At 36.3% G+C, this 72,089-nt stretch overlaps 2 protein-coding genes across 2 annotated transcripts; one reads left to right on the forward strand and one right to left on the reverse strand.

The window, feature by feature from the left end:
* Positions 1-11,177: 11,177 nt before the first annotated feature.
* On the reverse strand, positions 11,178-54,792 carry LOC132482943 (RNA-binding motif protein, X chromosome-like; the record flags this gene model as incomplete). Its single annotated transcript, XM_060088199.1, has 8 exons — positions 54,684-54,792; positions 53,817-53,923; positions 51,551-51,647; positions 51,428-51,502; positions 49,385-49,528; positions 37,582-37,696; positions 11,373-11,498; positions 11,178-11,262 (listed from the first exon to the last, which is right to left on the reverse strand). Coding segments are annotated over exons 1-8 (858 nt in total), but the record flags the coding sequence as incomplete, so codon positions are not given.
* A 5,136-nt stretch (positions 54,793-59,928) lies between these two features.
* On the forward strand, positions 59,929-71,099 carry LOC132482961 (RNA-binding motif protein, X chromosome-like; the record flags this gene model as incomplete). Its single annotated transcript, XM_060088237.1, has 8 exons — positions 59,929-60,037; positions 60,756-60,862; positions 62,787-62,883; positions 62,932-63,006; positions 64,907-65,037; positions 66,219-66,322; positions 70,782-70,907; positions 71,018-71,099. Coding segments are annotated over exons 1-8 (831 nt in total), but the record flags the coding sequence as incomplete, so codon positions are not given.
* Between the last annotated feature and the right edge of the window lie 990 nt (positions 71,100-72,089).

Consider the following 72,089-nt stretch of genomic DNA (forward strand, 5'->3'; position numbering starts at 1 on the left):
GAAAAGATAAGCTTTATCTGTCACTGCTATGAAAATATAAACTATGTAGCAAGGGTGAAGGGCTTTCATATTTATTTAAAAGAGAGAGCAATATTTTTCAGCCTAAGTAGTTTGACAATAAAAGCCAATATTTTAGAATTTTTAAATAATCGGTAGAGTGGCAACGTTTAACAAGATTTAGTGGGGCTTCCCTGGTGGCGCAGTAGTTGACAGTCTGCCTGCCGATGCAGGGGACACGGGTTCGTGACCCAGTCCGGGAGGATCCCACATGCCAGGGAGCGGTTGGGACCATGGGCCACGGCCGCTGGGCCTGCGCGTGAGGAGCCTGTGCTCTGCAATGGGAGAGGGCACAACGGTGAGAGGCCCATGTGCTGCAAAAAAATAAATAAATAAAATAATAATACTAATGTTAAAATAGTTTTTCGGTAATGAGAAAAAAAGATGAGACTGCCCATTTACCCTTCATAGCATTTTATTTTAAGTGAGCTATTAACAAAACAATTCAAAGGTCTTTAACTTATAAAAAAGGCTATGCTAATCATAGTTTTACCTTTAAGGAACTGAAGTAAAAGTAGAGTAAACAACGATCTGGTTAAGTCTAATTCTATGATTTACAAGTTGTAACTGGACTCTTACCGTAACTCCCATATGAATCCCTGTAAGAGCTTCCACTTCGATATGCAGAATAATCTGTATCAGGATTTCCACCATAGCCATCACGATCACTAAATTTAAAAGAATGATATAAATTATGTCATCAATTTAAATTATGTGTCATGGTCACATAATTTAAAAGAATGTTTTTATTTGATATAAACACAAAATTTTATATTACCTATATCCTCTAGAGGGATGATCAATCCGAGAACTTGAATGTCCATAATAACCGTGTGCATAGACTCTACGTGGCGGAATATAATCCTTGCTGGCTCGGAAGCTTGGATAATTTCTCCGTGAATAACTTAAATAAAGCAGATAAAGTTTTAAAGGCAACTTATCATATCCAGAATATATAAAGAATTCAGACAGCAAAAAGACAAAAAATTTTAAACGGGCAAAGGACTTGAATATACTTTTGTTCAAAGAAGATATACAATGACCAACAAGGACATGAAAAGATGCTCAACATATTTATTAGGGAAATGAAATTCAAAACCAAAATGGAATATCTACTTTGCACCTCTCAGACTGGCTATAATTAAAAATAAACAAACTGAATATATCAAGTGTTGGTGCAGATGCAGAGAAACAAATCAAGTATATGTGCGTGGCAGAAATGTGAAATAGTACCGGCTCTGTGGAACAGATCAGCAGTTCCTTAAAAAATTAAAGAATTACTATATGTCCCAGGAATTCCACTCCTAAGTATATATACACTCAAAAAGAATTGAAAACAGGTACCCAAATGCTTGTACAGGAGTATTCATGACAGCACAATGATGGGAATAACTCACACAGATGGATAAACAAACCATGTTAATCGCACATAAAATGGAATATTTAGTCAGCCAAAAAAAAAAACAAGGTCTGAAGTACTGATTCATGCTAGAGCATGAATGATCTTTGAAAACATTTATGCTAAGGGGAAGCTGGATAATAAAGGTCACATATTGTTTGCTTCCATTAGTATGGTATATTCAGGATTAGATAAATTCATAGATAAGGACACAGGTGGGTACCTACCAGGGACAAGGGGGGAGAAAATGGGAGTGACTGCTTATTAATTTTATTTTGGGGTAATGAAATGTTTTGGAACTGAACAGAGCTGGTGGTTGCATAACACTGTTAAGTGTACTAAATGTTACTGACTTGTTCACTTTTAAAGGTTCAATTTTGTGTTAGGTAAATTTCAACAAGAACAACAAAATTAACCATGACTTAATTCATATACTGTGTTTTCCCTTACCTGTCTCTAGTAGCATAACCACCATCTCTTTGTGACATATAGCCAACTCTCTGAAAAGAGACTGGCTCTCTACGAGGAGGACCTCCATAATTTTCTCTTCCATGTGATACTGAACCTTTAATTTAAGAATGCTTATGTAAGTATCTCAAAATTGACAGTAATGTTTCAAAGAAAAATCCCAAAGTCTGATATCCTTCCACTCTCCAAAATCATTTAAAAAAACTACTCCTTCTAAAATTCCATTTACGCACATTTTCGTTTCCCTTTCAATGTTACCACTGAACATTGTCTTTTCTGACATCTCCCGTTCCCCATACATTTGGCATAACCTTTAAATTACCAGCAGTAGGGAACACTTCTCAAACTTGGAGCAAAACATTAATTTTGGGTAACTACTGTCACATATTCAATCACCAAGTGGTTGGCTCTCTCCTTTAAGTGCACAACCTTAATTATTGACCTTGTATGATGATAGCAGTAGTGACTTCTCTTGTTTATTAGCAATAAAGGGCTCATTTGAAAAACACTGTACCGCTTCCAAAATATGAAACTATCTCCCATAAATAATGTTCTCTTCATGTGTTAATTCTTATTCCTCATTCCTGGAGGTCACTAGGACCTTGTTTGCTCTCTTCTCTTGTTTGTTCACTAGGCTAACCATCTAATAATGGAAAGGGTAGGCTTCTTAGCTTCTGTTGTGTTTTGAAGTCAATATCGTGCTACATTTGGCTTCATTCATATTCTACAGGTAAAATGGCAATTTGATAATGGCTGTTTCAAGTCTGTACCATATTAAGGATCAGAAAACTGCTAAAAAAGTTAAGAGCACAAACTACAGTTCATATGGCAAGTTTCAATTATTGTTTATAATAATTAAATAAAAAAAACAGGTAGCCAATATACATAGCTAAACTAGTCTACAGACCAGAACATTCTCTCACAGGACATAGGTTTCAAGAAAATTCTGATTTTTTTATTCTGAAAATTTTGAACATTTTAAACACAAATTCTATATTTCAATTAATATTAACAACTATGCAAGTACTTTGAATAATTCCATGTTTTCACTTTGTCTGAAAATTCATAGAGGAAAAGGTAATATATGCCTCGTCCCCGCAAACCAACGTTTTTCTTTTAGTAGTATTCAAGCATCAATTAAAGAAAAGAACTTAAACTTTTCCTTTGTAAAGAACATTTGGTACATAACTGAGTGTTATTTTTAATATCTGCTTCGGCCCTCTCTTTCAGATTGGCTTCCCACATAACCTCATCTGGATGCCCCACAACCTGAGCTACTGTATGAGAGTCACAGGGAGCAAGGTACTCCCTATTCACAGAGGGTGGAAACCCTCATTGTTCCTGTCTTCCACGCTCACAACCACTTGAATAAGTATTGCTTTGGCTGCTTGAGTAACCTTCCGGACCTCCTCCATATACATCTCTCATATTGCTATCACAGCAACTGATTCCTCCATATGTCAGCGGGACCCTTCGTGCTGCTGGTGCAACACGGTAGTCAACTGGGAAGTTAATGATTGATAAACAAACTTTAAACATTACAAATTTTTCTGGTATCATATAACATGACTCAAAGTGCTAAATATTGGAAAAGATAAGCTTTATCTGTCACTGCTATGAAAATATAAACTATGTAGCAAGGGTGAAGGGCTTTCATATTTATTTAAAAGAGAGAGCAATATTTTTCAGCCTAAGTAGTTTGACAATAAAAGCCAATATTTTAGAATTTTTAAATAATCGGTAGAGTGGCAACGTTTAACAATATTTAGTGGGGCTTCCCTGGTGGCGCAGTAGTTGACAGTCTGCCTGCCGATGCAGGGGACACGGGTTCGTGACCCGGTCCGGGAGGATCCCACATGCCAGGGAGCGGTTGGGACCATGGGCCACGGCCGCTGGGCCTGCGCGTGAGGAGCCTGTGCTCTGCAATGGGAGAGGGCACAACGGTGAGAGGCCCATGTGCTGCAAAAAAATAAATAAATAAAATAATAATACTAATGTTAAAATAGTTTTTCGGTAATGAGAAAAAAAGATGAGACTGCCCATTTACCCTTCATAGCATTTTATTTTAAGTGAGCTATTAACAAAACAATTCAAAGGTCTTTAACTTATAAAAAAGGCTATGCTAATCATAGTTTTACCTTTAAGGAACTGAAGTAAAAGTAGAGTAAACAACGATCTGGTTAAGTCTAATTCTATGATTTACAAGTTGTAACTGGACTCTTACCGTAACTCCCATATGAATCCCTGTAAGAGCTTCCACTTCGATATGCAGAATAATCTGTATCAGGATTTCCACCATAGCCATCACGATCACTAAATTTAAAAGAATGATATAAATTATGTCATCAATTTAAATTATGTGTCATGGTCACATAATTTAAAAGAATGTTTTTATTTGATATAAACACAAAATTTTATATTACCTATATCCTCTAGAGGGATGATCAATCCGAGAACTTGAATGTCCATAATAACCGTGTGCATAGACTCTACGTGGCGGAATATAATCCTTGCTGGCTCGGAAGCTTGGATAATTTCTCCGTGAATAACTTAAATAAAGCAGATAAAGTTTTAAAGGCAACTTATCATATCCAGAATATATAAAGAATTCAGACAGCAAAAAGACAAAAAATTTTAAACGGGCAAAGGACTTGAATATACTTTTGTTCAAAGAAGATATACAATGACCAACAAGGACATGAAAAGATGCTCAACATATTTATTAGGGAAATGAAATTCAAAACCAAAATGGAATATCTACTTTGCACCTCTCAGACTGGCTATAATTAAAAATAAACAAACTGAATATATCAAGTGTTGGTGCAGATGCAGAGAAACAAATCAAGTATATGTGCGTGGCAGAAATGTGAAATAGTACCGGCTCTGTGGAACAGATCAGCAGTTCCTTAAAAAATTAAAGAATTACTATATGTCCCAGGAATTCCACTCCTAAGTATATATACACTCAAAAAGAATTGAAAACAGGTACCCAAATGCTTGTACAGGAGTATTCATGACAGCACAATGATGGGAATAACTCACACAGATGGATAAACAAACCATGTTAATCGCACATAAAATGGAATATTTAGTCAGCCAAAAAAAAAAACAAGGTCTGAAGTACTGATTCATGCTAGAGCATGAATGATCTTTGAAAACATTTATGCTAAGGGGAAGCTGGATAATAAAGGTCACATATTGTTTGCTTCCATTAGTATGGTATATTCAGGATTAGATAAATTCATAGATAAGGACACAGGTGGGTACCTACCAGGGACAAGGGGGGAGAAAATGGGAGTGACTGCTTATTAATTTTATTTTGGGGTAATGAAATGTTTTGGAACTGAACAGAGCTGGTGGTTGCATAACACTGTTAAGTGTACTAAATGTTACTGACTTGTTCACTTTTAAAGGTTCAATTTTGTGTTAGGTAAATTTCAACAAGAACAACAAAATTAACCATGACTTAATTCATATACTGTGTTTTCCCTTACCTGTCTCTAGTAGCATAACCACCATCTCTTTGTGACATATAGCCAACTCTCTGAAAAGAGACTGGCTCTCTACGAGGAGGACCTCCATAATTTTCTCTTCCATGTGATACTGAACCTTTAATTTAAGAATGCTTATGTAAGTATCTCAAAATTGACAGTAATGTTTCAAAGAAAAATCCCAAAGTCTGATATCCTTCCACTCTCCAAAATCATTTAAAAAAACTACTCCTTCTAAAATTCCATTTACGCACATTTTCGTTTCCCTTTCAATGTTACCACTGAACATTGTCTTTTCTGACATCTCCCGTTCCCCATACATTTGGCATAACCTTTAAATTACCAGCAGTAGGGAACACTTCTCAAACTTGGAGCAAAACATTAATTTTGGGTAACTACTGTCACATATTCAATCACCAAGTGGTTGGCTCTCTCCTTTAAGTGCACAACCTTAATTATTGACCTTGTATGATGATAGCAGTAGTGACTTCTCTTGTTTATTAGCAATAAAGGGCTCATTTGAAAAACACTGTACCACTTCCAAAATATGAAACTATCTCCCATAAATAATGTTCTCTTCATGTGTTAATTCTTATTCCTCATTCCTGGAGGTCACTAGGACCTTGTTTGCTCTCTTCTCTTGTTTGTTCACTAGGCTAACCATCTAATAATGGAAAGGGTAGGCTTCTTAGCTTCTGTTGTGTTTTGAAGTCAATATCGTGCTACATTTGGCTTCATTCATATTCTACAGGTAAAATGGCAATTTGATAATGGCTGTTTCAAGTCTGTACCATATTAAGGATCAGAAAACTGCTAAAAAAGTTAAGAGCACAAACTACAGTTCATATGGCAAGTTTCAATTATTGTTTATAATAATTAAATAAAAAAACAGGTAGCCAATATACATAGCTAAACTAGTCTACAGACCAGAACATTCTCTCACAGGACATAGGTTTCAAGAAAATTCTGATTTTTTTATTCTGAAAATTTTGAACATTTTAAACACAAATTCTATATTTCAATTAATATTAACAACTATGCAAGTACTTTGAATAATTCCATGTTTTCACTTTGTCTGAAAATTCATAGAGGAAAAGGTAATATATGCCTCGTCCCCGCAAACCAACGTTTTTCTTTTAGTAGTATTCAAGCATCAATTAAAGAAAAGAACTTAAACTTTTCCTTTGTAAAGAACATTTGGTACATAACTGAGTGTTATTTTTAATATCTGCTTCGGCCCTCTCTTTCAGATTGGCTTCCCACATAACCTCATCTGGATGCCCCACAACCTGAGCTACTGTATGAGAGTCACAGGGAGCAAGGTACTCCCTATTCACAGAGGGTGGAAACCCTCATTGTTCCTGTCTTCCACGCTCACAACCACTTGAATAAGTATTGCTTTGGCTGCTTGAGTAACCTTCCGGACCTCCTCCATATACATCTCTCGTATTGCTATCACAGCAACTGATTCCTCCATATGTCAGCGGGACCCTTCGTGCTGCTGGTGCAACACGGTAGTCAACTGGGAAGTTAATGATTGATAAACAAACTTTAAACATTACAAATTTTTCTGGTATCATATAACATGACTCAAAGTGCTAAATATTGGAAAAGATAAGCTTTATCTGTCACTGCTATGAAAATATAAACTATGTAGCAAGGGTGAAGGGCTTTCATATTTATTTAAAAGAGAGAGCAATATTTTTCAGCCTAAGTAGTTTGACAATAAAAGCCAATATTTTAGAATTTTTAAATAATCGGTAGAGTGGCAACGTTTAACAATATTTAGTGGGGCTTCCCTGGTGGCGCAGTAGTTGACAGTCTGCCTGCCGATGCAGGGGACACGGGTTCGTGACCCGGTCCGGGAGGATCCCACATGCCAGGGAGCGGTTGGGACCATGGGCCACGGCCGCTGGGCCTGCGCGTGAGGAGCCTGTGCTCTGCAATGGGAGAGGGCACAACGGTGAGAGGCCCATGTGCTGCAAAAAAATAAATAAATAAAATAATAATACTAATGTTAAAATAGTTTTTCGGTAATGAGAAAAAAAGATGAGACTGCCCATTTACCCTTCATAGCATTTTATTTTAAGTGAGCTATTAACAAAACAATTCAAAGGTCTTTAACTTATAAAAAAGGCTATGCTAATCATAGTTTTACCTTTAAGGAACTGAAGTAAAAGTAGAGTAAACAACGATCTGGTTAAGTCTAATTCTATGATTTACAAGTTGTAACTGGACTCTTACCGTAACTCCCATATGAATCCCTGTAAGAGCTTCCACTTCGATATGCAGAATAATCTGTATCAGGATTTCCACCATAGCCATCACGATCACTAAATTTAAAAGAATGATATAAATTATGTCATCAATTTAAATTATGTGTCATGGTCACATAATTTAAAAGAATGTTTTTATTTGATATAAACACAAAATTTTATATTACCTATATCCTCTAGAGGGATGATCAATCCGAGAACTTGAATGTCCATAATAACCGTGTGCATAGACTCTACGTGGCGGAATATAATCCTTGCTGGCTCGGAAGCTTGGATAATTTCTCCGTGAATAACTTAAATAAAGCAGATAAAGTTTTAAAGGCAACTTATCATATCCAGAATATATAAAGAATTCAGACAGCAAAAAGACAAAAAATTTTAAACGGGCAAAGGACTTGAATATACTTTTGTTCAAAGAAGATATACAATGACCAACAAGGACATGAAAAGATGCTCAACATATTTATTAGGGAAATGAAATTCAAAACCAAAATGGAATATCTACTTTGCACCTCTCAGACTGGCTATAATTAAAAATAAACAAACTGAATATATCAAGTGTTGGTGCAGATGCAGAGAAACAAATCAAGTATATGTGCGTGGCAGAAATGTGAAATAGTACCGGCTCTGTGGAACAGATCAGCAGTTCCTTAAAAAATTAAAGAATTACTATATGTCCCAGGAATTCCACTCCTAAGTATATATACACTCAAAAAGAATTGAAAACAGGTACCCAAATGCTTGTACAGGAGTATTCATGACAGCACAATGATGGGAATAACTCACACAGATGGATAAACAAACCATGTTAATCGCACATAAAATGGAATATTTAGTCAGCCAAAAAAAAAAAAACAAGGTCTGAAGTACTGATTCATGCTAGAGCATGAATGATCTTTGAAAACATTTATGCTAAGGGGAAGCTGGATAATAAAGGTCACATATTGTTTGCTTCCATTAGTATGGTATATTCAGGATTAGATAAATTCATAGATAAGGACACAGGTGGGTACCTACCAGGGACAAGGGGGGAGAAAATGGGAGTGACTGCTTATTAATTTTATTTTGGGGTAATGAAATGTTTTGGAACTGAACAGAGCTGGTGGTTGCATAACACTGTTAAGTGTACTAAATGTTACTGACTTGTTCACTTTTAAAGGTTCAATTTTGTGTTAGGTAAATTTCAACAAGAACAACAAAATTAACCATGACTTAATTCATATACTGTGTTTTCCCTTACCTGTCTCTAGTAGCATAACCACCATCTCTTTGTGACATATAGCCAACTCTCTGAAAAGAGACTGGCTCTCTACGAGGAGGACCTCCATAATTTTCTCTTCCATGTGATACTGAACCTTTAATTTAAGAATGCTTATGTAAGTATCTCAAAATTGACAGTAATGTTTCAAAGAAAAATCCCAAAGTCTGATATCCTTCCACTCTCCAAAATCATTTAAAAAAACTACTCCTTCTAAAATTCCATTTACGCACATTTTCGTTTCCCTTTCAATGTTACCACTGAACATTGTATTTTCTGACATCTCCCGTTCCCCATACATTTGGCATAACCTTTAAATTACCAGCAGTAGGGAACACTTCTCAAACTTGGAGCAAAACATTAATTTTGGGTAACTACTGTCACATATTCAATCACCAAGTGGTTGGCTCTCTCCTTTAAGTGCACAACCTTAATTATTGACCTTGTATGATGATAGCAGTAGTGACTTCTCTTGTTTATTAGCAATAAAGGGCTCATTTGAAAAACACTGTACCACTTCCAAAATATGAAACTATCTCCCATAAATAATGTTCTCTTCATGTGTTAATTCTTATTCCTCATTCCTGGAGGTCACTAGGACCTTGTTTGCTCTCTTCTCTTGTTTGTTCACTAGGCTAACCATCTAATAATGGAAAGGGTAGGCTTCTTAGCTTCTGTTGTGTTTTGAAGTCAATATCGTGCTACATTTGGCTTCATTCATATTCTACAGGTAAAATGGCAATTTGATAATGGCTGTTTCAAGTCTGTACCATATTAAGGATCAGAAAACTGCTAAAAAAGTTAAGAGCACAAACTACAGTTCATATGGCAAGTTTCAATTATTGTTTATAATAATTAAATAAAAAAAACAGGTAGCCAATATACATAGCTAAACTAGTCTACAGACCAGAACATTCTCTCACAGGACATAGGTTTCAAGAAAATTCAGATTTTTTTATTCTGAAAATTTTGAACATTTTAAACACAAATTCTATATTTCAATTAATATTAACAACTATGCAAGTACTTTGAATAATTCCATGTTTTCACTTTGTCTGAAAATTCATAGAGGAAAAGGTAATATATGCCTCGTCCCCGCAAACCAACGTTTTTCTTTTAGTAGTATTCAAGCATCAATTAAAGAAAAGAACTTAAACTTTTCCTTTGTAAAGAACATTTGGTACATAACTGAGTGTTATTTTTAATATCTGCTTCGGCCCTCTCTTTCAGATTGGCTTCCCACATAACCTCATCTGGATGCCCCACAACCTGAGCTACTGTATGAGAGTCACAGGGAGCAAGGTACTCCCTATTCACAGAGGGTGGAAACCCTCATTGTTCCTGTCTTCCACGCTCACAACCACTTGAATAAGTATTGCTTTGGCTGCTTGAGTAACCTTCCGGACCTCCTCCATATACATCTCTCGTATTGCTATCACAGCAACTGATTCCTCCATATGTCAGCGGGACCCTTCGTGCTGCTGGTGCAACACGGTAGTCAACTGGGAAGTTAATGATTGATAAACAAACTTTAAACATTACAAATTTTTCTGGTATCATATAACATGACTCAAAGTGCTAAATATTGGAAAAGATAAGCTTTATCTGTCACTGCTATGAAAATATAAACTATGTAGCAAGGGTGAAGGGCTTTCATATTTATTTAAAAGAGAGAGCAATATTTTTCAGCCTAAGTAGTTTGACAATAAAAGCCAATATTTTAGAATTTTTAAATAATCGGTAGAGTGGCAACGTTTAACAATATTTAGTGGGGCTTCCCTGGTGGCGCAGTAGTTGACAGTCTGCCTGCCGATGCAGGGGACACGGGTTCGTGACCCGGTCCGGGAGGATCCCACATGCCAGGGAGCGGTTGGGACCATGGGCCACGGCCGCTGGGCCTGCGCGTGAGGAGCCTGTGCTCTGCAATGGGAGAGGGCACAACGGTGAGAGGCCCATGTGCTGCAAAAAAATAAATAAATAAAATAATAATACTAATGTTAAAATAGTTTTTCGGTAATGAGAAAAAAAGATGAGACTGCCCATTTACCCTTCATAGCATTTTATTTTAAGTGAGCTATTAACAAAACAATTCAAAGGTCTTTAACTTATAAAAAAGGCTATGCTAATCATAGTTTTACCTTTAAGGAACTGAAGTAAAAGTAGAGTAAACAACGATCTGGTTAAGTCTAATTCTATGATTTACAAGTTGTAACTGGACTCTTACCGTAACTCCCATATGAATCCCTGTAAGAGCTTCCACTTCGATATGCAGAATAATCTGTATCAGGATTTCCACCATAGCCATCACGATCACTAAATTTAAAAGAATGATATAAATTATGTCATCAATTTAAATTATGTGTCATGGTCACATAATTTAAAAGAATGTTTTTATTTGATATAAACACAAAATTTTATATTACCTATATCCTCTAGAGGGATGATCAATCCGAGAACTTGAATGTCCATAATAACCGTGTGCATAGACTCTACGTGGCGGAATATAATCCTTGCTGGCTCGGAAGCTTGGATAATTTCTCCGTGAATAACTTAAATAAAGCAGATAAAGTTTTAAAGGCAACTTATCATATCCAGAATATATAAAGAATTCAGACAGCAAAAAGACAAAAAATTTTAAACGGGCAAAGGACTTGAATATACTTTTGTTCAAAGAAGATATACAATGACCAACAAGGACATGAAAAGATGCTCAACATATTTATTAGGGAAATGAAATTCAAAACCAAAATGGAATATCTACTTTGCACCTCTCAGACTGGCTATAATTAAAAATAAACAAACTGAATATATCAAGTGTTGGTGCAGATGCAGAGAAACAAATCAAGTATATGTGCGTGGCAGAAATGTGAAATAGTACCGGCTCTGTGGAACAGATCAGCAGTTCCTTAAAAAATTAAAGAATTACTATATGTCCCAGGAATTCCACTCCTAAGTATATATACACTCAAAAAGAATTGAAAACAGGTACCCAAATGCTTGTACAGGAGTATTCATGACAGCACAATGATGGGAATAACTCACACAGATGGATAAACAAACCATGTTAATCGCACATAAAATGGAATATTTAGTCAGCCAAAAAAAAAAAAACAAGGTCTGAAGTACTGATTCATGCTAGAGCATGAATGATCTTTGAAAACATTTATGCTAAGGGGAAGCTGGATAATAAAGGTCACATATTGTTTGCTTCCATTAGTATGGTATATTCAGGATTAGATAAATTCATAGATAAGGACACAGGTGGGTACCTACCAGGGACAAGGGGGGAGAAAATGGGAGTGACTGCTTATTAATTTTATTTTGGGGTAATGAAATGTTTTGGAACTGAACAGAGCTGGTGGTTGCATAACACTGTTAAGTGTACTAAATGTTACTGACTTGTTCACTTTTAAAGGTTCAATTTTGTGTTAGGTAAATTTCAACAAGAACAACAAAATTAACCATGACTTAATTCATATACTGTGTTTTCCCTTACCTGTCTCTAGTAGCATAACCACCATCTCTTTGTGACATATAGCCAACTCTCTGAAAAGAGACTGGCTCTCTACGAGGAGGACCTCCATAATTTTCTCTTCCATGTGATACTGAACCTTTAATTTAAGAATGCTTATGTAAGTATCTCAAAATTGACAGTAATGTTTCAAAGAAAAATCCCAAAGTCTGATATCCTTCCACTCTCCAAAATCATTTAAAAAAACTACTCCTTCTAAAATTCCATTTACGCACATTTTCGTTTCCCTTTCAATGTTACCACTGAACATTGTCTTTTCTGACATCTCCCGTTCCCCATACATTTGGCATAACCTTTAAATTACCAGCAGTAGGGAACACTTCTCAAACTTGGAGCAAAACATTAATTTTGGGTAACTACTGTCACATATTCAATCACCAAGTGGTTGGCTCTCTCCTTTAAGTGCACAACCTTAATTATTGACCTTGTATGATGATAGCAGTAGTGACTTCTCTTGTTTATTAGCAATAAAGGGCTCATTTGAAAAACACTGTACCACTTCCAAAATATGAAACTATCTCCCATAAATAATGTTCTCTTCATGTGTTAATTCTTATTCCTCATTCCTGGAGGTCACTAGGACCTTGTTTGCTCTCTTCTCTTGTTTGTTCACTAGGCTAACCATCTAATAATGGAAAGGGTAGGCTTCTTAGCTTCTGTTGTGTTTTGAAGTCAATATCGTGCTACATTTGGCTTCATTCATATTCTACAGGTAAAATGGCAATTTGATAATGGCTGTTTCAAGTCTGTACCATATTAAGGATCAGAAAACTGCTAAAAAAGTTAAGAGCACAAACTACAGTTCATATGGCAAGTTTCAATTATTGTTTATAATAATTAAATAAAAAAAACAGGTAGCCAATATACATAGCTAAACTAGTCTACAGACCAGAACATTCTCTCACAGGACATAGGTTTCAAGAAAATTCAGATTTTTTTATTCTGAAAATTTTGAACATTTTAAACACAAATTCTATATTTCAATTAATATTAACAACTATGCAAGTACTTTGAATAATTCCATGTTTTCACTTTGTCTGAAAATTCATAGAGGAAAAGGTAATATATGCCTCGTCCCCGCAAACCAACGTTTTTCTTTTAGTAGTATTCAAGCATCAATTAAAGAAAAGAACTTAAACTTTTCCTTTGTAAAGAACATTTGGTACATAACTGAGTGTTATTTTTAATATCTGCTTCGGCCCTCTCTTTCAGATTGGCTTCCCACATAACCTCATCTGGATGCCCCACAACCTGAGCTACTGTATGAGAGTCACAGGGAGCAAGGTACTCCCTATTCACAGAGGGTGGAAACCCTCATTGTTCCTGTCTTCCACGCTCACAACCACTTGAATAAGTATTGCTTTGGCTGCTTGAGTAACCTTCCGGACCTCCTCCATATACATCTCTCGTATTGCTATCACAGCAACTGATTCCTCCATATGTCAGCGGGACCCTTCGTGCTGCTGGTGCAACACGGTAGTCAACTGGGAAGTTAATGATTGATAAACAAACTTTAAACATTACAAATTTTTCTGGTATCATATAACATGACTCAAAGTGCTAAATATTGGAAAAGATAAGCTTTATCTGTCACTGCTATGAAAATATAAACTATGTAGCAAGGGTGAAGGGCTTTCATATTTATTTAAAAGAGAGAGCAATAGTTTTCAGCCTAAGTAGTTTGACAATAAAAGCCAATATTTTAGATTTTTTAAATAATCGGTAGAGTGGCAACGTTTAACAAGATTTAGTGGGGCTTCCCTGGTGGCGCAGTAGTTGACAGTCCGCCTGCCGATGCATGGGACACGGGTTCGTGCCCCGGTCCGGGAAGATCCCACATGCCGCGGAGAGGTTGGGACCGTGGGCCACGACTGCTGGGCCTGAGCGACAGGAGCCTGTGCTCCGCAACTGGACAGGCCACTATGGGGAGAGGCACAAGTTCTGCAAAATAAATAAATAAATAATAATAATAAGAATGTTAAAATAATTTTTCTGTAATGAGAAAAAAAGATGAGACTGCCCATTTACCCTTCATAGCATTTTATTTTAAGTGAGCTATTAAGAAAACAATTCAAAGGTCTTTAACTTATAAAAAAGTCTATGCTAAACATAGTTCTAAAAAAAAAAAATAAAAAATAAATAAATAAATAAACATCCTTTGGGCTTCCCTGGTGGCGCAGTGGTTGAGAGTCCGCCTGCCGAGGCAGAGGACACGGGTTCGTGCCCCGGTCTGGGAAGATCCCACGTGCCGCGCAGCGGCTGGACCTGTGAGCCATGGCCGCTGAGCCTGCGCGTCCAGAGCCTGTGCTCCGCAACGGGAGAGGCCACAGCAATGAGAGGCCCGCGTACCGCAAAAAAAAAAAATAAAATAAATAAATAAATAAACATAGTTCTACCTTTAAGGAACTGAAATAAAATTAGAGTAAACAATGATCTGGTTAAGTCTAATTCTATGATTTACAAGGTGTAACTGGGCTCCTACCGTTACTCCCATATGAATCCCTGTTAGAGCTTCCACTTCGATATGCAGAATAATCTCTATCACAACTTCCACCATGGCCATCACGATCACTAAATTTAAAAGAATGTCATAAATTATGTGATAAATTTAAATTATGTGTCACGATCACATAATTTAAAAGAATGTTTTTATTTGATATAAACACAAAATTTTATATTGCCTATGTCCTCTAGAGGGATGATCATTCCAAGGACTTAAATGTCCATAATAACCGTGAGCATAGATTCTATGTGGCGGAGTATAATCCATGCTGGCTCGGGAGCTTGGATAATTTCTCCTTGAATAAATTAAATAAAGCAGATGAAACTTTAAATGCAACTTATCATATCCAGAATATAGAAAGAATTCAGACAGCAAAAAGACAAAAAATTTTAAACGGGCAAAGGACTTGAATATACTTTTGTTCAAAGAAGATATACAATGACCAACAAGGACATGAAAAGCTGCTCAACATATTTATTAGGAAAATGAAATTCAAAACCAAAAGGAAATATCCACTTTCCACTTATCAGACTGGCTATAATTAAAAATAAACAATCTGAATATATCAAGTGTTGGTGCAGATGCAGAGAAACAAATCAAGTATATGTGCGTGGCAGAAATGTAAAATAGTACCGGCTCTATGGAACAGATCAGCAGTTCCTTAAAAAATTAAAGAATTACTATATGTCCCAGGAATTCCACTCCTAAGTATATATACACTCAAAAAGAATTGAAAACAGGTACCCAAATGCTTGTACAGGAGTATTCGTGACAGCACAATGATGGGAATAACTCACACAGATGGATAAACAAACCATGTTAATCGCACATAAAATGGAATATTTAGTCAGCCAAAAAAAAAAAAAAAACAAGGTCTGAAGTACTGATTCATGCTAGAGCATGAATGATCTTTGAAAACATTTATGCTAAGGGGAAGCTGGATAATAAAGGTCACATATTGTTTGCTCTCATTAGTATGGTATATTCAGGATTAGATAAATTCATAGATAAGGACACAGGTGGGTACCTACCAGGGACAAGGGGGGAGAAACATGGGAGTGACTGCTTATTAATTTTATTTTGGGGTAATGAAATGTTTTGGAACTGAACAGAGCTGGTGGTTGCATAACACTGTTAAGTGTACTAAATGTTACTGACTTGTTCACTTTTAAAGGTTCAATTTTGTGTTTGGTAAATTTCAACAAGAACAACAAAATTAACCATGACTTAATTCATATACTGTGTTTTCCCTTACCTGTCTCTAGTAGCATAACCACCATCTCTTTGTGACATATAGCCAACTCTCTGAAAAGAGACTGGCTCTCTACGAGGAGGACCTCCATAATTTTCTCTTCCATGTGATACTGAACCTTTAATTTAAGAATGCTTATGTAAGTATCTCAAAATTGACAGTAATGTTTCAAAGAAAAATCCCAAAGTCTGATATCCTTCCACTCTCCAAAATCATTTAAAAAAACTACTCCTTCTAAAATTCCATTTACGCACATTTTCGTTTCCCTTTCAATGTTACCACTGAACATTGTCTTTTCTGACATCTCCCGTTCCCCATACATTTGGCATAACCTTTAAATTACCAGCAGTAAGGAAAACTTCTCAAAATTTGAGCAAAACATTGATTTTTGGTAACTACTGTCACATATTCAACCACCAAATGGTTGGCTCTCTCCTTTAAGTGTACAACCTTAATTATTGACCTTTTATGATGATAGCAATAGTGACTTCTCTTGTTTATTAGCAATAGAGGGCTCATTTGAAAAACACGGTACCGCTTCCAAAATATGATACTATCTCCCATAAATAATGTTCTCTTCATGTGTTAATTCTTATTCCTCATTCCTGGAGGTCACTAGGACCTTGTTTGCTCTCTTCTCTTGTTTGTTCACTAGGCTAACCATCTAATAATGGAAAGGGTAGGCTTCTTAGCTTCTGTTGTATTTTGAAGTCAATATCGTGCTACATTTGGCTTCATTCATATTCTACAGGTAAAATGGCAATTTGATAATGGCTGTTTCAAGTCTGTACCATATTAAGGATCAGAAAACTGCTAAAAAAGTTAAGAGCACAAACTACAGTTCATATGGCAAGTTTCAATTATTGTTTATAATAATTAAATAAAAAAACAGGTAGCCAATATACATAGCTAAACTAGTCTACAGACCAGAACATTCTCTCACAGGACATAGGTTTCAAGAAAATTCTGATTTTTTTATTCTGAAAATTTTGAACATTTTAAACACAAATTCTATATTTCAATTAATATTAACAACTATGCAAGTACTTTGAATAATTCCATGTTTTCACTTTGTCTGAAAATTCATAGAGGAAAAGGTAATATATGCCTCGTCCCCGCAAACCAACGTTTTTCTTTTAGTAGTATTCAAGCATCAATTAAAGAAAAGAACTTAAACTTTTCCTTTGTAACGAACATTTGGTACATAACTGAGCGTTATTTTTAATATCTGCTTCGGCCCTCTCTTTCAGATTGGCTTCCCACATAACCTCATCTGGATGCCCCACAACCTGAGCTACTGTATGAGAGTCACAGGGAGCAAGGTACTCCCTATTCACAGAGGGTGGAAACCCTCATTGTTCCTGTCTTCCACGCTCACAACCACTTGAATAAGTATTGCTTTGGCTGCTTGAGTAACCTTCCGGACCTCCTCCATATACATCTCTCGTATTGCTATCACAGCAACTGATTCCTCCATATGTCAGCGGGACCCTTCGTGCTGCTGGTGCAACACGGGAGTCAACTGGGAAGTTAATGATTGAGAAACAAACTTTAAACATTACAAATTTTTCTGGTATCATATAACATGACTCAAAGTGCTAAATATTGGAAAAGATAAGCTTTATCTGTCACTGCTATGAAAATATAAACTATGTAGCAAGGGTGAAGGGCTTTCATATTTATTTAAAAGAGAGAGCAATAGTTTTCAGCCTAAGTAGTTTCTTGGACAGTAAAAGCCTCTATTTTAGCATTTTTAAATAATCGGTAGAGTGGCAACTTTTAACAAGATTTAGTAGGGCTTCCCTGGTGGCGCAGTGGTTGACAGTCCGCCTGCCGATGCATGGGACACGGGTTCGTGCCCCGGTCCGGGAAGATCCCACATGCCGCGGAGAGGTTGGGACCGTGGGCCACGACCGCTGGGCCTGAGCGACAGGAGCCTGTGCTCCGCAACTGGACAGGCCACTATGGGGAGAGGCACAAGTTCTGCAAAATAAATAAATAAATAAATAATAATAATAATGTTAAAATAATTTTTCTGTAATGAGAAAAAAAGATGAGACTGCCCATTTACCCTTCATAGCATTTTATTTTAAGTGAGCTATTAAGAAAACAATTCAAAGGTCTTTAACTTATAAAAAAGTCTATGCTAAACATAGTTCTACCTTTAAGGAACTGAAATAAAATTAGAGTAAACAATGATCTGGTTAAGTCTAATTCTATGATTTACAAGGTGTAACTGGGCTCCTACCGTTACTCCCATATGAATCCCTGTTAGAGCTTCCACTTCGATATGCAGAATAATCTCTATCACAACTTCCACCATGGCCATCACGATCACTAAATTTAAAAGAATGTCATAAATTATGTGATAAATTTAAGTTATGTGTCATGATCACATAATTTAAAAGAATGTTTTTATTTGATATAAACACAAAATTTTATATTACCTATGTCCTCTAGAGGGATGATCATTCCAAGAACTTAAATGTCCATAATAACCGTGTGCATAGATTCTATGTGGCGGAGTATAATCCATGCTGGCTCGGGAGCTTGGATAATTTCTCCTTGAATAAATTAAATAAAGCAGATGAAACTTTAAATGCAACTTATCATATCCAGAATATATAAAGAATTCAGACAGCAAAAAGACAAAAAAGTTTAAACGGGCAAAGGACTTGAATATACTTTTGTTCAAAGAAGATATACAATGACCAACAAGGACATGAAAAGCTGCTCAACATATTTATTAGGAAAATGAAATTCAAAACCAAAAGGAAATATCCACATTCCACTTATCAGACTGGCTATAATTAAAAATAAACAAACAGAATATATCAAGTGTTGGTGCAGAAGCAGAGAAACAAATCAAGTATATGTGCGTGGCAGAAATGTAAAATAGTACCGGCTCTGTGGAAAAGATTAGCAGTTCCTTAAAAAATTAAACAATTGGGCCTCCCTGGTGGCGCAAGTGGTTGGGAGTCCGCCTGCCGATGCAGGGGATACGGGTTCGTGCCCCGGTCTGGGAGGATCCCGTGTGCCGCGGAGCGGCTGGGACCGTGAGCCATGGCCGCTGAGCCTGCGCGTCCGGAGCCTGCGCGTCCTGAGCCTGTGCTCCGCAGCGGGGGAGGCCACAACGGTGAGAGACCCGAACACCGCAAAAAAAAAAAAAAAAAAAAAAAAAAAAAATTAAACAATTACTATATGTCCCAGGAATTCCACTCCTTAAGTATATATACACTCAAAAAGAATTGAAAACAGGTACCCAAATGCTTGTACAGGAGTATTCATGACAGCACCATGATGGGAATAACTCACAGATATGGATAAACAAACCATGTTAATCGCACATAAAATGGAATATTTAGTCAGCGGAAAAAAAAAAGTCTGAAGTACTGATTCATGCTACAGCATGAATGATCTTTGAAAACATTTATGCTAAGGGAAAGCTGGATAATAAAGGTCACATATTGTTTGCTTCGATTAGTGTAATATATTCAGGATTACATAAATTCATAGATAAGGACACAGGTGGGTACCTACCAGGGACAAGGGGGGAGAAAATGGGTGTGACTGCTTATTAATTTTATTTTGGGGTAATGAAATGTTTTGGAACTGAACAGAGCTGGTGGTTGCATAACACTGTTAAGTGTACTAAATGTTACTGACTTGTTCACTTTTAAATGTTCAATTTTGAGTTAGGTAAATTTCAACAAGAACAACAAAATTAACCATGACTTAATTCATATATTGTGTTTTCTCTTGCCTATCTTTAATAGCATAACCACCATCTCTTTGTGACATATAGCCAGCTCTCCGAAAAGAGACTGGCTCTCTACAAGGAGGACCTCCATAATTTTCTCTTCCATGTGATACTGAACCTTTAATTTAAAAATGCTTATGTAAGTATCTCAATATTGACAGTAATGTTTCAAAGAAAAATCCCAAAGTCTGATATCCTTCCACTCTCCAAAATCATTTTAAAAAACTACTCCTTCTAAAATTCCATTTACGCACGTTTTCATTTCCCTTTCAATGTTACCACTAAACATTTCATTTTCTGACATCTCCCATTCCCTATACATTTTGCATAACCTTTAAATTACCAGCAGTAAGGAAAACTTCTCAAAATTTGAGCAAAACATTGATTTTTGGTAACTACTGTCACATATTCAACCACCAAGTGGTTGGCTCTCTCCTTTAAGTGTACAACCTTAATTATTGACCTTTTATGATGATAGCAATAGTGACTTCTCTTGTTTATTAGCAATAGAGGGCTCATTTGAAAAACACTGTACCGCTTCCAAAATATGAAACTATCTCCCATAAATAATGTTCTCTTCATGTGTTAATTCTTATTCCTCATTCCTGGAGGTCACTAGGACCTTGTTTGCTCTCTTCTCTTGTTTGTTCACTAGGCTAACCATCTAATAATGGAAAGGGTAGGCTTCTTAGCTTCTGTTGTGTTTTGAAGTCAATATCGTGCTACATTTGGCTTCATTCATATTCTACAGGTAAAATGGCAATTTGATAATGGCTGTTTCAAGTCTGTACCATATTAAGGATCAGAAAACTGCTAAAAAAGTTAAGAGCACAAACTACAGTTCATATGGCAAGTTTCAATTATTGTTTATAATAATTAAATAAAAAACCAGGTGGCCAATATACATAGCTAAACTAGTCTACAGACCAGAACATTCTCTCACAGGACATAGGTTTCAAGAAAATTCTGATTTTTTTATTCTGAAAACTTTGAACATTTTAAACACAAATTCTATATTTCAATTAATATTAACAACTATGCAAGTACTTTGAATAATTCCATGTTTTCACTTTGTCTGAAAATTCATAGAGGAAAAGGTAATATATGCCTCGTCCCCACAAACCAACATTTTTCTTTTAGTAGTATTCAAGCATCAATTAAAGAAAAGAACTTAAACTTTTCCTTTGTAAAGAACATTTGGTACATAACTGAGTGTTATTTTTAATATCTGCTTCGGCCCTCTCTTTCAGATTGGCTTCCCACATAACCTCATCTGGATGCCCCACAACCTGAGCTACTGTATGAGAGTCACAGGGAGCAAGGTACTCCCTATTCACGGAGGGTGGAAACCCTCATTGTTCCTGTCTTCCACGCTCACAACCACTTGAATAAGTATTACTTTGGCTGCTTGAGTAACCTTCCGGACCTCCTCCATATACACCTCTCGTATTGCTATCACAGCAACTGATTCCTCCATATGTCAGCGGGACCCTTCGTGCTGCTGGTGCAACACGGGAGTCAACTGGGAAGTTAATGATTGAGAAACAAACTTTAAACATTACAAATTTTTCTGGTATCATATAACATGACTCAAAGTGCTAAATATTGGAAAAGATAAGCTTTATCTGTCTCTGCTATGAAAATATAAACTATGTAGCAAGGGTGAAGGGCTTTCATATTTATTTAAAAGAGAGAGCAATAGTTTTCAGCCTAAGTAGTTTCTTGGACAGTAAAAGCCTCTATTTTAGCATTTTTAAATAATCGGTAGAGTGGCAACTTTTAACAAGATTTAGTAGGGCTTCCCTGGTGGCGCAGTGGTTGACAGTCCGCCTGCCGATGCATGGGACACGGGTTCGTGACCCGGTCCGGGAAGATCCCACATGCCGCGGAGAGGTTGGGACCGTGGGCCACGACCGCTGGGCCTGAGCGACAGGAGCCTGTGCTCCGCAACTGGACAGGCCACTATGGGGAGAGGCACAAGTTCTGCAAAATAAATAAATAAATAATAATAATAAGAATGTTAAAATAATTTTTCTGTAATGAGAAAAAAAGATGAGACTGCCCATTTACCCTTCATAGCATTTTATTTTAAGTGAGCTATTAAGAAAACAATTCAAAGGTCTTTAACTTATAAAAAAGTCTATGCTAAACATAGTTCTACCTTTAAGGAACTGAAATAAAATTAGAGTAAACAATGATCTGGTTAAGTCTAATTCTATGATTTACAAGGTGTAACTGGGCTCCTACCGTTACTCCCATATGAATCCCTGTTAGAGCTTCCACTTCGATATGCAGAATAATCTCTATCACAACTTCTACCATGGCCATCACGATCACTAAATTTAAAAGAATGTCATAAATTATGTGATAAATTTAAGTTATGTGTCACGATCACATAATTTAAAAGAATGTTTTTATTTGATATAAACACAAAATTTTATATTACCTATGTCCTCTAGAGGGATGATCATTCCAAGAACTTAAATGTCCATAATAACCATGTGCATAGATTCTATGTGGCGGAGTATAATCCATGCTGGCTCGGGAGCTTGGATAATTTCTCCTTGAATAAATTAAATAAAGCAGATGAAACTTTAAATGCAACTTATCATATCCAGAATATATAAAGAATTCAGACAGCAAAAAGACAAAAAATTTTAAACGGGCAAAGGACTTGAATATACTTTTGTTCAAAGAAGATATACAATGACCAACAAGGACATGAAAAGCTGCTCAACATATTTATTAGGAAAATGAAATTCAAAACCAAAAGGAAATATCCACTTTCCACTTATCAGACTGGCTATAATTAAAAATAAACAAACAGAATATATCAAGTGTTGGTGCAGATGCAGAGAAACAAATCAAGTATATGTGCGTGGCAGAAATGTAAAATAGTACCGGCTCTGTGGAACAGATCAGCAGTTCCTTAAAAAATTAAAGAATTACTATATGTCCCAGGAATTCCACTCCTAAGTATATATACACTCAAAAAGAATTGAAAACAGGTACCCAAATGCTTGTACAGGAGTATTCATGACAGCACAATGATGGGAATAACTCACACAGATGGATAAACAAACCATGTTAATCGCACATAAAATGGAATATTTAGTCAGCCAAAAAAAAAAAACAAGGTCTGAAGTACTGATTCATGCTAGAGCATGAATGATCTTTGAAAACATTTATGCTAAGGGGAAGCTGGATAATAAAGGTCACATATTGTTTGCTTCCATTAGTATGGTATATTCAGGATTAGATAAATTCATAGATAAGGACACAGGTGGGTACCTACCAGGGACAAGGGGGGAGAAAATGGGAGTGACTGCTTATTAATTTTATTTTGGGGTAATGAAATGTTTTGGAACTGAACAGAGCTGGTGGTTGCATAACACTGTTAAGTGTACTAAATGTTACTGACTTGTTCACTTTTAAAGGTTCAATTTTGTGTTAGGTAAATTTCAACAAGAACAACAAAATTAACCATGACTTAATTCATATACTGTGTTTTCCCTTACCTGTCTCTAGTAGCATAACCACCATCTCTTTGTGACATATAGCCAACTCTCTGAAAAGAGACTGGCTCTCTACGAGGAGGACCTCCATAATTTTCTCTTCCATGTGATACTGAACCTTTAATTTAAGAATGCTTATGTAAGTATCTCAAAATTGACAGTAATGTTTCAAAGAAAAATCCCAAAGTCTGATATCCTTCCACTCTCCAAAATCATTTAAAAAAACTACTCCTTCTAAAATTCCATTTACGCACATTTTCGTTTCCCTTTCAATGTTACCACTGAACATTGTCTTTTCTGACATCTCCCGTTCCCCATACATTTGGCATAACCTTTAAATTACCAGCAGTAGGGAACACTTCTCAAACTTGGAGCAAAACATTAATTTTTGGTAACTACTGTCACATATTCAATCACCAAGTGGTTGGCTCTCTCCTTTAAGTGCACAACCTTAATTATTGACCTTGTATGATGATAGCAGTAGTGACTTCTCTTGTTTATTAGCAATAAAGGGCTCATTTGAAAAACACTGTACCGCTTCCAAAATATGAAACTATCTCCCATAAATAATGTTCTCTTCATGTGTTAATTCTTATTCCTCATTCCTGGAGGTCACTAGGACCTTGTTTGCTCTCTTCTCTTGTTTGTTCACTAGGCTAACCATCTAATAATGGAAAGGGTAGGCTTCTTAGCCTCTGTTGTGTTTTGAAGTCAATATCGTGCTACATTTGGCTTCATTCATATTCTACAGGTAAAATGGCAATTTGATAATGGCTGTTTCAAGTCTGTACCATATTAAGGATCAGAAAACTGCTAAAAAAGTTAAGAGCACAAACTACAGTTCATATGGCAAGTTTCAATTATTGTTTATAATAATTAAATAAAAAACCAGGTGGCCAATATACATAGCTAAACTAGTCTACAGACCAGAACATTCTCTCACAGGACATAGGTTTCAAGAAAATTCTGATTTTTTTATTCTGAAAATTTTGAACATTTTAAACACAAATTCTATATTTCAATTAATAGTAACAACTATGCAAGTACTTTGAATAATTCCATGTTTTCACTTTGTCTGAAAATTCATAGAGGAAAAGGTAATATATGCCTCGTCCCCACAAACCAACATTTTTCTTTTAGTAGTATTCAAGCATCAATTAAAGAAAAGAACTTAAACTTTTCCTTTGTAAAGAACATTTGGTACATAACTGAGTGTTATTTTTAATATCTGCTTCGGCCCTCTCTTTCAGATTGGCTTCCCACATAACCTCATCTGGATGCCCCACAACCTGAGCTACTGTATGAGAGTCACAGGGAGCAAGGTACTCCCTATTCACGGAGGGTGGAAACCCTCATTGTTCCTGTCTTCCACGCTCACAACCACTTGAATAAGTATTACTTTGGCTGCTTGAGTAACCTTCCGGACCTCCTCCATATACACCTCTCGTATTGCTATCACAGCAACTGATTCCTCCATATGTCAGCGGGACCCTTCGTGCTGCTGGTGCAACACGGGAGTCAACTGGGAAGTTAATGATTGAGAAACAAACTTTAAACATTACAAATTTTTCTGGTATCATATAACATGACTCAAAGTGCTAAATATTGGAAAAGATAAGCTTTATCTGTCTCTGCTATGAAAATATAAACTATGTAGCAAGGGTGAAGGGCTTTCATATTTATTTAAAAGAGAGAGCAATAGTTTTCAGCCTAAGTAGTTTCTTGGACAGTAAAAGCCTCTATTTTAGCATTTTTAAATAATCGGTAGAGTGGCAACTTTTAACAAGATTTAGTAGGGCTTCCCTGGTGGCGCAGTGGTTGACAGTCCGCCTGCCGATGCATGGGACACGGGTTCGTGACCCGGTCCGCGAAGATCCCACATGCCGCGGAGAGGTTGGGACCGTGGGCCACGACCGCTGGGCCTGAGCGACAGGAGCCTGTGCTCCGCAACTGGACAGGCCACTATGGGGAGAGGCACAAGTTCTGCAAAATAAATAAATAAATAATAATAATAATAATGTTAAAATAATTTTTCTGTAATGAGAAAAAAAGATGAGACTGCCCATTTACCCTTCATAGCATTTTATTTTAAGTGAGCTATTAAGAAAACAATTCAAAGGTCTTTAACTTATAAAAAAGTCTATGCTAAACATAGTTCTACCTTTAAGGAACTGAAATAAAATTAGAGTAAACAATGATCTGGTTAAGTCTAATTCTATGATTTACAAGGTGTAACTGGGCTCCTACCGTTACTCCCATATGAATCCCTGTTAGAGCTTCCACTTCGATATGCAGAATAATCTCTATCACAACTTCCACCATGGCCATCACGATCACTAAATTTAAAAGAATGTCATAAATTATGTGATAAATTTAAATTATGTGTCACGATCACATAATTTAAAAGAATGTTTTTATTTGATATAAACACAAAATTTTATATTACCTATGTCCTCTAGAGGGATGATCATTCCAAGGACTTAAATGTCCATAATAACCGTGAGCATAGATTCTATGTGGCGGAGTATAATCCATGCTGGCTCGGGAGCTTGGATAATTTCTCCTTGAATAAATTAAATAAAGCAGATGAAACTTTAAATGCAACTTATCATATCCAGAATATATAAAGAATTCAGACAGCAAAAAGACAAAAAATTTTAAACGGGCAAAGGACTTGAATATACTTTTGTTCAAAGAAGATATACAATGACCAACAAGGACATGAAAAGCTGCTCAACATATTCATTAGGAAAATGAAATTCAAAACCAAAAGGAAATATCCACTTTCCACTTATCAGACTGGCTATAATTAAAAATAAACAATCTGAATATATCAAGTGTTGGTGCAGATGCAGAGAAACAAATCAAGTATATGTGCGTGGCAGAAATGTAAAATAGTACCGGCTCTATGGAACAGATCAGCAGTTCCTTAAAAAATTAAAGAATTACTATATGTCCCAGGAATTCCACTCCTAAGTATATATACACTCAAAAAGAATTGAAAACAGGTACCCAAATGCTTGTACAGGAGTATTCGTGACAGCACAATGATGGGAATAACTCACACAGATGGATAAACAAACCATGTTAATCGCACATAAAATGGAATATTTAGTCAGCCAAAAAAAAAAAACAAGGTCTGAAGTACTGATTCATGCTAGAGCATGAATGATCTTTGAAAACATTTATGCTAAGGGGAAGCTGGATAATAAAGGTCACATATTGTTTGCTCTCATTAGTATGGTATATTCAGGATTAGATAAATTCATAGATAAGGACACAGGTGGGTACCTACCAGGGACAAGGGGGGAGAAACATGGGAGTGACTGCTTATTAATTTTATTTTGGGGTAATGAAATGTTTTGGAACTGAACAGAGCTGGTGGTTGCATAACACTGTTAAGTGTACTAAATGTTACTGACTTGTTCACTTTTAAAGGTTCAATTTTGTGTTAGGTAAATTTCAACAAGAACAACAAAATTAACCATGACTTAATTCATATACTGTGTTTTCCCTTACCTGTCTCTAGTAGCATAACCACCATCTCTTTGTGACATATAGCCAACTCTCTGAAAAGAGACTGGCTCTCTACGAGGAGGACCTCCATAATTTTCTCTTCCATGTGATACTGAACCTTTAATTTAAGAATGCTTATGTAAGTATCTCAAAATTGACAGTAATGTTTCAAAGAAAAATCCCAAAGTCTGATATCCTTCCACTCTCCAAAATCATTTAAAAAAACTACTCCTTCTAAAATTCCATTTACGCACATTTTCGTTTCCCTTTCAATGTTACCACTGAACATTGTATTTTCTGACATCTCCCGTTCCCCATACATTTGGCATAACCTTTAAATTACCAGCAGTAGGGAACACTTCTCAAACTTGGAGCAAAACATTAATTTTTGGTAACTACTGTCACATATTCAATCACCAAGTGGTTGGCTCTCTCCTTTAAGTGCACAACCTTAATTATTGACCTTGTATGATGATAGCAGTAGTGACTTCTCTTGTTTATTAGCAATAAAGGGCTCATTTGAAAAACACTGTTCCACTTCCAAAATATGAAACTATCTCCCATATATAATGTTCTCTTCATGTGTTAATTCTTATTCCTCATTCCTGGAGGTCACTAGGACCTTGTTTGCTCTCTTCTCTTGTTTGTTCACTAGGCTAACCATCTAATAATGGAAAGGGTAGGCTTCTTAGCTTCTGTTGTGTTTTGAAGTCAATATCGTGCTACATTTGGCTTCATTCATATTCTACAGGTAAAATGGCAATTTGATAATGGCTGTTTCAAGTCTGTACCATATTAAGGATCAGAAAACTGCTAAAAAAGTTAAGAGCACAAACTACAGTTCATATGGCAAGTTTCAATTATTGTTTATAATAATTAAATAAAAAACCAGGTGGCCAATATACATAGCTAAACTAGTCTACAGACCAGAACATTCTCTCACAGGACATAGGTTTCAAGAAAATTCTGATTTTTTTATTCTGAAAACTTTGAACATTTTAAACACAAATTCTATATTTCAATTAATATTAACAACTATGCAAGTACTTTGAATAATTCCATGTTTTCACTTTGTCTGAAAATTCATAGAGGAAAAGGTAATATATGCCTCGTCCCCACAAACCAACATTTTTCTTTTAGTAGTATTCAAGCATCAATTAAAGAAAAGAACTTAAACTTTTCCTTTGTAAAGAACATTTGGTACATAACTGAGTGTTATTTTTAATATCTGCTTCGGCCCTCTCTTTCAGATTGGCTTCCCACATAACCTCATCTGGATGCCCCACAACCTGAGCTACTGTATGAGAGTCACAGGGAGCAAGGTACTCCCTATTCACGGAGGGTGGAAACCCTCATTGTTCCTGTCTTCCACGCTCACAACCACTTGAATAAGTATTACTTTGGCTGCTTGAGTAACCTTCCGGACCTCCTCCATATACACCTCTCGTATTGCTATCACAGCAACTGATTCCTCCATATGTCAGCGGGACCCTTCGTGCTGCTGGTGCAACACGGGAGTCAACTGGGAAGTTAATGATTGAGAAACAAACTTTAAACATTACAAATTTTTCTGGTATCATATAACATGACTCAAAGTGCTAAATATTGGAAAAGATAAGCTTTATCTGTCTCTGCTATGAAAATATAAACTATGTAGCAAGGGTGAAGGGCTTTCATATTTATTTAAAAGAGAGAGCAATAGTTTTCAGCCTAAGTAGTTTCTTGGACAGTAAAAGCCTCTATTTTAGCATTTTTAAATAATCGGTAGAGTGGCAACTTTTAACAAGATTTAGTAGGGCTTCCCTGGTGGCGCAGTGGTTGACAGTCCGCCTGCCGATGCATGGGACACGGGTTCGTGCCCCGGTCCGGGAAGATCCCACATGCCGCGGAGAGGTTGGGACCGTGGGCCACGACCGCTGGGCCTGAGCGACAGGAGCCTGTGCTCCGCAACTGGACAGGCCACTATGGGGAGAGGCACAAGTTCTGCAAAATAAATAAATAAATAAATAATAATAATAATGTTAAAATAATTTTTCTGTAATGAGAAAAAAAGATGAGACTGCCCATTTACCCTTCATAGCATTTTATTTTAAGTGAGCTATTAAGAAAACAATTCAAAGGTCTTTAACTTATAAAAAAGTCTATGCTAAACATAGTTCTACCTTTAAGGAACTGAAATAAAATTAGAGTAAACAATGATCTGGTTAAGTCTAATTCTATGATTTACAAGGTGTAACTGGGCTCCTACCGTTACTCCCATATGAATCCCTGTTAGAGCTTCCACTTCGATATGCAGAATAATCTCTATCACAACTTCCACCATGGCCATCACGATCACTAAATTTAAAAGAATGTCATAAATTATGTGATAAATTTAAATTATGTGTCACGATCACATAATTTAAAAGAATGTTTTTATTTGATATAAACACAAAATTTTATATTACCTATGTCCTCTAGAGGGATGATCATTCCAAGGACTTAAATGTCCATAATAACCGTGAGCATAGATTCTATGTGGCGGAGTATAATCCATGCTGGCTCGGGAGCTTGGATAATTTCTCCTTGAATAAATTAAATAAAGCAGATGAAACTTTAAATGCAACTTATCATATCCAGAATATATAAAGAATTCAGACAGCAAAAAGACAAAAAATTTTAAACGGGCAAAGGACTTGAATATACTTTTGTTCAAAGAAGATATACAATGACCAACAAGGACATGAAAAGCTGCTCAACATATTCATTAGGAAAATGAAATTCAAAACCAAAAGGAAATATCCACTTTCCACTTATCAGACTGGCTATAATTAAAAATAAACAATCTGAATATATCAAGTGTTGGTGCAGATGCAGAGAAACAAATCAAGTATATGTGCGTGGCAGAAATGTAAAATAGTACCGGCTCTATGGAACAGATCAGCAGTTCCTTAAAAAATTAAAGAATTACTATATGTCCCAGGAATTCCACTCCTAAGTATATATACACTCAAAAAGAATTGAAAACAGGTACCCAAATGCTTGTACAGGAGTATTCGTGACAGCACAATGATGGGAATAACTCACACAGATGGATAAACAAACCATGTTAATCGCACATAAAATGGAATATTTAGTCAGCCAAAAAAAAAAAACAAGGTCTGAAGTACTGATTCATGCTAGAGCATGAATGATCTTTGAAAACATTTATGCTAAGGGGAAGCTGGATAATAAAGGTCACATATTGTTTGCTCTCATTAGTATGGTATATTCAGGATTAGATAAATTCATAGATAAGGACACAGGTGGGTACCTACCAGGGACAAGGGGGGAGAAACATGGGAGTGACTGCTTATTAATTTTATTTTGGGGTAATGAAATGTTTTGGAACTGAACAGAGCTGGTGGTTGCATAACACTGTTAAGTGTACTAAATGTTACTGACTTGTTCACTTTTAAAGGTTCAATTTTGTGTTAGGTAAATTTCAACAAGAACAACAAAATTAACCATGACTTAATTCATATACTGTGTTTTCCCTTACCTGTCTCTAGTAGCATAACCACCATCTCTTTGTGACATATAGCCAACTCTCTGAAAAGAGACTGGCTCTCTACGAGGAGGACCTCCATAATTTTCTCTTCCATGTGATACTGAACCTTTAATTTAAGAATGCTTATGTAAGTATCTCAAAATTGACAGTAATGTTTCAAAGAAAAATCCCAAAGTCTGATATCCTTCCACTCTCCAAAATCATTTAAAAAAACTACTCCTTCTAAAATTCCATTTACGCACATTTTCGTTTCCCTTTCAATGTTACCACTGAACATTGTATTTTCTGACATCTCCCGTTCCCCATACATTTGGCATAACCTTTAAATTACCAGCAGTAGGGAACACTTCTCAAACTTGGAGCAAAACATTAATTTTTGGTAACTACTGTCACATATTCAATCACCAAGTGGTTGGCTCTCTCCTTTAAGTGCACAACCTTAATTATTGACCTTGTATGATGATAGCAGTAGTGACTTCTCTTGTTTATTAGCAATAAAGGGCTCATTTGAAAAACACTGTTCCACTTCCAAAATATGAAACTATCTCCCATATATAATGTTCTCTTCATGTGTTAATTCTTATTCCTCATTCCTGGAGGTCACTAGGACCTTGTTTGCTCTCTTCTCTTGTTTGTTCACTAGGCTAACCATCTAATAATGGAAAGGGTAGGCTTCTTAGCTTCTGTTGTGTTTTGAAGTCAATATCGTGCTACATTTGGCTTCATTCATATTCTACAGGTAAAATGGCAATTTGATAATGGCTGTTTCAAGTCTGTACCATATTAAGGATCAGAAAACTGCTAAAAAAGTTAAGAGCACAAACTACAGTTCATATGGCAAGTTTCAATTATTGTTTATAATAATTAAATAAAAAACCAGGTGGCCAATATACATAGCTAAACTAGTCTACAGACCAGAACATTCTCTCACAGGACATAGGTTTCAAGAAAATTCTGATTTTTTTATTCTGAAAACTTTGAACATTTTAAACACAAATTCTATATTTCAATTAATATTAACAACTATGCAAGTACTTTGAATAATTCCATGTTTTCACTTTGTCTGAAAATTCATAGAGGAAAAGGTAATATATGCCTCGTCCCCACAAACCAACATTTTTCTTTTAGTAGTATTCAAGCATCAATTAAAGAAAAGAACTTAAACTTTTCCTTTGTAAAGAACATTTGGTACATAACTGAGTGTTATTTTTAATATCTGCTTCGGCCCTCTCTTTCAGATTGGCTTCCCACATAACCTCATCTGGATGCCCCACAACCTGAGCTACTGTATGAGAGTCACAGGGAGCAAGGTACTCCCTATTCACGGAGGGTGGAAACCCTCATTGTTCCTGTCTTCCACGCTCACAACCACTTGAATAAGTATTACTTTGGCTGCTTGAGTAACCTTCCGGACCTCCTCCATATACACCTCTCGTATTGCTATCACAGCAACTGATTCCTCCATATGTCAGCGGGACCCTTCGTGCTGCTGGTGCAACACGGGAGTCAACTGGGAAGTTAATGATTGAGAAACAAACTTTAAACATTACAAATTTTTCTGGTATCATATAACATGACTCAAAGTGCTAAATATTGGAAAAGATAAGCTTTATCTGTCTCTGCTATGAAAATATAAACTATGTAGCAAGGGTGAAGGGCTTTCATATTTATTTAAAAGAGAGAGCAATAGTTTTCAGCCTAAGTAGTTTCTTGGACAGTAAAAGCCTCTATTTTAGCATTTTTAAATAATCGGTAGAGTGGCAACTTTTAACAAGATTTAGTAGGGCTTCCCTGGTGGCGCAGTGGTTGACAGTCCGCCTGCCGATGCATGGGACACGGGTTCGTGCCCCGGTCCGGGAAGATCCCACATGCCGCGGAGAGGTTGGGACCGTGGGCCACGACCGCTGGGCCTGAGCGACAGGAGCCTGTGCTCCGCAACTGGACAGGCCACTATGGGGAGAGGCACAAGTTCTGCAAAATAAATAAATAAATAAATAATAATAATAATGTTAAAATAATTTTTCTGTAATGAGAAAAAAAGATGAGACTGCCCATTTACCCTTCATAGCATTTTATTTTAAGTGAGCTATTAAGAAAACAATTCAAAGGTCTTTAACTTATAAAAAAGTCTATGCTAAACATAGTTCTACCTTTAAGGAACTGAAATAAAATTAGAGTAAACAATGATCTGGTTAAGTCTAATTCTATGATTTACAAGGTGTAACTGGGCTCCTACCGTTACTCCCATATGAATCCCTGTTAGAGCTTCCACTTCGATATGCAGAATAATCTCTATCACAACTTCCACCATGGCCATCACGATCACTAAATTTAAAAGAATGTCATAAATTATGTGATAAATTTAAATTATGTGTCACGATCACATAATTTAAAAGAATGTTTTTATTTGATATAAACACAAAATTTTATATTACCTATGTCCTCTAGAGGGATGATCATTCCAAGGACTTAAATGTCCATAATAACCGTGAGCATAGATTCTATGTGGCGGAGTATAATCCATGCTGGCTCGGGAGCTTGGATAATTTCTCCTTGAATAAATTAAATAAAGCAGATGAAACTTTAAATGCAACTTATCATATCCAGAATATATAAAGAATTCAGACAGCAAAAAGACAAAAAATTTTAAACGGGCAAAGGACTTGAATATACTTTTGTTCAAAGAAGATATACAATGACCAACAAGGACATGAAAAGCTGCTCAACATATTCATTAGGAAAATGAAATTCAAAACCAAAAGGAAATATCCACTTTCCACTTATCAGACTGGCTATAATTAAAAATAAACAATCTGAATATATCAAGTGTTGGTGCAGATGCAGAGAAACAAATCAAGTATATGTGCGTGGCAGAAATGTAAAATAGTACCGGCTCTATGGAACAGATCAGCAGTTCCTTAAAAAATTAAAGAATTACTATATGTCCCAGGAATTCCACTCCTAAGTATATATACACTCAAAAAGAATTGAAAACAGGTACCCAAATGCTTGTACAGGAGTATTCGTGACAGCACAATGATGGGAATAACTCACACAGATGGATAAACAAACCATGTTAATCGCACATAAAATGGAATATTTAGTCAGCCAAAAAAAAAAACCAAGGTCTGAAGTACTGATTCATGCTAGAGCATGAATGATCTTTGAAAACATTTATGCTAAGGGGAAGCTGGATAATAAAGGTCACATATTGTTTGCTCTCATTAGTATGGTATATTCAGGATTAGATAAATTCATAGATAAGGACACAGGTGGGTACCTACCAGGGACAAGGGGGGAGAAACATGGGAGTGACTGCTTATTAATTTTATTTTGGGGTAATGAAATGTTTTGGAACTGAACAGAGCTGGTGGTTGCATAACACTGTTAAGTGTACTAAATGTTACTGACTTGTTCACTTTTAAAGGTTCAATTTTGTGTTAGGTAAATTTCAACAAGAACAACAAAATTAACCATGACTTAATTCATATACTGTGTTTTCCCTTACCTGTCTCTAGTAGCATAACCACCATCTCTTTGTGACATATAGCCAACTCTCTGAAAAGAGACTGGCTCTCTACGAGGAGGACCTCCATAATTTTCTCTTCCATGTGATACTGAACCTTTAATTTAAGAATGCTTATGTAAGTATCTCAAAATTGACAGTAATGTTTCAAAGAAAAATCCCAAAGTCTGATATCCTTCCACTCTCCAAAATCATTTAAAAAAACTACTCCTTCTAAAATTCCATTTACGCACATTTTCGTTTCCCTTTCAATGTTACCACTGAACATTGTATTTTCTGACATCTCCCGTTCCCCATACATTTGGCATAACCTTTAAATTACCAGCAGTAGGGAACACTTCTCAAACTTGGAGCAAAACATTAATTTTTGGTAACTACTGTCACATATTCAATCACCAAGTGGTTGGCTCTCTCCTTTAAGTGCACAACCTTAATTATTGACCTTGTATGATGATAGCAGTAGTGACTTCTCTTGTTTATTAGCAATAAAGGGCTCATTTGAAAAACACTGTTCCACTTCCAAAATATGAAACTATCTCCCATATATAATGTTCTCTTCATGTGTTAATTCTTATTCCTCATTCCTGGAGGTCACTAGGACCTTGTTTGCTCTCTTCTCTTGTTTGTTCACTAGGCTAACCATCTAATAATGGAAAGGGTAGGCTTCTTAGCTTCTGTTGTGTTTTGAAGTCAATATCGTGCTACATTTGGCTTCATTCATATTCTACAGGTAAAATGGCAATTTGATAATGGCTGTTTCAAGTCTGTACCATATTAAGGATCAGAAAACTGCTAAAAAAGTTAAGAGCACAAACTACAGTTCATATGGCAAGTTTCAATTATTGTTTATAATAATTAAATAAAAAACCAGGTGGCCAATATACATAGCTAAACTAGTCTACAGACCAGAACATTCTCTCACAGGACATAGGTTTCAAGAAAATTCTGATTTTTTTATTCTGAAAACTTTGAACATTTTAAACACAAATTCTATATTTCAATTAATATTAACAACTATGCAAGTACTTTGAATAATTCCATGTTTTCACTTTGTCTGAAAATTCATAGAGGAAAAGGTAATATATGCCTCGTCCCCACAAACCAACATTTTTCTTTTAGTAGTATTCAAGCATCAATTAAAGAAAAGAACTTAAACTTTTCCTTTGTAAAGAACATTTGGTACATAACTGAGTGTTATTTTTAATATCTGCTTCGGCCCTCTCTTTCAGATTGGCTTCCCACATAACCTCATCTGGATGCCCCACAACCTGAGCTACTGTATGAGAGTCACAGGGAGCAAGGTACTCCCTATTCACGGAGGGTGGAAACCCTCATTGTTCCTGTCTTCCACGCTCACAACCACTTGAATAAGTATTACTTTGGCTGCTTGAGTAACCTTCCGGACCTCCTCCATATACACCTCTCGTATTGCTATCACAGCAACTGATTCCTCCATATGTCAGCGGGACCCTTCGTGCTGCTGGTGCAACACGGGAGTCAACTGGGAAGTTAATGATTGAGAAACAAACTTTAAACATTACAAATTTTTCTGGTATCATATAACATGACTCAAAGTGCTAAATATTGGAAAAGATAAGCTTTATCTGTCTCTGCTATGAAAATATAAACTATGTAGCAAGGGTGAAGGGCTTTCATATTTATTTAAAAGAGAGAGCAATAGTTTTCAGCCTAAGTAGTTTCTTGGACAGTAAAAGCCTCTATTTTAGCATTTTTAAATAATCGGTAGAGTGGCAACTTTTAACAAGATTTAGTAGGGCTTCCCTGGTGGCGCAGTGGTTGACAGTCCGCCTGCCGATGCATGGGACACGGGTTCGTGCCCCGGTCCGGGAAGATCCCACATGCCGCGGAGAGGTTGGGACCGTGGGCCACGACCGCTGGGCCTGAGCGACAGGAGCCTGTGCTCCGCAACTGGACAGGCCACTATGGGGAGAGGCACAAGTTCTGCAAAATAAATAAATAAATAAATAATAATAATAATGTTAAAATAATTTTTCTGTAATGAGAAAAAAAGATGAGACTGCCCATTTACCCTTCATAGCATTTTATTTTAAGTGAGCTATTAAGAAAACAATTCAAAGGTCTTTAACTTATAAAAAAGTCTATGCTAAACATAGTTCTACCTTTAAGGAACTGAAATAAAATTAGAGTAAACAATGATCTGGTTAAGTCTAATTCTATGATTTACAAGGTGTAACTGGGCTCCTACCGTTACTCCCATATGAATCCCTGTTAGAGCTTCCACTTCGATATGCAGAATAATCTCTATCACAACTTCCACCATGGCCATCACGATCACTAAATTTAAAAGAATGTCATAAATTATGTGATAAATTTAAATTATGTGTCACGATCACATAATTTAAAAGAATGTTTTTATTTGATATAAACACAAAATTTTATATTACCTATGTCCTCTAGAGGGATGATCATTCCAAGGACTTAAATGTCCATAATAACCGTGAGCATAGATTCTATGTGGCGGAGTATAATCCATGCTGGCTCGGGAGCTTGGATAATTTCTCCTTGAATAAATTAAATAAAGCAGATGAAACTTTAAATGCAACTTATCATATCCAGAATATATAAAGAATTCAGACAGCAAAAAGACAAAAAATTTTAAACGGGCAAAGGACTTGAATATACTTTTGTTCAAAGAAGATATACAATGACCAACAAGGACATGAAAAGCTGCTCAACATATTCATTAGGAAAATGAAATTCAAAACCAAAAGGAAATATCCACTTTCCACTTATCAGACTGGCTATAATTAAAAATAAACAATCTGAATATATCAAGTGTTGGTGCAGATGCAGAGAAACAAATCAAGTATATGTGCGTGGCAGAAATGTAAAATAGTACCGGCTCTATGGAACAGATCAGCAGTTCCTTAAAAAATTAAAGAATTACTATATGTCCCAGGAATTCCACTCCTAAGTATATATACACTCAAAAAGAATTGAAAACAGGTACCCAAATGCTTGTACAGGAGTATTCGTGACAGCACAATGATGGGAATAACTCACACAGATGGATAAACAAACCATGTTAATCGCACATAAAATGGAATATTTAGTCAGCCAAAAAAAAAAAACAAGGTCTGAAGTACTGATTCATGCTAGAGCATGAATGATCTTTGAAAACATTTATGCTAAGGGGAAGCTGGATAATAAAGGTCACATATTGTTTGCTCTCATTAGTATGGTATATTCAGGATTAGATAAATTCATAGATAAGGACACAGGTGGGTACCTACCAGGGACAAGGGGGGAGAAACATGGGAGTGACTGCTTATTAATTTTATTTTGGGGTAATGAAATGTTTTGGAACTGAACAGAGCTGGTGGTTGCATAACACTGTTAAGTGTACTAAATGTTACTGACTTGTTCACTTTTAAAGGTTCAATTTTGTGTTTGGTAAATTTCAACAAGAACAACAAAATTAACCATGACTTAATTCATATACTGTGTTTTCCCTTACCTGTCTCTAGTAGCATAACCACCATCTCTTTGTGACATATAGCCAACTCTCTGAAAAGAGACTGGCTCTCTACGAGGAGGACCTCCATAATTTTCTCTTCCATGTGATACTGAACCTTTAATTTAAGAATGCTTATGTAAGTATCTCAAAATTGACAGTAATGTTTCAAAGAAAAATCCCAAAGTCTGATATCCTTCCACTCTCCAAAATCATTTAAAAAAACTACTCCTTCTAAAATTCCATTTACGCACATTTTCGTTTCCCTTTCAATGTTACCACTGAACATTGTATTTTCTGACATCTCCCGTTCCCCATACATTTGGCATAACCTTTAAATTACCAGCAGTAGGGAACACTTCTCAAACTTGGAGCAAAACATTAATTTTTGGTAACTACTGTCACATATTCAATCACCAAGTGGTTGGCTCTCTCCTTTAAGTGCACAACCTTAATTATTGACCTTGTATGATGATAGCAGTAGTGACTTCTCTTGTTTATTAGCAATAAAGGGCTCATTTGAAAAACACTGTTCCACTTCCAAAATATGAAACTATCTCCCATATATAATGTTCTCTTCATGTGTTAATTCTTATTCCTCATTCCTGGAGGTCACTAGGACCTTGTTTGCTCTCTTCTCTTGTTTGTTCACTAGGCTAACCATCTAATAATGGAAAGGGTAGGCTTCTTAGCTTCTGTTGTGTTTTGAAGTCAATATCGTGCTACATTTGGCTTCATTCATATTCTACAGGTAAAATGGCAATTTGATAATGGCTGTTTCAAGTCTGTACCATATTAAGGATCAGAAAACTGCTAAAAAAGTTAAGAGCACAAACTACAGTTCATATGGCAAGTTTCAATTATTGTTTATAATAATTAAATAAAAAACCAGGTGGCCAATATACATAGCTAAACTAGTCTACAGACCAGAACATTCTCTCACAGGACATAGGTTTCAAGAAAATTCTGATTTTTTTATTCTGAAAACTTTGAACATTTTAAACACAAATTCTATATTTCAATTAATATTAACAACTATGCAAGTACTTTGAATAATTCCATGTTTTCACTTTGTCTGAAAATTCATAGAGGAAAAGGTAATATATGCCTCGTCCCCACAAACCAACATTTTTCTTTTAGTAGTATTCAAGCATCAATTAAAGAAAAGAACTTAAACTTTTCCTTTGTAAAGAACATTTGGTACATAACTGAGTGTTATTTTTAATATCTGCTTCGGCCCTCTCTTTCAGATTGGCTTCCCACATAACCTCATCTGGATGCCCCACAACCTGAGCTACTGTATGAGAGTCACAGGGAGCAAGGTACTCCCTATTCACGGAGGGTGGAAACCCTCATTGTTCCTGTCTTCCACGCTCACAACCACTTGAATAAGTATTACTTTGGCTGCTTGAGTAACCTTCCGGACCTCCTCCATATACACCTCTCGTATTGCTATCACAGCAACTGATTCCTCCATATGTCAGCGGGACCCTTCGTGCTGCTGGTGCAACACGGGAGTCAACTGGGAAGTTAATGATTGAGAAACAAACTTTAAACATTACAAATTTTTCTGGTATCATATAACATGACTCAAAGTGCTAAATATTGGAAAAGATAAGCTTTATCTGTCTCTGCTATGAAAATATAAACTATGTAGCAAGGGTGAAGGGCTTTCATATTTATTTAAAAGAGAGAGCAATAGTTTTCAGCCTAAGTAGTTTCTTGGACAGTAAAAGCCTCTATTTTAGCATTTTTAAATAATCGGTAGAGTGGCAACTTTTAACAAGATTTAGTAGGGCTTCCCTGGTGGCGCAGTGGTTGACAGTCCGCCTGCCGATGCATGGGACACGGGTTCGTGCCCCGGTCCGGGAAGATCCCACATGCCGCGGAGAGGTTGGGACCGTGGGCCACGACCGCTGGGCCTGAGCGACAGGAGCCTGTGCTCCGCAACTGGACAGGCCACTATGGGGAGAGGCACAAGTTCTGCAAAATAAATAAATAAATAATAATAATAATAATGTTAAAATAATTTTTCTGTAATGAGAAAAAAAGATGAGACTGCCCATTTACCCTTCATAGCATTTTATTTTAAGTGAGCTATTAAGAAAACAATTCAAATGTCTTTAACTTATAAAAAAGTCTATGCTAAACATAGTTCTACCTTTAAGGAACTGAAATAAAATTAGAGTAAACAATGATCTGGTTAAGTCTAATTCTATGATTTACAAGGTGTAACTGGGCTCCTACCGTTACTCCCATATGAATCCCTGTTAGAGCTTCCACTTCGATATGCAGAATAATCTCTATCACAACTTCTACCATGGCCATCACGATCACTAAATTTAAAAGAATGTCATAAATTATGTGATAAATTTAAGTTATGTGTCACGATCACATAATTTAAAAGAATGTTTTTATTTGATATAAACACAAAATTTTATATTACCTATGTCCTCTAGAGGGATGATCATTCCAAGAACTTAAATGTCCATAATAACCGTGTGCATAGATTCTATGTGGCGGAGTATAATCCATGCTGGCTCGGGAGCTTGGATAATTTCTCCTTGAATAAATTAAATAAAGCAGATGAAACTTTAAATGCAACTTATCATATCCAGAATATATAAAGAATTCAGACAGCAAAAAGACAAAAAATTTTAAACGGGCAAAGGACTTGAATATACTTTTGTTCAAAGAAGATATACAATGACCAACAAGGACATGAAAAGCTGCTCAACATATTTATTAGGAAAATGAAATTCAAAACCAAAAGGAAATATCCACTTTCCACTTATCAGACTGGCTATAATTAAAAATAAACAAACAGAATATATCAAGTGTTGGTGCAGATGCAGAGAAACAAATCAAGTATATGTGCGTGGCAGAAATGTAAAATAGTACCGGCTCTGTGGAAAAGATTAGCAGTTCCTTAAAAAATTAAACAATTACTATATGTCCCAGGAATTCCACTCCTTAAGTATATATACACTCAAAAAGAATTGAAAACAGGTACCCAAGTGCTTGTACAGGAGTATTCATGACAGCACCATGATGGGAATAACTCACACAGATGGATAAACAAACCATGTTAATCGCACATAAAATGGAATATTTAGTCAGCGGAAAAAAAAAAGTCTGAAGTACTGATTCATGCTACAGCATGAATGATCTTTGAAAACATTTATGCTAAGGGAAAGCTGGATAATAAAGGTCACATATTGTTTGCTTCCATTAGTGTGATATATTCAGGATTACATAAATTCATAGATAAGGACACAGGTGGGTACCTACCAGGGACAAGGGGGGAGAAAATGGGTGTGACTGCTTATTAATTTTATTTTGGGGTAATGAAATGTTTTGGAACTGAACAGAGCTGGTGGTTGCATAACACTGTTAAGTGTACTAAATGTTACTGAATTGTTCACTTTTAAATGTTCAATTTTGTGTTAGGTAAATTTCAACAAGAACAACAAAATTAACCATGACTTAATTCATATATTGTGTTTTCTCTTACCTATCTTTAATAGCATAACCACCATCTCTTTGTGACATATAGCCAACTCTCCGAAAAGAGACTGGCTCTCTACAAGGAGGACCTCCATAATTTTCTCTTCCATGTGATACTGAACCTTTAATTTAAAAATGCTTATGTAAGTATCTCAATATTGACAGTAATGTTTCAAAGAAAAATCCAAAAGTCTGATATCCTTCCACTCTCCAAAATCATTTAAAAAAACTACTCCTTCTAAAATTCCATTTACGCACGTTTTCATTTCCCTTTCAATGTTACCACTAAACATTTCATTTTCTGACATCTCCCGTTCCCTATACATTTTGCATAACCTTTAAATTACCAGCAGTATGGAAAACTTCTCAAAATTTGAGCAAAACATTGATTTTTGGTAACTACTGTCACATATTCAACCACCAAGTGGTTGGCTCTCTCCTTTAAGTGTACAACCTTAATTATTGACCTTTTATGATGATAGCAATAGTGACTTCTCTTGTTTATTAGCAATAAAGGGCTCATTTGAAAAACACTGTACCGCTTTCAAAATATGAAACTATCTCCCATAAATAATGTTCTCTTCATGTGTTAATTCTTATTCCTCATTCCTGGAGGTCACTAGGACCTTGTTTGCTCTCTTCTCTTGTTTGTTCACTAGGCTAACCATCTAATAATGGAAAGGGTAGGCTTCTTAGCTTCTGTTGTGTTTTGAAGTCAATATCGTGCTACATTTGGCTTCATTCATATTCTACAGGTAAAATGGCAATTTGATAATGGCTGTTTCAAGTCTGTACCATATTAAGGATCAGAAAACTGCTAAAAAAGTTAAGAGCACAAACTACAGTTCATATGGCAAGTTTCAATTATTGTTTATAATAATTAAATAAAAAAACAGGTAGCCAATATACATAGCTAAACTAGTCTACAGACCAGAACATTCTCTCACAGGACATAGGTTTCAAGAAAATTCTGATTTTTTTATTCTGAAAATTTTGAACATTTTAAACACAAATTCTATATTTCAATTAATATTAACAACTATGCAAGTACTTTGAATAATTCCATGTTTTCACTTTGTCTGAAAATTCATAGAGGAAAAGGTAATATATGCCTCGTCCCCGCAAACCAACGTTTTTCTTTTAGTAGTATTCAAGCATCAATTAAAGAAAAGAACTTAAACTTTTCCTTTGTAAGGAACATTTGGTACATAACTGAGTGTTATTTTTAATATCTGCTTCGGCCCTCTCTTTCAGATTGGCTTCCCACATAACCTCATCTGGATGCCCCACAACCTGAGCTACTGTATGAGAGTCACAGGGAGCAAGGTACTCCCTATTCACAGAGGGTGGAAACCCTCATTGTTCCTGTCTTCCACGCTCACAACCACTTGAATAACTATTGCTTTGGCTGCTTGAGTAACCTTCCGGACCTCCTCCATATACACCTCTCGTATTGCTATCACAGCAACTGATTCCTCCATATGTCAGCGGGACCCTTCGTGCTGCTGGTGCAACACCGTAGTCAACTGGGAAGTTAATGATTGATAAACAAACTTTAAACATTACAAATTTTTCTGGTATCATATAACATGACTCAAAGTGCTAAATATTGGAAAAGATAAGCTTTATCTGTCACTGCTATGAAAATATAAACTATGTAGCAAGGGTGAAGGGCTTTCATATTTATTTAAAAGAGAGAGCAATATTTTTCAGCCTAAGTAGTTTGACAATAAAAGCCAATATTTTAGAATTTTTAAATAATCGGTAGAGTGGCAACGTTTAACAAGATTTAGTGGGGCTTCCCTGGTGGCGCAGTAGTTGACAGTCTGCCTGCCGATGCAGGGGACACGGGTTCGTGACCCGGTCCGGGAGGATCCCACATGCCAGGGAGCGGTTGGGACCATGGGCCACGGCCGCTGGGCCTGCGCGTGAGGAGCCTGTGCTCTGCAATGGGAGAGGGCACAACGGTGAGAGGCCCATGTGCTGCAAAAAAATAAATAAATAAAATAATAATACTAATGTTAAAATAGTTTTTCGGTAATGAGAAAAAAAGATGAGACTGCCCATTTACCCTTCATAGCATTTTATTTTAAGTGAGCTATTAACAAAACAATTCAAAGGTCTTTAACTTATAAAAAAGGCTATGCTAATCATAGTTTTACCTTTAAGGAACTGAAGTAAAAGTAGAGTAAACAACGATCTGGTTAAGTCTAATTCTATGATTTACAAGTTGTAACTGGACTCTTACCGTAACTCCCATATGAATCCCTGTAAGAGCTTCCACTTCGATATGCAGAATAATCTGTATCAGGATTTCCACCATAGCCATCACGATCACTAAATTTAAAAGAATGATATAAATTATGTCATCAATTTAAATTATGTGTCATGGTCACATAATTTAAAAGAATGTTTTTATTTGATATAAACACAAAATTTTATATTACCTATATCCTCTAGAGGGATGATCAATCCGAGAACTTGAATGTCCATAATAACCGTGTGCATAGACTCTACGTGGCGGAATATAATCCTTGCTGGCTCGGAAGCAAGGATAATTTCTCCGTGAATAACTTAAATAAAGCAGATAAAGTTTTAAAGGCAACTTATCATATCCAGAATATATAAAGAATTCAGACAGGAAAAAGACAAAAAATTTTAAACGGGCAAAGGACTTGAATATACTTTTGTTCAAAGAAGATATACAATGACCAACAAGGACATGAAAAGATGCTCAACATATTTATTAGGGAAATGAAATTCAAAACCAAAATGGAATATCTACTTTGCACCTCTCAGACTGGCTATAATTAAAAATAAACAAACTGAATATATCAAGTGTTGGTGCAGATGCAGAGAAACAAATCAAGTATATGTGCGTGGCAGAAATGTAAAATAGTACCGGCTCTGTGGAACAGATCAGCAGTTCCTTAAAAAATTAAAGAATTACTATATGTCCCAGGAATTCCACTCCTTAAGTATATATACACTCAAAAAGAATTGAAAACAGGTACCCAAATGCTTGTACAGGAGTATTCATGACAGCACCATGATGGGAATAACTCACACAGATGGATAAACAAACCATGTTAATCGCACATAAAATGGAATATTTAGTCAGCCAAAAAAAAAAATAAGGTCTGAAGTACTGATTCATGCTAGAGCATGAATGATCTTTGAAAACATTTATGCTAAGGGAAAGCTGGATAATAAAGGTCACATATTGTTTGCTTCCATTAGTATGGTATATTCAGGATTAGATAAATTCATAGATAAGGACACAGGTGGGTACCTACCAGGGACAAGGGGGGAGAAAATGGGAGTGACTGCTTATTAATTTTATTTTGGGGTAATGAAATGTTTTGGAACTGAACAGAGCTGGTGGTTGCATAACACTGTTAAGTGTACTAAATGTTACTGACTTGTTCACTTTTAAAGGTTCAATTTTGTGTTAGGTAAATTTCAACAAGAACAACAAAATTAACCATGACTTAATTCATATACTGTGTTTTCTCTTACCTGTCTCTAGTAGCATAACCACCATCTCTTTGTGACATATAGCCAACTCTCCGAAAAGAGACTGGCTCTCTACAAGGAGGACCTCCATAATTTTCTCTTCCATGTGATACTGAACCTTTAATTTAAAAATGCTTATGTAAGTATCTCAATATTGACAGTAATGTTTCAAAGAAAAATCCAAAAGTCTGATATCCTTCCACTCTCCAAAATCATTTAAAAAAACTACTCCTTCTAAAATTCCATTTACGCACGTTTTCATTTCCCTTTCAATGTTACCACTAAACATTTCATTTTCTGACATCTCCCGTTCCCTATACATTTTGCATAACCTTTAAATTACCAGCAGTATGGAAAACTTCTCAAAATTTGAGCAAAACATTGATTTTTGGTAACTACTGTCACATATTCAACCACCAAGTGGTTGGCTCTCTCCTTTAAGTGTACAACCTTAATTATTGACCTTTTATGATGATAGCAATAGTGACTTCTCTTGTTTATTAGCAATAAAGGGCTCATTTGAAAAACACTGTACCGCTTTCAAAATATGAAACTATCTCCCATAAATAATGTTCTCTTCATGTGTTAATTCTTATTCCTCATTCCTGGAGGTCACTAGGACCTTGTTTGCTCTCTTCTCTTGTTTGTTCACTAGGCTAACCATCTAATAATGGAAAGGGTAGGCTTCTTAGCTTCTGTTGTGTTTTGAAGTCAATATCGTGCTACATTTGGCTTCATTCATATTCTACAGGTAAAATGGCAATTTGATAATGGCTGTTTCAAGTCTGTACCATATTAAGGATCAGAAAACTGCTAAAAAAGTTAAGAGCACAAACTACAGTTCATATGGCAAGTTTCAATTATTGTTTATAATAATTAAATAAAAAAACAGGTAGCCAATATACATAGCTAAACTAGTCTACAGACCAGAACATTCTCTCACAGGACATAGGTTTCAAGAAAATTCTGATTTTTTTATTCTGAAAATTTTGAACATTTTAAACACAAATTCTATATTTCAATTAATATTAACAACTATGCAAGTACTTTGAATAATTCCATGTTTTCACTTTGTCTGAAAATTCATAGAGGAAAAGGTAATATATGCCTCGTCCCCGCAAACCAACGTTTTTCTTTTAGTAGTATTCAAGCATCAATTAAAGAAAAGAACTTAAACTTTTCCTTTGTAAGGAACATTTGGTACATAACTGAGTGTTATTTTTAATATCTGCTTCGGCCCTCTCTTTCAGATTGGCTTCCCACATAACCTCATCTGGATGCCCCACAACCTGAGCTACTGTATGAGAGTCACAGGGAGCAAGGTACTCCCTATTCACAGAGGGTGGAAACCCTCATTGTTCCTGTCTTCCACGCTCACAACCACTTGAATAACTATTGCTTTGGCTGCTTGAGTAACCTTCCGGACCTCCTCCATATACACCTCTCGTATTGCTATCACAGCAACTGATTCCTCCATATGTCAGCGGGACCCTTCGTGCTGCTGGTGCAACACGGTAGTCAACTGGGAAGTTAATGATTGATAAACAAACTTTAAACATTACAAATTTTTCTGGTATCATATAACATGACTCAAAGTGCTAAATATTGGAAAAGATAAGCTTTATCTGTCACTGCTATGAAAATATAAACTATGTAGCAAGGGTGAAGGGCTTTCATATTTATTTAAAAGAGAGAGCAATATTTTTCAGCCTAAGTAGTTTGACAATAAAAGCCAATATTTTAGAATTTTTAAATAATCGGTAGAGTGGCAACGTTTAACAAGATTTAGTGGGGCTTCCCTGGTGGCGCAGTAGTTGACAGTCTGCCTGCCGATGCAGGGGACACGGGTTCGTGACCCGGTCCGGGAGGATCCCACATGCCAGGGAGCGGTTGGGACCATGGGCCACGGCCGCTGGGCCTGCGCGTGAGGAGCCTGTGCTCTGCAATGGGAGAGGGCACAACGGTGAGAGGCCCATGTGCTGCAAAAAAATAAATAAATAAAATAATAATACTAATGTTAAAATAGTTTTTCGGTAATGAGAAAAAAAGATGAGACTGCCCATTTACCCTTCATAGCATTTTATTTTAAGTGAGCTATTAACAAAACAATTCAAAGGTCTTTAACTTATAAAAAAGGCTATGCTAATCATAGTTTTACCTTTAAAGAACTGAAGTAAAAGTAGAGTAAACAACGATCTGGTTAAGTCTAATTCTATGATTTACAAGTTGTAACTGGACTCTTACCGTAACTCCCATATGAATCCCTGTAAGAGCTTCCACTTCGATATGCAGAATAATCTGTATCAGGATTTCCACCATAGCCATCACGATCACTAAATTTAAAAGAATGATATAAATTATGTCATCAATTTAAATTATGTGTCATGGTCACATAATTTAAAAGAATGTTTTTATTTGATATAAACACAAAATTTTATATTACCTATATCCTCTAGAGGGATGATCAATCCGAGAACTTGAATGTCCATAATAACCGTGTGCATAGACTCTACGTGGCGGAATATAATCCTTGCTGGCTCGGAAGCTAGGATAATTTCTCCGTGAATAACTTAAATAAAGCAGATAAAGTTTTAAAGGCAACTTATCATATCCAGAATATATAAAGAATTCAGACAGGAAAAAGACAAAAAATTTTAAACGGGCAAAGGACTTGAATATACTTTTGTTCAAAGAAGATATACAATGACCAACAAGGACATGAAAAGATGCTCAACATATTTATTAGGGAAATGAAATTCAAAACCAAAATGGAATATCTACTTTGCACCTCTCAGACTGGCTATAATTAAAAATAAACAAACTGAATATATCAAGTGTTGGTGCAGATGCAGAGAAACAAATCAAGTATATGTGCGTGGCAGAAATGTAAAATAGTACCGGCTCTGTGGAACAGATCAGCAGTTCCTTAAAAAATTAAAGAATTACTATATGTCCCAGGAATTCCACTCCTTAAGTATATATACACTCAAAAAGAATTGAAAACAGGTACCCAAATGCTTGTACAGGAGTATTCATGACAGCACCATGATGGGAATAACTCACACAGATGGATAAACAAACCATGTTAATCGCACATAAAATGGAATATTTAGTCAGCCAAAAAAAAAAATAAGGTCTGAAGTACTGATTCATGCTAGAGCATGAATGATCTTTGAAAACATTTATGCTAAGGGAAAGCTGGATAATAAAGGTCACATATTGTTTGCTTCCATTAGTATGGTATATTCAGGATTAGATAAATTCATAGATAAGGACACAGGTGGGTACCTACCAGGGACAAGGGGGCAGAAATTGGGTGTGACTGCTTATTAATTTTATTTTGGGGTAATGAAATGTTTTGGAACTGAACAGAGCTGGTGGTTGCATAACACTGTTAAGTGTGCTAAATGTTACTGAATTGTTCACTTTTAAATGTTCAATTTTGTGTTAGGTAAATTTCAACAAGAACAACAAAACTAACCATGACTTAATTCATATACTGTGCTTTCTATTACCTATCTTTAGTAGCATAACCACCATCTCTGTGACATATAGCCAACTCTCCGAAAAGAGACTGGCTCTCTATGAGCAGGACCTCCATAATTTTGTCTTCCATGTGATACTGAACCTTTAATTTAAAAATGCTTATGTAAGTATCTCAAAATTGACAGTAATGTTTCAAAGAAAAATCCAAAAGACTGATAGCCTTCCACTCTCTAAAATCATTTTAAAAAACTACTCCTTCTAAAATTCCATTTATGCACATTTTCGTTTCCCTTTCAATGTTACCACTGAACATTGTATTTTCTGACATCTCCTGTTCCCCATACATTTTGCATACCCTTTAAATTACCAGCAGTAGGGAACACTTCTCAAACTTGGAGCAAAACATTAATTTTTGGTAACTACTGTCACATATTCAATCACCAAGTGGTTGGCTCTCTCCTTTAAGTGCACAACCTTAATTATTGACCTTGTATGATGATAGCAACAGTGACTTCTATTGTTTATTAGCAATAAAGGGCTCATTTGAAAAACACTGTACCGCTTCCAAAATATGAAACAATCTCCCATAAATAATGTTCTCTTCATGTGTTAATTCTTATTCCTCATTCCTGGAGGTCACTAGGACCTTGTTTGTTCTCTTCTCTTGTTTGTTCCCTAGGCTAACCATCTAATAATGGAAAGGGTAGGCTTCTTAGCTTCTGTTGTGTTTTGAAGTCAATATCGTGCTACATTTGGCTTCATTCATCGTCTACACGTAAAATGGCAATTTGATAATGGCTGTTTCAAGTCTGTACCATATTAAGGATCAGAAAACAGTGCTAAAAAAGTTAAGAGCACAAACTACAGTTCATATGGCAAGTTTCAATTATTGTTTATAATAATTAATAAAACCAGGTAGCCAATATACATAGCTAAACTAGTCTACAGACCAGAACATTCTCTCACAGGACATAGTTTTCATGAAAATTCTGATACTGAAACTATGTGATAAAGAAGCCTACTAACCAAAAAGTGTTAGCAGCAACTTAAATTAAGAGGAATTCTATAGCAAACATGGACTTACAAGCAATGTTTTCCCCACAGCAGTGCTAATCACCTATTACATCTATAATCAAAAACTGAAAAATTATTTCCCAACCACAAATCAATAAATAAATTAGTGATTGGTTAACATGTTCATATACTTCTCACTTTCCATTCTGCTTAAACATTCTGTTTAAAAATAGCTCACTTTCATTAATCAGAAACAACTCTCTCTGCATTATATAGCATTTACCTTGTCTTCCCACCCCACTGCTGCTTCGTCTCTGAGCACATCTCTTAGGAGGAGGACCTCCACTTCTCGAAGATGGTCCTCTTTTAACTGGAAAGGCTCCCCTGGAAGAATTCGCGTTGGGACTAGGAGTATGCCCACAACGACCTGTGTTTAAATGAAATCTTTTTAGTTAAGTAGAATCAACATTTTTTCATTGGGCAAGTTTCACTTATTGTTATAAATTTTCACTCAACAATTACTCCAGTCTTCAGCTTTCCTATCTGTCTAAACCAATATGATTGTTTCCTCATATGACACATAAGTTAGTAGAGTTCAAAGACTTACCGTAAAAGTCAGTTTGGAAAATCGAGGAAAAAGCTAAAGAACCACTGGTATGAAAGCGGTTTGGGGAGAAGAGAGAGAGTACAGGAAAACCTGGATAAATTAAATGTAAAACTGAATTGTTCATCATTTTAGGAGGAAGATGGTAAGTTATTAGTTATATAATTCTGGTGTCAAGGAAGCTTTTGAAAAACACAACATCCTAGGTATAAATCAAAACATTAAAAAGAAAAAAAGATGAATAAAAAATGCATTACCTAAAAGTTAAGTATATACATACAAATAACTCCCTTTGCAGGAGAATATCTGCTTATAACTTTACACTTGGTCCAGTATCCCTAGTTCTGCATCCATGGATTCAACCAACCTTGGATCATGCAGTGATCTTATATGTAGTTATTGAAAAAAAAATCTGCTTGTAAGTTGATCAACAGTTCAAGCCTGTGTTATTCACAGATCAACTCTTAATGTTAATTTCTCAGTGAAAAGGGCTACGTTCTGTTCAATTTTAATAGTATTTAAGAAATGCACACTAAATACTGAAAATTTATGTGTTACCTTTCTAACCAGAAAGATGTTTAGGTATATTCCAATTCCCCTGTATTGCCACAGGCAAGAAAAAAATGAGTATTCTTACACATGGCAGAATATGAACTGGTCAACTTTTCTCAAGGTCAAGATAGCGGGAAAAGAACAAAACTGTGTTATCTTAAAATGGGCACACCCTTTAACTGAACTTTCCAAAAACATTTCCTAAAATTCACACATGTAATTATCACAAAAAGAAACTAAATGTTTTATTTCTGAAGACTGGTTATGGTTAATAGATGAAGCAAAAGTTGTTAAATATATGCAAGTTTTTGAAATGCAAAGTGCTTTTCCTCCTTTTCTTACTAAGTAGAAAACTTCTCTGAAAAAATCCAAAAAAAGGCATTTTCAACGACTTTCTCCTCTAATACACACACACAAAGAAAACATACATATGTCTGAAGCAGAGCTTTTTACTCTTTTCCTGGATCAAAGACACCTTTTAGAATCTAAAGCTCTATTTATTTCCCTCAGGTATTTTCCCAAATGCATACCAGAGACCCAGGTAGAAAAGCCTCATATCAAAATGACAATGGAGATTTGCTTAGATGTCTGAACACATATACTTAAGACAAATACTGCAAGGTGAAACCTAAAATATGAAGTGTTTAGCCCTGAATTGTGGATATTCTGAGTGACTTTTATTTTCTGTTGTGGAGTTTTCAAGATTCTCTAGGATGTTTATGATGCAATAAGGCTACTCTCAGAATAAAATTAAACAATGTATTTTTAACAGATTATGAATGAATCATTGATTTAAACTCATATCAAGTTATTGGTCCTAAAGTGAAAAATTCTAATGTATGATCGACAGTAGGAAACTCTGTAGAAAAATTCTCGAAGAAAAGAGGCAATTAGTAATAATGGTAAAAGAGACTGAATTTACTTTAAAATTTATGCTATTCCCCTGTAAGGTGATTAACTTTTTGCACATTACCTAGTTAAGTCATTTTATAACTACAATAATTCTTCACCACTTAGAAATACTTCTGACTATCAATGTGATTCATCATCTGATAGTTCTTACACACTACTTTGCTCATAAAGGATGGAATAAAAACTGAGAGGTTTCTATACAGTTAAACCTACTATTTTTCGGTCCTCTGGTTGCAGCCTTGTATTTGAAAACATTACCCAGGTGTCCTCCAGGTGAGGGATGCTCTCTTGCGCTCCCACTTCCTCCTCTTCCATTTCCTCCTCTTCCATTTCCTCCTCTTCGATTTCTTCCTCTTCCATGTCTCGGATTTCTCAGATGGCCCCTGTTTCTTGCAGGAGGTTGTGGTCTCTGTGTACCACCGCTTTCAAAAGATGGTTTGTTGGCTTGCTCTACTTTAATTGCCTTTCCATCCAAAGACTAAACAGATTAAGTATAACATTAATAACATCACATCAAATTTATTTACTACTGCACTAGTCCAAGATCAGTCTTTTTTCCCCAAAGCAAACATTTTCTTCTGAAATGATGGTGTCCTTCACCATGCCAGATAAATGAGACTTAATTAGTAACTGCCTTTCATTAAGTCATCCAACACAAAGTGTACGTATTGGCAATTAGAGCTCCCTGAAATGTCCTCTGGTATTAAAAGAAGATTAATACCTCTCACTTATCATGAGAGAATATACCCTTTTATTTTCTATAATGGAGAACTAAACTCACTTCATTTCTCTACTTCTACCATTCAAAGTTTTCAGAATCCCAAGGGTAAATAAAAGTATACGTGTCATTTAAAAAAATAAAATTATTCAGTTATTTATTCAAAATGGTTATTCCTACTCTAATCGTTTTTACCATTTATTAAATATTAAGGGAAAGAAAATTTTCCAAGATGATTGCTCTTCTGTATTTACTTCTAATAATCTCCTTGATTTATTTTTAAATAGAGCACTTACTTGGTCCTCAACATTTCTTGCCTTATTCAATTGTTTAAACATGTCCCCAAAGAGTAACTTCTTATAATAGTACTTCATATTCTTATGTTTCAGAAATGCTTACACTTCTTAATCTTCCAACAACTTCCTACATTAACCTTCTATAGATGCCAAAGTGTTTTTGAAAACTGTATTCAAATCATAATATAATTGCTCTACGTAAAACAACCTAGCTGTTTCATGTTATCCTTGGAAAACAATTTTAAATGCTGAATTCCTACTAAGACTTCTGGTGGATATGGATGGGCCCTGGCCCAATACAAACAGCCTCAACAGCCATGTGCTCCCACGTTAGGGCCTCCTTTTCTGTTTCTGGGTCCAAAATATTTCCCACAGACTTATGAAGGGCTGCCTCCCTTCCAACATTCAGGATTTAACATTCTTAGATCTATATGTATAGAAAACCACTCCCCTTAAGCTCTAATGAAATTACCTACTTTATTTTCCTTAATGTTTTTCATATGAAATTGTATTTAGTTTTACTTGTACGTTTCTCATCTTTCACCCTAGAACACAAGTGTCCAAGAAAATAGGTATTTTGTATTCCCCACAACCATTAATCAATTGCTAAAGCAATGCCTGGCAATAAAATATCTGTTGAATAAAGAATTGAAGAGTAATGTCTACACAGACTACACGTTCTTGTGCTTGAAAACAAACAAATAATGGGGGTCTACTATCCTTCATGACACAAATTTACCTCTGCACCCAAAATAAAATCATGAGTCAAGATCAACTTCTAGGTACTACCATACCTTAAAATATGAAAGTAAAGTAAAAGGGTCAACATGTGCCAAGTGCCTGCAGCATACCAGAAACCAAGCTATAGGACAAAGGGAATTAATGTATGTGTTCCACACTATGAGAACTGAGATGCGCTGGAAGTACTTTTAACAATGAACAATTCACAGGATGATGAATATAAAAAGATATGACCTGCAATATAAAATGGGAAAAATACTACCTACAATATAAAAAAATTCTTTGAGCAAATATGCAAATAAAAGTACAGTTGTAGGGCCTCCCTGGTGGCGCAAGTGGTTGAGAGTCCGCCTGCCGATGCAGGGGATACGGGTTCGTGCCCCGGTCTGGGAGGATCCCATATGCCGCGGAGCGGCTGGGCCCGTGAGCCATGGCCGCTGAGCCTGCGCGTCCGGAGCCTGCGCGTCTGGAGCCTGTGCTCCGCAACGGGGGAGGCCACAACAGTGAGAGGCCCGCATACCGCAAAAAAAAAAAAAAAAAAAAAAAAAAAAAAGTACAGTTGTAAGGGACAAGTAATTATTTGTAACAGTGACACAAGGAAGAGTGACTCTGAAGTACAAAAAAGTCGAGACTGAAAAATAACAGTACGGGAAATTGGGGAGAGCTCTACAGGCTAAAACTCATTTACTTTTACATTTGAATGCTAAAACAGGTTTAAAATATATTGTTAAAGCTAATGTTAATGTCAATCTCCTTCCAACCGGACAATCCAATACTTATGTGACAAAATGGAGAGTGAAGGCTTATATGGCATCATGTTACTTTAAAAAATTAGAAAAAAAAATCTTGAAATAGTAATAAATGGAGAACACAAAATATTAAAGTCTCTTACTTTTCCATTCATATCTTGGACAGCATCCTTTGTATCTGCAGGATTCTCAAAAGTAATAAAAGCAAAGCCTCTAGACTTGTTTTTCTTCTGATCCTTCATCAACATAACTGTAATATACATAAATATTTTAAATTTAAATCTCACATAAAATTGAACGTTTCATATTTTCAAAATAATCAATCCTTTGACACTTTCTCATAAGGCCTCCTTAATTTCATGTTATGGACACAGTGCAGTAACAGCCTCCCGGAAGTTCCTTAAAAACAAAACAAAAACCAAAAACAAATAAAGCAAAAAAACCCTTTCCATTTTATATCATTTCTAGTATTTTAAAAATAGAGTCAATAATTTCAACCGTTCTACAGCTAGCATATCTCATCCCATTTCATGTCCTATGACCCCAGTATGTTTAAAAAGCCCTGGGACTTCCCTGGTGGTCCAGTGGATAAGACTCCACGTTCCCAATGAAGGGTCTGATCCCTCGTCAGGCAACTAAGATCCACATGCTGCATGCCACTGTGCGTGGGCTTGATCCCTGGTCAGGTAAGTAAAACCCAGCATGCTGCAAAGCGTGGCTGGGGTGAAGAAAGAAACGCTGCTTTTTGCCCTTCTCAGTAGTAGGAGCCCCTAAGGTGTACACTTTCCCTCATTGCCCAGTGCTTTCCTAATAAAAAACAGAAACTTAAAAAAAAAGTGCTCATGTGTTACAAATAGAAAAAGCACTTTAACTTAGCTGTTCAATGGTGTGTGTTTAATACACATTTGCTTCGAACATATACATATATATATATATATATATATATATATATATCTGTGTATATGTGTGTATATATATATATATATATATATATAGGTTCTAAAAATTACCTTCCATAATGTGACCATATTTCCCAAATACCACTTCAAGAGAATTTTCATTGGTGTCAGCATGGAGGCCTCCTATGAACAGTTTCCCAGCCTGATCTGCTTCCGCCATTTTTCTGTAAGTAATGAAAAATATATCTTTATACATATAGCAAAAAATAAATTATAAGCAAAAACTATTACACCTGTTTATAACTCAACTGAAGTACCCTATAGCAGTGAAAATATTTGCCGTTTCTTACTTAAAAGAGAGGAAACTTGTAACACAAAGCCAAACAAGCACTGGCGTAACAAATGCTCCATTCTTTATAGATATCTTACAAAAACCTATATGTAAAAACTAGATTAGAAGGCAACTGTAAATTATTTTACCTGCAGGGTTCAAGGCTTCTTTTCCAAAACACAACAAAAAAATAAGCAATAATAAATGGTCCTGGATTCTACACATCTAACAGTTAATATGTTTTATGAACTGTGCAGAATATACCTTAAACATATTTTTAAATTGTTCACATCTAATCACATTTTTCTTGTCTATGCATCAAATAATGTTTAAAATAATTCTTTTCCACAAACTTTAAAAGTGGTAAGTCATAAAGGAAAAGGAGGGAGTTACTTCCTTTATTGAGGAAAATGTAAAGTGTGTTTACTTAGATTGAGAGACTTTAAGAAACACTGGTCAAAAGAGAGTACCATTCTTTATATGCCAAATTAAATCAGACGCTGTTTGTCAAGTGAATCAACATTTTGACATTTGATAACTAAAATTACAAGTTTTAAATCATTTAAGTTAAAATAGGTATCTTGCTTGTATTGCTCAGAACCTCTGCTTTCACAAAGAAAACCCGAGGAAACAAAAAAGAAAAAGTCAAAACTGCACGAGAGGGCTTCCCTGGTGGCGCAGTGGTTGACAGTCCGCCTGCCTATCCAGGGGACACGGGTTCGGCACCGCTCCGGAGGATCCCACGAGCCACGGAGCGGCTGGGCCCGTGAGCCATGGCCGCTGGGCCTGCGCGTCTGGAGCCTCTGGGTACCGAGCCCGTGCTCCGCGGTGGGAGGGGCCACAGCAGTGAGAGGCCCGCATACCGCAAAAAACAAAAGTGCAAGCGGAACAAACTGGCGCCCGGCATACGCTCCACTACCCGCAAGTGAGAGTCAACAGCAAAGAGGGTACGCCGCTAATCACAGTTAAGTTATCTACTCAATATATTCCCTCCCGCAGCATTTCAAACCTAGCTCCACCCCCACCCCCAACTTCTCAATTCACGGACAAATTCCAGGAACTTCACTGGCTTTTCATCGCTGCCTTGGCAACTGATTCTCCAGGAGAACAAACATTAAACGTACTGTTCAAGAACAACTGATAGACTTCTCGAGACACTGTCTATTCAGACATATTTATACAAACACCACTTACTCGGCTTTTATCTCTTACAGTAAAAGCCTGAGAGAAAAATCAAAATCTGAATTACCACGCTTTCTCTGGTAACAGGAGAACATATAGGTGTCAACTCTTTCTCCTGAGGTATAAATTATTCTCTCCTCCCTAAAATGCCGAATTTCTTACCTTATTTTGTCCTCCTCTTCAGAAGTCCTCCTTCTGCGTCTCTTCAGACGACCGTTAACTAAACTAAGGCTCGAGAGCAAGCGCTCTACTTCTAGAAAGAGGCTAAGGAACCAGATGTAGCGGTGGGTGGGGGAAGGGATGAGCCGCAGGGGAGGTAGGGAAGATGGAAGATGTGGAGGTGGGGAAGGGGTGAACAGAGAAACTCGCAAGAGAAACAAGCAAGAGAATCTCGAGGGAGAACTCGCGGGAGAAACTCTAAAGAAAACTGCAACAGCAGAATGTGTTCTCTACTTTTTACTGCATACTTTTCCCAGTTGCTTTAATTTAATCAATATAAAGGAGAAGGGCTTCCCAGGTGGCGCAGTGGTTGAGAGTCCGCCTGCCGATACAGGGGACACGGGTTCGTGCCCCGGTCCGGGAGGATCCCACATGCCCCTGAGCTGCTGGGCCCCTGAGCCATGGCCGCTGAGCCTGCCCGTCCGGAGCTTGTGCTCCACAAGGGAGACGCCACAACGGTGAGATGCCCGCGTAACGTAAAAAAAAAAAAAAGGAAAAGGCATTTTGGGGTAATAACGTGAAGCTCCAGGTAATCAGTAGGGAGAGTTCAGGGATTTCTTGATAGATGAAAAATCTATCTAAGACTTGCTTGGAAGCTGCCGGTTGACCTACATATTAAGTAGAAACCATAAAACCCCTAAATTAGGGAACAGTTATAACTTTGCCTGATTTAAAGATCAGCTTTTGTATAACGCATACAGCTGTTATCTATCTAGACTATGGAAAGTATCCCAAGAAATACTAGCTGATCACCATCAACTGATCAACTGGTGTTTACATGAACACATTTCATTGCATAGTTTTCTCAAGTGCTTAATAATAATGGTTAATATACGATTAAGACACTACCAATGCAAAGCATTAACACCACAGGTCTGGGCTTCCCTAGTGGCCCAGTGGTTGAGAGTCCGGCTGCCGATGCAGGGGACACGGGTTCGTGCCCCGGTCCGGGAGGATCCCACATGCCGCGGAGCGGCTGGCCCCGTAAGCCATAGCCGCTGGGCCTGCGCGTCCGGAGCCTGTTCTTCGCAACGGGAGGGTCCCCAGCGGTGAGAGGCAGGCATACCGCAAAAAAAACAAAAACAAAAACAAAACAGTTTCATGATTTTGACCAGTCTGTAAAAAAGGCCAGATTACAAATTAACCTCAGGCTCCCACTTAATATAAAAGTAATTACAATATTTTCACACTTTTGTTTTGAACCCTGTATTATGTTTTCGGCGTTGTGCTCAATGTGCTCAGTACGTCATTTAACGTCACAATAACCCTATCTGATAATTCTTTATCATCTTGTTTTTGTAGACTGGGTAAATTTAAGAGTTTAGGTAGCTTACCCAGTTTCATATAACTACTAAATTTTGAAGTTTAGATTATTTCTGTCTGCCTGACTTCGTATCATATTAAATCACCAGATGCATTCTATCTTCTAGACATTCATCTTTCTGTTTCAGATTATTCTAACAGTTCCACTAAAAAAATTAAGTAAGTAGCATATCTGCATAGCAAGCAAAATGCTTCATGATCTGGTCCTCCCCATTTTACGTCTATCAAGAAATCCCTGAACTCTCCCTACTGATTACCTGGAGCTTCACGTTATTACCCCAAAATGCCTTTTCCTTTTTTTTTTTTTTTTTACGGTACGCGGGCATCTCACCGTTGTGGCCTCTCCCGTTGTGGAGCACAAGCTCCAGACGCGCAGGCTCAGAGGCCATGGCTCAGGGGCCCAGCAGCTCAGGGGCATGTGGGATCCTCCCGGACCGGGGCACGAACCCGTGTCCCCTGTATGGGCAGGCGGACTCTCAATCACTGCGCCACCTGGGAAGCCCTTCTCCTTTATATTGATTAAATTAAAGCAACTGGGAAAAGTATGCAGTAAAAAGTAGAGAACACATTCTGCTGTTGCAGTTTTCTTTAGAGTTTCTCCCGCGAGTTCTCCCTCGAGATTCTCTTGCTTGTTTCTCTTGCGAGTTTCTCTGTTCACCCCTCCCCCACCTCCACATCTTCCATCTTCCCTACCTCCCCTGCGGCTCATCCCTTCCCCCACCCACCGCTACATCTGGTTCCTTAGCCTCTTTCTAGAAGTAGAGCGCTTGCTCTCAAGCCTTAGTTTAGTTAACGGTCGTCTGAAGAGACGCGGAAGGAGGACTTCTGAAGAGGAGGACAAAATAAGGTAAGAAATTCGGCATTTTAGGGAGGAGAGAATAATTTATACCTCAGGAGAAAGAGTTGACACCTATATGTTCTCCTGTTACCAGAGAAAGCGTGGTAATTCAGATTTTGATTTTTCTCTCAGGCTTTTTCTGTAAGAGATAAGAGCCGAGTAAGTGGTGTTTGTATAAATATGTCTGAATAGACAGTGTCTCGAGAAGTCTATCAGTTGTTCTTGAACAGTACGTTTAATGTTTGTTCTCCTGGAGAATCAGTTGCCAAGGCAGCGATGAAAAGCCAGTGAAGTTCCTGGAATTTGTCCGTGAATTGAGAAGTTGGGGGTGGGGGTGGAGCTAGGTTTGAAATGCTGCGGGATGGAATATTGAGTAGATAACTTAACTGTGATTAGCGGCGTACCCTCTTTGCTGTTGACTCTCACTTGCGGGTAGTGGAGCGTATGCCGGGCGCCAGTTTGTTCCGCTTGCACTTTTGTTTTTTGCGGTATGCGGGCCTCTCACTGCTGTGGCCCCTCCCACCGCGGAGCACGGGCTCGGTACCCAGAGGCTCCAGACGCGCAGGCCCAGCGGCCATGGCTCACGGGCCCAGCCGCTCCGCGGCTCGTGGGATCCTCCCGGAGCGGTGCCGAACCCGTGTCCCCTGGATAGGCAGGCGGACTGTCAACCACTGCGCCACCAGGGAAGCCCTCTCGTCCAGTTTTGACTTTTTCTTTTTTGTTTCCTCGGGTTTTCTTTGTGAAAGCAGAGGTTCTGAGCAATACAAGCAAGATACCTATTTTAACTTAAATGATTTAAAACTTGTAATTTTAGTTATCAAATGTCAAAATGTTGATTCACTTGACAAACAGCGTCTGATTTAATTTGGCATATAAAGAATGGTACTCTCTTTTGACCAGTGTTTCTTAAAGTCTCTCAATCTAAGTAAACACACTTTACATTTTCCTCAATAAAGGAAGTAACTCCCTCGTTTGCTTTTATGACTTGCCCCTTTTAAAGTTTGTGGAAAATAATTATTTTAAACATTATTTGATGCATAGACAAGAAAAATGTGATTAGATGTGAACAATTTAAAAATATGTTTAAGGTATATTCTGCACAGTTCATAAAACATATTAACTGTTAGATGTGTAGAATCCAGGACCATTTATTATTGCTTATTTTTTTGTTGTGTTTTGGAAAAGAAGCCTTGAACCCTGCAGGTAAAATAATTTACAGTTGCCTTCTAATCTAGTTTTTACATACAGGTTTTTGTAAGATATCTATAAAGAATGGAGCATTTGTTACGCCAGTGCTTGTTTGGCTTTGTGTTACAAGTTTCCTCTCTTTTAAGTAAGAAACGGCAAATATTTTCACTGCTAAAGGGTACTTCAGTTGAGTTATAAACAGGTGTAATAGTTTTTGCTTATAATTTATTTTTTGCTATATGTATAAAGATATATTTTTCATTACTTACAGAAAAATGGCGGAAGCAGATCAGGCTGGGAAACTGTTCATAGGAGGCCTCCATGCTGACACCAATGAAAATTCTCTTGAAGTGGTATTTGGGAAATATGGTCACATTATGGAAGGTAATTTTTAAAACCTATATATATATATATATAGATATATATATGTTCGAAGCAAATGTGTATTAAACACACACCATTGAACAGCTAAGTTAAAGTGCTTTTTCTATTTGTAACACATGAGCACTTTTATTTAAAGTTTCTGTTTGTTATTAGGAAAGCACTGGGCAATGAGTGAAATTGTATAACTTAGGGGCTCCTACTACTGAGAAGGGCAAAAAGCAGCGTTTCTTTCTTCACCCCAGCCACGCTTTGCAGCATGCTGGGTTTTACTTACCTGACCAGGGATCAAGCCCATGCACAGTGGCATGCGGCATGTGGATCTTAGTTGCCTGACGAGGGATCAGACCCGTGTCCCCTTCATTGGGAATGTGGAGTCTTATCCACTGGACCACCAGGGAAGTCCCAGGGCTTTGTACACATGCTGGGGTCATAGGACATGAAATGGGATGAGATAGGCTAGCTGTAGAATGGTTGAAATTATTGACTCTATTTTTAAAATACTAGAAATGATATAAAATGGAAAGGGTTTTTTTGCTTTATTTGTTTTTGGTTTTTGTTTTGTTTTCAAGTAACTTCCGGGAGGCTGTTACTGCACTGTGTCCATAACATGAAATTAAGGAGGCCTTATGAGAAATTGTCAAAGGATTGATTATTTTGAAAATATGAAACGTTCAATTTTATGTGAAATTTAAATTAAAAATATTTATGTATATTACAGTTATGTTGATGAAGGATCAGAAAAAAAACAAGTCTAGAGGCTTTGCTTTTATTACTTTTGAGAATCCTGCAGATGCAAAGGATGCTGTCCAAGATATGAATGGAAAAGTAAGAGACTTTAATAATATTTTGTGTTCTCCATTTATTACTATTTCTACATTTTTTTTTCTAATTTTTTGAAGTAACATGATGCCATATAAGCCTTCACTCTCCATTTTGTCACATAAGTACTGGATTGTCCGGTTGGAAGGAGATTGACATTAACATTAGCTTTAACAATATATTTTAAACCTGTTTTAGCATTCAAATGTAAAAGTAAATAAGTTTTAGCCTGTAGAGCTCTCCGCAATATCCCGTACTGTCATTTTTCAGTCTCGACTTTTTTGTACTTCAGAGTCAGTCTTCCTTGTGTCACTGTTACAAATAATCATTTGTCCCTTAAAACTGTACTTTTAATTGCATATTTGCTCAAAGAATATTTTTATATTGTAGGTAATATTTTTCCCATTTTATATTGCAGGTAATATCTTTTTATATTCATCATCCTGTGAATTGTTCATTGTTAAAAGTACTTCCAGTGCATCTCAGTTCTCATAGTGGGGAACACATACATTAATTCCCTTTTTCCTATAGCTTGGTTTCTGGTATGCTGCAGGCACTTGGCACATGTTGACCCTTTTACTTTACTTTCATATTTTAAGGTATGATAGTACCTAGAAGTTGATCTTGACTCATGATTTTATTTTGGGTGCAGAGGTAAATTTGTGTCATGAAGTATAGTTGACCCCCATTTTTGGTTTGTTTTCAGCACAAGAACGTGTAGTCTGTGTAGACATTATTCTTCAATTCTTTATTCAACAGATATTTTATTGCCAGGCATTGCTTTAGCAATTGATTAATGGTTGTGGGGAATACAAAATACCTATTTTCTTGGACACTTGTGTTCTAGGGTGAACGATGAGAAACGTACAAGTAAAACTAAATACAATTTCATATGCAAAAATATTAAGGAAAATAAAGTAGGTAATTTCATTAGAGTTTAAGGGGAGTGGATTTCTATACATATACATCTAAGAATGTTAAATCCTGAATGTTGGGAGGGAGGCAGCCATTCATAAGTGTATGGGAAATATTTTGGACCCAGAAACAGAAAAGGAGGCCCTAACATGGGAGCACATGGCTGTTGAGGCTGTTTGTATTGGGCCAGGGCCCATCCATATCCACCAGAAATCTTAGTAGGAATTCAGCATTTAAAATTGTTTTCCAAGGATAACATGAAACAGCTAGAGTGTTTTACTTAGAGCAATTATATTATGATTTAAATTATGTTTTCAAAAATCACATTGGCATCTATAGAAGGTTAATGTAGGAAGTTGTTGGGAGATTAAGAAGTGTAAGCATTTCTGAAACATAAGAATATGAAGTACCATTATAAGAAGTTACTCTTGGGGGACATGTTCAAACAATTGAATAAGGCAAGAAATGTTAAGGACCAAATAAGTGCTCTATTTTAAAAAAAAATCAAGGAAATTATTAGAAGTAAATACAGAAGAACAATCATGTTGGAAAATTTTCTTTCCCTTAATATTTAATAAATGCTAAAAACAATTAGAGTAGGAATAACCATTTTGAATAAATAACTGAATAATTTTATTTTTTAAATGACACGCATACTTTTATATACCCTTGGGACACTGAAAACTTTGAATGGTAGAAGTAGAGAAAGGAAGTGAGTTTAGTTCTCCATTATAGAAAATAAAAGGGTATATTCTCTCATGATAAGTGAGAGGTATTAATCTTCTTTTAATACCAGAGGACATTTCAGGGAGCTCTAATTGCCAATACGTACACTTTGTGTTGGATGACTTAATGAAAGGCAGTTACTAATTAAGTCTCATTTATCTGGCATGGTGAAGGACACCATCATTTCAGAAGAAAATGTTTGCTTTGGGGAAAAAATACTGATCTTGAACTAGAGCAGTAGTAAATAAATTTGATGCGATGTTATTAATGTTATACTTAATCTGTTTAGTCTTTGGATGGAAAGGCAATTAAGGTAGAGCAAGCCAACAAACCATCTTTTGAAAGCGGTGGTACACAGAGACCACAACCTCCTGCAAGAAACAGGGGCCATCTGAGAAATCCGAGACATGGAAGAGGAAGAAATCGAAGAGGAGGAAATGGAAGAGGAGGAAATGGAAGAGGAGGAAGTGGGAGCGCAAGAGAGCATCCCTCACCTGGAGGACACCTGGGTAATGTTTTCAAATACAAGGCTGCAACCAGAGGACCGAAAAATAGTAGGTTTAACTGTATAGAAACCTCTCAGTTTTTATTCCATCCTTTATGAGCAAAGTAGTGTGTAAGAACTATCAGATGATGAATCACATTGATAGTCAGCAAGTATTTCTAAGTGGTGAAGAAGTATTGTAGTTATAAAATGACTTAACTAGGTAATGTGCAAAAAGTTAATCACTGTACAGGGGAATAGCATAAATTTTAAAGTAAATTCAGTCTCTTTTACCATTATTACTAATTGCCTCTTTTCTTCGAGAATTTTTCTACAGAGTTTCCTACTGTCGATCATACATTAGAATTTTTCACTTTAGGACCAATATCTTGATATGAGTTTAAATCAATGATTCATTCATAATCTATTAAAAATACATTGGTTAATTTTATTCTGAGAGTAGCCTTATTGCATCATAAACATCCTAGAGAATCTTGAAAACTCCACAACAGAAAATAAAAGTCACTCAGAATATCCACAATTCAGGGCTAAACACTTCATATTTTAGGTTTCACCTTGCAGTATTTGTCTTAAGTATATGTGTTCAGACATCTAAGCAAATCTCCATTGTCATTTTGATATGAGGCTTTTCTACCTGGGTCTCTGGTATGCATTTGGGAAAATACCTGAGGGAAATAAATAGAGCTTTAGATTCTAAAAGGTGTCTTTGATCCAGGAAAAGAGTAAAAAGCTCTGCTTCAGAAATATGTATGTTTTCTTTGTGTGTGTATTAGAGGAGAAAGTCGTTGAAAATGCCTTTTTTTGGATTTTTTCAGAGAAGTTTCCTACTTAGTAAGAAAAGGAGGAAAAGCACTTTGCATTTCAAAAACTTCCATATATTTAACAACCTCTGCTTCATCTATTAACCATAACCAGTCTTCAGAAATAAAACATTTAGTTTCTTTTTGTGATAATTACATGTGTGAATTTTAGGAACTGTTTTTTGAAACTTCAGTTAAAGGGTGTGCCCATTTTAAGATAACACAGTTTTGTTCTTTTCCCACTATCTTGATCTTGAGAAAAGTTGACCAGTTCATATTCTGCCATGTGTAAGAATACTCATTTTTTTCTTGCCTGTGGCAATACAGGGGAATTGGAATATACCTAAACATCTTTCTGGTTAGAAAGGTAACACATAAATTTTCAGTATTTAGTGTGCATTTCTTAAATACTATTAAAATTGAACAGAACGTAGCCCTTTTCACCGAGAAATTAACATTTAAGAGTTGATCTGTGAATAACACAGGCTTGAACTGTTGATCAACTTAGAAGCAGATTTTTTTTTTCGATAAATACATATAACATCACTACGTGATCCAAGGTTGGTTGAATCCATGGATGCAGAACTAGGGATACTGGACCAAGTGTAAAGTTATAAGCAGATATTCTCCTGCAAAGGGAGTTATTTGTATGTATATACTTAACTTTTAGGTAATGCATTTTGTATTCATCTTTTTTTATTTTTAATGTTTTGATTTATACCTAGGATGTTGTGTTTTTCAAAAGCTTCCTTGACACCAGAATTATATAACTAATAACTTAGCATCTTCCTCCTAAAATGATGAACAATTCAGTTTTACATTTAATATATCCAGGTTTTCCTGTACTCTCTCTCTTCTCCCCAAACCGCTGTCATACCAGTGGTTCTTTAGTTTTTTCCTAGATTTTCCAAACTGACATTTACGGTAAGTCTTTGAACTCTACTAACTTATGTGTCATATGAGGAAACAATCATATTGGTTTACACAGATAGGAAAGCTGAAGACTGGAGTAATTGTTCAGTGAAAATTTATAACAATAAGTGAAACTTGCCCAATGAAAAAATGTTGATTCTACTTAACTAAAAAGATTTCATTTAAACACAGGTCGTGGTGGACACCCTCCTAGTCCCAACGCGAGTTCTTCCAGGGGAGCCTTTCCAGTTAAAAGAGGACCATCTTCGAGAAGTGGAGGTCCTCCTCCTAAGAGATGTGCTCAAAGACGAAGCAGTAGTGGGGTGGGAAGAGAAGGTAAATGCTATATAATGCAGAAACAGCTGTTTCTCATTAATGAGAGTGAGCTATTTTAAACAGAATGTTTAAGCAAAACGGAAAATGAGGAGTATATGAACATGTTAACCAATCACTAATTTATTTATTGATTTGTGGTTGGGAAATAATTTTTCAGTTTTTGATTATAGATGTAGTAGGTGATTAGCACTGCAGTGGGGAAAACATTGCTTGTAAGTCCATGTTTGCTAAAGAATTCCTCTTAATTTAAGTTGCTGCTAACACTTTTTGGTTAGTAGGCTTCTTTATCACATAGTTTCAATATCAGAATTTTCATGAAAACTATGTCCTGTGAGAGAATGTTCTGGTCTGTAGACTAGTTTAGCTATGTATATTGGCTACCTGGTTTTTTATTTAATTATTATAAACAATAATTGAAACTTGCCATATGAACTGTAGTTTGTGCTCTTAACTTTTTTAGCACTGTTTTCTGATCCTTAATATGGTACAGACTTGAAACAGCCATTATCAAATTGCCATTTTACGTGTAGAATATGAATGAAGCCAAATGTAGCACGATATTGACTTCAAAATACAACAGAAGCTAAGAAGCCTACCCTTTCCATTATTAGATGGTTAGCCTAGTGAACAAACAAGAGAAGAGAGCAAACAAGGACCTAGTGACCTCCAGGAATGAGGAATAAGAATTAACACATGAAGAGAACATTATTTATGGGAGATAGTTTCATATTTTGGAAGCGGTACAGTGTTTTTCAAATGAGCCCTTTATTGCTAATAAACAAGAGAAGTCACTATTGCTATCATCATAAAAGGTCAATAATTAAGGTTGTACACTTAAAGGAGAGAGCCAACCACTTGGTGGTTGAATATGTGACAGTAGTTACCAAAAATCAATGTTTTGCTCAAATTTTGAGAAGTTTTCCTTACTGCTGGTAATTTAAAGGTTATGCAAAATGTATAGGGAACGGGAGATGTCAGAAAATGAAATGTTTAGTGGTAACATTGAAAGGGAAATGAAAACGTGCGTAAATGGAATTTTAGAAGGAGTAGTTTTTTTAAATGATTTTGGAGAGTGGAAGGATATCAGACTTTTGGATTTTTCTTTGAAACATTACTGTCAATATTGAGATACTTACATAAGCATTTTTAAATTAAAGGTTCAGTATCACATGGAAGAGAAAATTATGGAGGTCCTCCTTGTAGAGAGCCAGTCTCTTTTCGGAGAGTTGGCTATATGTCACAAAGAGATGGTGGTTATGCTATTAAAGATAGGTAAGAGAAAACACAATATATGAATTAAGTCATGGTTAATTTTGTTGTTCTTGTTGAAATTTACCTAACACAAAATTGAACCTTTAAAAGTGAACAAGTCAGTAACATTTAGTACACTTAACAGTGTTATGCAACCACCAGCTCTGTTCAGTTCCAAAACATTTCATTACCCCAAAATAAAATTAATAAGCAGTCACACCCATTTTCTCCCCCCTTGTCCCTGGTAGGTACCCACCTGTGTCCTTATCTATGAATTTATGTAATCCTGAATATATCACACTAATGGAAGCAAACAATATGTGACCTTTATTATCCAGCTTTCCCTTAGCATAAATGTTTTCAAAGATCATTCATGCTCTAGCATGAATCAGTACTTCAGACTTTTTTTTTTCCGCTGACTAAATATTCCATTTTATGTGCGATTAACATGGTTTGTTTATCCATCTGTGTGAGTTATTCCCATCATGGTGCTGTCATGAATACTCCTGTACAAGCACTTGGGTACCTGTTTTCAATTCTTTTTGAGTGTATATATACTTAAGGAGTGGAATTCCTGGGACATATAGTAATTGTTTAATTTTTTAAGGAACTGCTAATCTTTTCCACAGAGCCGGTACTATTTTACATTTCTGCCACGCACATATACTTGATTTGTTTCTCTGCATCTGCACCAACACTTGATATATTCTGTTTGTTTATTTTTAATTATAGCCAGTCTGATAAGTGGAAAGTGGATATTTCCTTTTGGTTTTGAATTTCATTTTCCTAATAAATATGTTGAGCAGCTTTTCATGTCCTTATTGCTCATTGTATATCTTCTTTGAACAAAAGTATATTCAAGTCCTTTGCCTGTTTAAAATTTTTTCTCTTTTTGCTGTCTGAATTCTTTATATATTCTGGATATGATAAGTTGCATTTAAAGTTTCATCTGCTTTATTTAATTTATTCAAGGAGAAATTATCCAAGCTCCCGAGCCAGCATGGATTATACTCCGCCACATAGAATCTATGCACACGGTTATTATGGACATTTAAGTTCTTGGAATGATCATCCCTCTAGAGGACATAGGTAATATAAAATTTTGTGTTTATATCAAATAAAAACATTCTTTTAAATTATGTGATCGTGACACATAACTTAAATTTATCACATAATTTATGACATTCTTTTAAATTTAGTGATCGTGATGGCCATGGTGGAAGTTGTGATAGAGATTATTCTGCATATCGAAGTGGAAGCTCTAACAGGGATTCATATGGGAGTAACGGTAGGAGCCCAGTTACACCTTGTAAATCATAGAATTAGACTTAACCAGATCATTCTTTACTCTAATTTTATTTCAGTTCCTTAAAGGTAGAACTATGTTTAGCATAGACTTTTTTATAAGTTAAAGACCTTTGAATTGTTTTCTTAATAGCTCACATAAAATAAAATGCTATGAAGGGTAAATGGGCAGTCTCATCTTTTTTTCTCATTACAGAAAAATTATTTTAACATTATTATTATTATTATTATTATTTATTTATTTATTTTGCAGAACTTGTGCCTCTCCCCATAGTGGCCTGTCCAGTTGCGGAGCACAGGCTCCTGTCGCTCAGGCCCAGCGGTCGTGGCCCACGGTCCCAACCTCTCCGCGGCATGTGGGATCTTCCCGGACCGGGGCACGAACCCGTGTCCCATGCATCGGCAGGCGGACTGTCAACCACTGCGCCACCAGGGAAGCCCTACTAAATCTTGTTAAAAGTTGCCACTCTACTGATTATTTAAAAATGCTAAAATAGAGGCTTTTACTGTCCAAGAAACTACTTAGGCTGAAAACTATTGCTCTCTCTTTTAAATAAATATGGAAGCCCTTCACCCTTGCTACATAGTTTATATTTTCATAGCAGAGACAGATAAAGCTTATCTTTTCCAATATTTAGCACTTTGAGTCATGTTATATGATACCAGAAAAATTTGTAATGTTTAAAGTTTGTTTCTCAATCATTAACTTCCCAGTTGACTCCCGTGTTGCACCAGCAGCACGAAGGGTCCAGCTGACATATGGAGGAATCAGTTGCTGTGATAGCAATACGAGAGGTGTATATGGAGGAGGTCCGGAAGGTTACTCAAGCAGCCAAAGCAATACTTATTCAAGTGGTTGTGAGCGTGGAAGACAGGAACAATGAGGGTTTCCACCCTCCGTGAATAGGGAGTACCTTGCTCCCTGTGACTCTCATACAGTAGCTCAGGTTGTGGGGCATCCAGATGAGGTTATGTGGGAAGCCAATCTGAAAGAGAGGGCCGAAGCAGATATTAAAAATAACACTCAGTTATGTACCAAATGTTCTTTACAAAGGAAAAGTTTAAGTTGTCTTCTTTAATTGATGCTTGAATACTACTAAAAGAAAAATGTTGGTTTGTGGGGACGAGGCATATATTACCTTTTCCTCTATGAATTTTTAGACAAAGTGAAAACATGGAATTATTCAAAGTACTTGCATAGTTGTTAATATTAATTGAAATATAGAATTTGTGTTTAAAATGTTCAAAATTTTCAGAATAAAAAAATCAGAATTTTCTTGAAACCTATGTCCTGTGAGAGAATGTTCTGGTCTGTAGACTAGTTTAGCTATGTATATTGGCTACCTGGTTTTTTATTTAATTATTATAAACAATAATTGAAACTGGCCATATGAACTGTAGTTTGTGCTCTTAACTTTTTTAGCAGTTTTCTGATCCTTAATATGGTACAGACTTGAAACAGCCATTATCAAATTGCCATTTTACCTGTAGAATATGAACGAAGCCAAATGTAGCACGATATTGACTTCAAAATACAACAAAAGCTAAGAAGCCTACCCTTTCCATTATTAGATGGTTAGCCTAGTGAACAAACAAGAGAAGAGAGCAAACAAGGTCCTAGTGACCTCCAGGAATGAGGAATAAGAATTAACACATGAAGAGAACATTATTTATGGGAGATAGTTTCATATTTTGGAAGCGGTACAGTGTTTTTCAAATGAGCCCTCTATTGCTAATAAACAAGAGAAGTCACTATTGCTATCATCATAAAAGGTCAATAATTAAGGTTGTACACTTAAAGGAGAGAGCCAACCACTTGGTGGTTGAATATGTGACAGTAGTTACCAAAAATCAATGTTTTGCTCAAATTTTGAGAAGTTTTCCTTACTGCTGGTAATTTAAAGGTTATGCAAAATGTATAGGGAACGGGAGATGTCAGAAAATGAAATGTTTAGTGGTAACATTGAAAGGGAAATGAAAACGTGCGTAAATGGAATTTTAGAAGGAGTAGTTTTTTTAAATGATTTTGGAGAGTGGAAGGATATCAGACTTTGGGATTTTTCTTTGAAACATTACTGTCAATATTGAGATACATACATAAGCATTTTTAAACTAAAGGTTCAGTATCACATGGAAGAGAAAATTATGGAGGTCCTCCTTGTAGAGAGCCAGTCTCTTTTCGGAGAGTTGGCTATATGTCACAAAGAGATGGTGGTTATGCTATTAAAGATAGGTAAGAGAAAACACAATATATGAATTAAGTCATGGTTTATTTTGTTGTTCTTGTTGAAATTTACCTAACACAAAATTGAACATTTAAAAGTGAACAATTCAGTAACATTTAGTACACTTAACAGTGTTATGCAACCACCAGCTCTGTTCAGTTCCAAAACATTTCATTACCCCAAAATAAAATTAATAAGCAGTCACACCCATTTTCTCCCCCCTTGTCCCTGATAGGTACCAACCTGTGTCCTTATCTATGAATTTATGTAATCCTGAATATATCACACTAATGGAAGCAAACAATATGTGACCTTTATTATCCAGCTTTCCCTTAGCATAAATGTTTTCAAAGATCATTCATGCTCTAGCATGAATCAGTACTTCAGACTTTTTTTTTTCCGCTGACTAAATATTCCATTTTATGTGCGATTAACATGGTTTGTTTATCCATCTGTGTGAGTTATTCCCATCATGGTGCTGTCATGAATACTCCTGTACAAGCACTTGGGTACCTGTTTTCAATTCTTTTTGAGTGTATATATACTTAAGGAGTGGAATTCCTGGGACATATAGTAATTCTTTAATTTTTTAAGGAACTGCTGATCTGTTCCACAGAGCCGGTACTATTTTACATTTCTGCCACGCACATATACTTGATTTGTTTCTCTGCATCTGCACCAACACTTGATATATTCAGTTTGTTTATTTTTATTTATAGCCAGTCTGAGAGGTGCAAAGTAGATATTCCATTTTGGTTTTGAATTTCATTTCCCTAATAAATATGTTGAGCATCTTTTCATGTCCTTGTTGGTCATTGTATAACTTCTTTGAACAAAAGTATATTCAAGTCCTTTGCCCGTTTAAAATTTTTTGTCTTTTTGCTGTCTGAATTCTTTATATATTCTGGATATGATAAGTTGCCTTTAAAACTTTATCTGCTTTATTTAAGTTATTCACGGAGAAATTATCCAAGCTTCCGAGCCAGCAAGGATTATATTCCGCCACGTAGAGTCTATGCACACGGTTATTATGGACATTCAAGTTCTCGGATTGATCATCCCTCTAGAGGATACAGGTAATATAAAATTTTGTGTTTATATCAAATAAAAACATTCTTTTAAATTATGTGACCGTGACACATAATTTAAATTGATGACATAATTTATATCATTCTTTTAAATTTAGTGATCGTGATGGCTATGGTGGAAATCCTGATACAGATTATTCTGCATATCGAAGTGGAAGCTCTTACAGGGATTCATATGGGAGTTACAGCAAGAGTCCAGTTACAACTTGTAAATCATAGAATTAGACTTAACCAGATCGTTGTTTACTCTACATTTACTTCAGTTCCTTAAAGGTAAAACTATGATTAGCATAGCCTTTTTTATAAGTTAAAGACCTTTGAATTGTTTTGTTAATAGCTCACTTAAAATAAAATGCTATGAAGGGTAAATGGGCAGTCTCATCTTTTTTTCTCATTACCGAAAAACTATTTTAACATTAGTATTATTATTTTATTTATTTATTTTTTTGCAGCACATGGGCCTCTCACCGTTGTGCCCTCTCCCATTGCAGAGCACAGGCTCCTCACGCGCAGGCCCAGCGGCCGTGGCCCATGGTCCCAACCGCTCCCTGGCATGTGGGATCCTCCCGGACCGGGTCACGAACCCGTGTCCCCTGCATCGGCAGGCAGACTGTCAACTACTGCGCCACCAGGGAAGCCCCACTAAATCTTGTTAAACGTTGCCACTCTACTGATTATTTAAAAATTCTAAAATATTGGCTTTTATTGTCAAACTACTTAGGCTGAAAAATATTGCTCTCTCTTTTAAATAAATATGAAAGCCCTTCACCCTTGCTACATAGTTTATATTTTCATAGCAGTGACAGATAAAGCTTATCTTTTCCAATATTTAGCACTTTGAGTCATGTTATATGATACCAGAAAAATTTGTAATGTTTAAAGTTTGTTTATCAATCATTAACTTCCCAGTTGACTACCGCGTTGCACCAGCAGCACGAAGGGTCCCGCTGACATATGGAGGAATCAGTTGCTGTGATAGCAATACGAGAGGTGTATATGGAGGAGGTCCGGAAGGTTACTCAAGCAGCCAAAGCAATACTTATTCAAGTGGTTGTGAGCGTGGAAGACAGGAACAATGAGGGTTTCCACCCTCCGTGAATAGGGAGTACCTTGCTCCCTGTGACTCTCATACAGTAGCTGAGGTTGTGGGGCATCCAGATGAGGTTATGT

The sequence above is a fragment of the Mesoplodon densirostris genome, assembly GCF_025265405.1.
Source record: "Mesoplodon densirostris isolate mMesDen1 chromosome Y unlocalized genomic scaffold, mMesDen1 primary haplotype SUPER_Y_unloc_1, whole genome shotgun sequence".
NCBI classification, from domain to species: Eukaryota; Metazoa; Chordata; class Mammalia; order Artiodactyla; family Ziphiidae; genus Mesoplodon; species Mesoplodon densirostris.